Source organism: Malania oleifera, chromosome 12, assembly GCF_029873635.1.
Source record: "Malania oleifera isolate guangnan ecotype guangnan chromosome 12, ASM2987363v1, whole genome shotgun sequence".
NCBI classification, from domain to species: Eukaryota; Viridiplantae; Streptophyta; class Magnoliopsida; order Santalales; family Ximeniaceae; genus Malania; species Malania oleifera.
This window is the reverse complement of record NC_080428.1, coordinates 79781026-79849015: the sequence shown is the minus strand read 5'-3', so window position 1 is coordinate 79849015 and position 67990 is coordinate 79781026. Positions and strand designations below refer to the sequence as shown.

Below are 67990 nucleotides of genomic sequence, written 5' to 3'. Positions count from 1 at the left end.
TTTTGGGAGAATGGTTTTCCTTTGTATATGTAATCTCCCAAGACTCGGAATATAACCACGGTATTCCTCCACCATACGTGAGGGTAGGTAATAAAATTAGTAGACCCTTTTCCCTTATTAAGGGATGACGAGTTATGTCAACGACAAATTTTGAGGACGAAATTTATATAAGGAGGGGAGGATGTAACGACCCGAATTTAGAATGGTATTTAAATAATAAAGAAAGGGAAATGGAGACCGGAAACAAAAGGAGGTCGTCAACTTCGTCGACGAATGCAAAACTTTGGGAGGAAAAACGAAAAAAGGGGATTAGTAGGACTTCACCAACGAATACAGGCAATTCGTCGACAAAGGCTTAAGAGAATTCGTTGACGAACACAAGGGCTCATCGACGAGAAAATATCGAGAGGGGATTTTGAGCCGACTGAATTTCGTCGACGAAATTTGTGAAGGACTCGTCGACGAAGGACGGGCTTGTCGACGAATTTCGCTGTTCTATAAATATGGGAAAATCCGGATTTTTAAAGCTTCATTAAGAAGCTAACACACACTCTCTCTCTCCTCTTCGATTTTTTCCCTCTCTCTCTCTTTGATTTTGGGCTCGTTTCTCACCAGATCGAAGATTTGAAGCCACCACGACGCTCCTGGCAAAGTTCTCTCCAAATCTGCCGGAGCGGATCGTAGGTGGAGTCAAGTTGGAAATCATCCCAAATCCAGGGTAAGGTCTTCTACTCAATATTTGGAGTTGTGACAGTTGAGAAAAATGTTATACACGTAGAAATACTAAAGTTTATTACTGGGGGTTTTTATTTTCAGGGTGTTGAGTTAGGAACCCTGCGGGTGCGGGGAAGATTTTCTTAAGGGCTTTTCAGGAATCAGGTAAGGGGATAAACTAAGTTAGTTTTGTTTTGGAAAAATACTTGTGTGTGTGTGTGTGTATATATATATATATATATATATATGTAGCATCTGATTTATGGAAAATGTATATATATTTATATATATATGATTTATATTTGGAAAATACTGTTTAAATGATGATTATGTTGAATACGTGGAAAATATTTTCAGTGTGGTATGAGTATAAAATGTAATGAAATAATGTTTTCTAGGAATGTGAATGATATGGATTTTTATGATGGGAAAACCGGCGTACGGGCCGAGATATTTATATATATGTGTGATTTGCCAGCGTACAGGCCGTGCTATATGGATATGTTTGCCGGTGTACGGGCTGTGCTATGTGGATAAGATTTGCCAATGTACGGGCCGAGTTATGATAAAATGTGAAATACCGGCGTATGGGCCGATGATTTTCATGATATATGTATATGTGAAAAATGATATGAATGATTTGATAATTAATGATATGAGTTATCCATGTATCACGATTTTAGTATATGTATATGATATCAGAACCTGGTTGGCTTGGTCTAGGCTAGCACTTGCACGGTACCGTTGCTATGTGTCCATGGTCTTCATGATCATGATATTTGTGTTAACGCCGTTGTACGGAGTGGTGTGAGATTGGATGGTCGATGTGGTTATTTTCAAGAAGTGTGCTGTTATCGCCCCTGGTGTACGGACCAGGTCTGGCAGACCCATCGGACCTATAGACTAGACTATTGACTTGGCAGTGGTCGGCCAACCATTGTCAGGTCCCTCCTTCGGGCCACACAACCCAGTCATGTGGGGGTAATACATGACAATAGCCAACTAACCTACCAAGATTGTTTTTATGTTATTATTATTATGATATGAGATGAGATATGCTTATGAAATGCAGTATGTTCTGTCATGTTTTGATATTCATATGTTTTCCCAGATTTGATAAACAGTACCGGATATGATATGTATGGTATATGTAGAACACGGTGTACTTATGTTGCCACACACTAGTGTTAGTTTATTTCCCTTACTGAGAGGTGTCTCACTCCTAAATCTTATTAACTTTTTAAGAGCTCCGGATAGGAGAGCAGGAAAAGCCCCGCAGAATTAGTGTTGTTTATCTGCCCTCTACGAAGGGTAAGTTTTTGGTAGGGATAGTTAGGTTTTGTGAGATTTTTCCCTGGATTTCATTTTTGGGATGTATATATGGACGTACAGTGATTGTAGTAACTCTAGTACATTGTGATGTATGATATGATGGTATGTAAATGATTGTACATTTTCTGCTGCGTAGGCTTCTACTGTATGTTCTGATGTATCCCTGGTACCCACGGGTCCAGGTGGATTATGACCTGCTGAGCTGTAATGTGAGATGTGTGGTATTAATTTTATGATGATATTATTATATAAAAAAAATTTATGTGGAAAATGAGCAGGTCGTGACAAGTTTAATGAAAAATGAATTATATTATATATATATATATACGTGTATATGTTTCGGTTTGGGTTTAAAATGTTAACCCTTTAAATCATGCTTTCAGAGCCTACGATTGTTTTATTAGATACTTATATGTGAAACTGAACTGATGAAAGTGAAATATTTTTTTCAGGATAATTATGTAAGAAATTAAAGGTATTTTTCTAGTATGTGAATGTTAAATGTGGGTTAGCTTATTTTATAGGAAATATATATGAATTTTAATGCTAAATAGTGTGACATGAGTAAATAGGAATGTTGTGTGAAAATATGTTATATGTATGAGACGCAAGATATACAGGAAATGAACTAAGTATGAAAATGTTAAATGAAATATGTTACATGTGAGTGTTAATGCAACCATGTAAAACAGTTAAAAAATGTTGGGTGAAACAACTGAGAGATGATGGGTAAAACAGCTAAAAAATATTGGGTAAAACAACTGAAAGATGATGGGTAAAATAGCTTAAAGATGTTGGGTAAAACAGTTGAAAAATGTTGGGTAAAATAGCTGAAAGATGTTGGGTAAAACAGCTGAAAGATGCTGGGTATGAAATGAAATGAAATGAAAATGGAAATGAATGAGATGGATAAAATGTGAAATGTGAACAATGTAAAATGGGAAAGAGCCACGTAAAGTGAAATGAAATGAAAAGTAAAAAATGAAAACCTGAATAGTTAAGAAATACAGAATAATGGAAAACAAAATAATGTACTATGGTATTATCGGTATTTATGTTAGTAGAACATGTTATGTTTAGGCGAGGCAAACTCTTCGCCCGAGGGCTTGTTGAGAAAGGCGAGTGCCCTGGTTGTATCAGGTGTAGCAGTAGGCTGCATAACGTACAAGGGTAGAGGAAAACTATTTGTATGGGCGGGTAAATTTCCCTATTCTTGGGAGCCTTCACCGGTAAACTTTTGTATGAATTGTGTGAGTACGAGATTAATCTATCACTTGAGGACTTACTGAGTAAGGTGAGTGCCCTGATATGCTTCAATTGTGATCTTCGGGTTACCTAAAGTATCAAAGTAGAGAGGTGCTACTTGTATGAGCGGGTAATCACCCCTATCCTTAGGTAATCTCGTGGGTAAAATACCTTACATATGACGACCTGCTTAATTTCCACTTTTTTTTATTACAAAATCACAACCCTCAACTCAGCAGATTATAGTCCACCTAGACCTGTGGGTACCAGGAATACATCAGAACACATAACGAAAGCCTAAGCAGTAGGAAACATGCAATCACAATATTATAAATATGAAAACATCTATCACATTACTATAAATATCAGAGTCACTATATCCATTGTATTTCAGTATATACATCCCAAAACAAGATCTAAAGACATTTCTCACAAAATCCAACTGTCCCTACTAAAACTTACCCTTCAAAGAGGGCAGATAAATAGCACTAGATCAGCGGGGCTTTTCCTGCTCTCCTATCGGGGGCTCCTGAAAAGTTTATAAAATTTTGGGGTGAGACACCTCTCAGTAAGGGAAATAAACTAATACCAGTGTGTGGCAACATGAGTATTTTGTGTTATACATATACCATACAGAACATATTCAGTAACTATTATGTCAAATCTGGGAAAACATATATATATCATCAAAACATGGCAGAACATACTGCATTTTCATAAATATATTTCATCTCATATAATAATAATACAAAAACATTCCTGGTAGGTTAGCTGACTGTTGTCATGTATTACCCCCACATGACTGGGTTGTGTGGCCCGAAGGCGGGACCTGACAATGGTTGGTCAACCATTGCCAAGTCAAAAGTACAGTCTGTAATTCTGATGGGTCTGCCAGACCTGGTCCGTACACCTGGGGCGCTCACACACTTTTTATAAACCACATCGACCATCCAATCTCACACCACTTCATATAATGACGTTAACACAAATATCATGATCATGATGACCATGGACACATAGCAACGGTACCGTGCAAGTGGTAGCCTAAACCAAGCCAACCAGGTTCTGGTATCATATAACATATACTAAAACTGTGATACATGGATATTTCATATCATTAATTATCAAATCAATCATATCATTTTGCATATATACGTATATCATAAAAATCATCGGCCCGTACACCTGTATTACACGTTTTACCATAGCTCGGCCCGTATGTCGGCAAATCATATCATAGTACAGCCCGTACACTGGAAAATCACATCCATAGCACGACCCGTACGCTGGCAAATCATATCATAGCACAGCCCGTACACTGGCAAATCACATCCATAGCACGGCCCGTACGCCGACAAATCATATCATAGCACAGCCCGTAAGCTGGCAAATCATACACATAGCACGGCCCATACGCTGGAAAAACATATAAAAATATCAGCCCATACGCTAGTTTGCCATTATAAAAATCCGTATCATTAACACATTCCCAGAAAACAGTATTTCATAACAATTTCAACTTTTGCCACACTAACAGGTTTTTCGCATATTCAACATATCATCATTTTCAACAGTATTTTCCCAAAAATAAATCATATATAAATATATTTATTTCCTAAAATCAAATGTTATAACAATATACATATTTTCATAAAATACTAATTTAGTTTATCCCTTTACCTGATTCTTGAAAAGCCCCTAAGAAAATCTGTACTGCACCCGCAAGGTTCCCAACTCAACACCCTGGAAATAGCATTCCCCAGAACTAAAGTTCAGTATTTCTATGCGTATAACACTTTCTACAATTGCCAAATAACCAAATACTGAGTAGAAAGTTTTACCCTGAATTTGGGATGGTTTCCACCTCAGCTCCACTGACGATCCGTTCCGGCAGACTTGTAGAGAACTTTCCTAGGAACATCGTGGTGGCTTCAGATCGTTGAACCGGCGAAAATCCAGCCCAAAATCTAAGCAAGAAGGAGGAGAAACAGTATAAGGAGGGAGAGATTGAGAGAGATTCGGCGCAGGAAAATGACTGAAAATTCTCGTTTAACCCTATTTATATTGCGGGATTCGTCGACGAGCCACGTCACCTCGTCGATGAGTCTTGTAGAAAGTTCGTCAACGAACTTCAACCCTCGTCGATGAATTTCAGGCTTCCAAAAATCGTCTCTCGGTATCTTTTCGTCGATGAATCCTATCCTCGTTAACGTGCTCCTATTATACCCTTGTCGACGAGTCCCCTGTATTCATCGACGAGGAGCTGAAAATTCCTCGGGATTATCCTTTCCAAAATACAACGTCATCGACCGCCTCCTTTTGTTTTCGGTTTCCATTTATTTTTCTTTTTATTATTTAAATACCATTATTCTTCGGGTCGTTACATTACATGTGTTTGAATAGGACCAGAAAATGATTTCAGAAATTATCTTAATGATTTGCAAATGATGAATAATATGTTCTATACAAACCTCATGTTGGCCACACACTATTTTAATATATTGTTTCTTTTTTTACTAAGATGTGTCTCACCCGATTGCGAATTTATCTTTTTCAGGACCTCCACGAGATCGAGCTTAGAGAGCTTGAGTTGTGATAGCACTTTTGAGATAAAAAGTATAATTTTGATAATATTTTAGGATGTAAATATTTTATGTTTTGTGTTACCCACGGGTTCGGGTTGACGTTGTTATGTTTAAAGTCAATGATAATTAATATGGTTGATTGTGTAGTAAATTAAGCAAGTTGTTACGGAGCCTCTCCAAATCCATCTGAATCAGATGCTGAATCTCCACTGCTGACAATGCTGCTCCCACTGATTTTCGGCTCAAAGCATCAGCCACCATATTCGCTTTCTTTGAGTGGTAGTTGATAGTGCAATCATAATATTTAATGAACTCTAGCCATCTTCTTTGGCTCATATTCAGTTCTTTCTGGGTGAAGAAATACTTCAAATTTTTATGGACAGTGAAGATTTCACATCACCCACCATAAAGATAATGCCTCCAGATTTTTAGTGCATACACCACTGCAGCTAACTTTAAATCATGTACTGGGTAGTTCTTCTCATACTCTTTAAGCTGCCGAGAAGCATAAGCAATAACCCTCTCATGCTACATCAACACGCACCCGAGTCCTTTCTAAGACACGTCACTCTATATAATAAATCCATCCTCTCCCGATGGAATATATAATACCGGTGCAGTGACTAGCTGCTGCTTCAATTCCTGAAAACTCTGCTCATACTTGTCGGTCCATTCAAATCTCACATTTTTTTATCGTGAGTTGTGTCAATGGACTAGATAATCTGGAGAAGCCATCCAAAAAACGCCTGTAGTACCCTACTAGACCTAGGAAACTTCTAACCACCTGAACATTTCCCAGTCTCACCCAATGCACCACTACTTTTATTTTGCTCGGATCTACTAATATGCCCCCTCAGAGATCACATGCCCAAAGAAAATGACCTGTCTTAGTCAAAATTCACATTTCTTGAATTTAGCAAACAATTTCTTTTCCCTTAATACCTGCAATACCAACCTCAGATGATTCTCATGCTCCTCAAAACTCTTCGAGTAGACTAGTATATCATCAATAAATACCATAACAAACTGGTCTAAGTACTGATGTAACACCCGATTCATTAGGTCCATAAACGTTGTTGGTGCATTAGTCAATCCGAACAGCATTACCAAGAACTCGTAATGCCCATACCTGGTTCGGAAAGCTATCTTCGAGATGTTCTATGTTTTAACTTTCACCTGATGATATCCCAACTGAAGGTCAATCTTGGAGTAGACTTGGGTCCCCCGAAGCTGATCAAATAAATCATCAATTCTAGAAGAGGATATTTATTCTTGACTGCTATTTTATTTATCTCTCTATAATCAATACACATCCTCATAGTCTCATCTTTCTTCTTTACAAATAGGACTGGTGCTCCCCAAGGCGACACACTAGGTCTAATAAACCCTTTATCCAAAAACTCCTACAACTGATCTTTCAATTCTTTCAGTTCAACTGGAGTCATTCTGTAGGGCATTTTAGATATCGGTACTGACCCTGGTAGCAAATCTACGGCAAACTCTATCTGTCGATCTGGTGGTAACCCAGGTAATTCTTTCGGAAAAACATCTGGAAATTCTCTAACTACCGGAATATCAACTTGTTTCAATTCTTCCTTTGGCATTTCCTTTATATAGGCAACATACCCCTGGCAACCACCCTAAAGCAACCTCCTCGCCTGAATAGCTGACACCAGCTGTGGCGAGGTGCGCACACATGATCCTATGAATTTGAATTCCTGCTCGCCTGGGGATCTGAAGATCACTTCTTTTTTATGACAATCAATGTTGGCGTAATTAGCTGTCAATCAGTCCATACCCAATATCACATCAAATCTCTGCATATCTATAACCACAAGGTTGACTGGTAATACATTCTCCTAAATACCCACTAGATAGTTTTTAAGTACCCTTCTACACCTCACTATTGATCTAGTTGGCGTGGCTATTGACAACTCAACATCTAACATCTGTGTCTCAGCCCCAAATAATTTAACATATCTTGACGGCACAAAAGAATGGGTGACACCTGTGTCATATAAAACAACAACTTTATATGGTAAAGCAATAAGAATACCTGTCATGACGTCTCCGGTAGTCTCAGTGTCTCCCGGTGTCATTGCATAAACTCTCGTCGGTGTTGTATTCCTCTGCTGGCTGCCACCCCTAGGTGCCTGATTATATCTCCAGATCTGTCTAGAGGCTGGTGCACTGTTTGGTGGCCAATGACACTCCCGTGCTATGTGTCCGGGTCTACCACATCTGTAGCAAACATTGTTTCCCAACTAGCATGCTCTTATATGTCTCCTATCGCATATAGGACAAATAGGGTATGTATGCTCGCCCTAGTACCCATGATCTCTTTTCTCCTGTCTCAGAGCTCTACCATATCTATCACCCCTCCATGGGCTTTGGCTAGACCCTGCCTGGAAACCTTGAGACGTGGACCTTTTTCTCTGATTTGGGGACCCACATCCCACTAGCTACTCTCCTCTGCCACTGTGGCCCTGTCCACCAATTCAGAGAAATCCTGCACTTTTAGGACTGCCGCCTGCTTGTAGATATCTTGCCTTAAGACCCTCTCAAACATCCTTGCTTTTTTAACCTCATCTAGAATGACGTAGGGGGCAAAGTGTGACAATTCAATGAACTTTGTCGCATATTGATGAACCGTAAGATTTTCCTAAGTCAATTTTAGAAATTCTGTTACCTTAGCCTCTCTGACAGTGGCAGGAAAATAACGATCAAAGAAGATTTCTTTAAATCGGCACCAGATCATAGCCATCGATACACGTCTCTGCTCCTCCAATAATCTCGTAGTCGTACACCATCTCTCGACCTCACCTGTCGGTTTATAGGTAGCATAGAGAACCCTCTGTTCATCTATACAGTGAAGCATTGTCAGTATTTTCTCGATCTCCTACATTCAATTTTTAGCCACTGCAGGATCGACTCCTTTTGAGAATGCCAGAAGATTCATTTTGGTAAACTTCTCAATGGTACAACCCTGGTCTGTCGATAGGCCTCCCTCCTCTCTAGAGTTTCACGCGATCTCAGCCATAAACCTGCTGAGCCACACTACGCAGAACAATGTCTGAATCCCCACCACCCACACGAGAGGGGCATGCACCATCATTACCATTGGCGTGGGCACTACTACCCCTAGGGTCCATCCTGAAAAGAAGATAAACATAGTTTAAGGACCCTATTTGTATAACATAACTAACATATTTATCTAACTGAAATCTCATATCCTCAACTAACCTATTGTCCTTATTCTCAATTTAAGGTTCAGTCCAACAATTAAGAAACACAACCCTACAATAGTTTACTATGGCTTTTCAGAAATTGTCACCCTAGGAAAGACATAGAAACCACAACGAAAATCCTCCCTCCTAATCACGGAACAAAACCCTAAATACCCATCTTAATTTCTTCAATATTGACTCACCAAATTCCTGATCTATTCCTATACTCTAGTATTATTTTCCGTTGTACTCTATAGTCTACAGAACCTAGCAACCTAGGTTCTAATACCAAATTGTAACGACCCAATAATTCATGCCATTTTTTTTTTTCATTTTACTGTCAAGCTATGTATCAAAACTCTGGTACCCTGTATATAAATATCTATCATCATCACGGCCCAGAGTGGATGCTGTGGTAACCTATGCATTCCATGTATACTACCTATGTAGCAGAAGACATAAATATCCAAACCATATCCCAAAATACATAATACCAGAGTACTCCTAATTCACCTATAAATATATACACACATGTACAACATTTCCCAAAAATCCCAAAATGTAAGAACTCGAAATATGAAAAATGGGTTTAAATATTAAGAGAGGGGAAAAATTGGAAATTTCTCGGGTCAAAGGGCTATAATGGAAATTCTCATTTCTTCCAAGCTAAACAAACTTAGATTTTTATCTCTCTCTCTCTCTTTAAACCTCTCCCTACTCCTTCTCTCTAGAATTCTTCACCGATCGTTGACGGAATCAAAAAACGAAAAATACCACGAGGATCGTGGAAGGATTCTCTACGACTTCTACCGATCGGAATCTCGTTTCGAAAATTTTCAGGTTTCGGCATAAAATCGAGGTAAGGCTTGGTTTTCAATTCTGATCCAGTAGATTTGTAGGTAACTGTCTTGTGAACATATTCTGTACTATGATTTGTAGGTTTTGGAACTCGATTTGCTGTTTAGGGACCTTGGAGTTTGGGATTTGCTCATGGGGTTAAGGTAAGAGGAACTATGTTTATATTGGTTATTTTTGAAATCGGACTAGGTGGAACTGTGGTCCACGGTCTTGTGTGTGTTTTGGCTACTCATTTGGGGGGATCTAACAGGGAAAACTATGGGTTTTTCATTATTACAGTTTTAGGAAAAAGGGGGCGACGGGCTGAATCCCAGGTTTTGTTGAAAACCGAGTATATGTGTGATTTATACTGTAATATTGGGATGGTCGTGCCTTGACTTTGTTTAAACTGTATTTGTTTGGAAAACCATGATTTAGATTACCAAATGAGTATGGTTTGTTTGGTTATATAAGCATGCATGTGTGTGTGATATGTTGAAATGCTAGTAGGAACGCGGTTCCGAAATTGTCCCAGGTACTGAGAGTGTCCAACTCTATATCCGAGGGCGTGTTATCGCCTGCCATGTAGGCAAGAGTGTCCGGCTCTATATTCGAGGGTGTGAGCCTATTCTGGCAGATCGAGCCGAAGGGTGTGGATCCACCAATTTAGTGCCAGTACAATGCCATGGGAGTCGGGGACTAGCCATGTGTTAGTGGCGCCGTGTTCACGGGTTGGCTATGGGCCAACGCCGTATGTCGCAGGTCAGCTTCGGGCCGAAGAGTGTGACGACACTGAGGATTACTAATCATGTGTATGTATTGTGACGGGGTTGCATATAAATGGCCGTCGTATGTGTGCGTGTATGCAATATGTAAATTAGTATTGGAATGTATTTAACTGTGTGTATGTTGTCTCATGATAACACTCAAATGCCACACACCTATATAACCTGTGTTCTTCCTTACTGAGAGGTGTCTCACCCCTACTCTATGTACATTTTTACAGGTCCTTCGGGTAACCAGAACTAGCGTCTTGGTGTAGGGAGCATAGTGGCCGGTGTACTGCGTTAGCGCTTGGGTAAGTGCTAGGACTGTAGTTTTGTTGGGTTGCCATTTTGAGTTGTATTTGGACACCCAGTTTGTACGTTTTTTTAGAGCCATGTTCTGCTCTTGTATAGACTCTGGTATGGTACTACATATGTTAATATAGAATGACTTTTTCTCGCTGCATATATGATTATGATTGAATGTGTTTAGAGTGCTTGGGAACCCCATCGGGTCGAACTCTCATCCTTTGTACTGTATCTGTGATGATTTGTATGATACAGGGACAAGTTAAATTATATTTGCGCCCTCGGGTCCCATTTCCGGGTTCAGGGCGTGACACAAAATACCAAGGGCTCCACTACTCAGCCTGAGACTCACCCCAAAACTATGCTGACTCATCCTCCTCCTCTATCTTTGAGCTGGACCTGCACATCTTTCTGGGTTACCTGAAATGTTCATAATGCTAGGGTAAGACACCTCTCAGTAAGTAGAAACATGTTATTACCAGTGTGTGGCATATGAGTCTGTACACAAATCATAGTTTTAATTTAAACTATAAATGAGAAATCATGCAAAAGTATTTGTATAATAACTCACACCTATGTCATTTAAAATACAAAATTTCTGAGTTATCTATTCAATCATACTTGTAACTATAATAGGTAATCTCTGTTTTCTGTGTGTATATATATAATTATGAAAACTTCCCTGAATGGTTGTATGTCATGATTTAACCCCTCATGACAGGGTTGTGCGGCCCGCAGGCGGGGCTGAACACTGGTTGACCTACCAATGCTAGCCTAACTGTATTTATTTGTATCTATAGCACGAAAGGCTAGCTCCACCTGGTTCGGACGCCATAGAGCCCTCTACTCTACCTATGGCACAATCGGCAAAATCATACTCTATCTAAGACGCATGGTTGCACTGTCTAGACTGTATAGCTACAATATCGTGCTCTATATTACTCCATTCCATCAGGGTATGATACTATATAATACTATTTCTATATAATATCTATCTGTTTTACTATGATTCTGTATCAACTGTATTTACCATGATGTTGTAAATCTCTGCATTCACTATAACGCTACAATATATTTGTATATTATAGTTCTATAAAACTTTGTATAATCATGGTTCTGTAAAATACTGTATATCATAATTTTGTATAACCATATAAATTATAATTCTGTAAGACACTATAAATAAAACTGTATAAGTTATATATCATAATTCTATAAAAACTATATGATCATAGTTCTATAAATCTACATAAAATTCTATAATATTTCAGTATTTCTCATGCCACACAAATAGATAAAATTCATTAAATATAATCTATATAATTTTCCATGCTTTGAACTGTTCGAAATCATACTCTACAACTCATATTCAAATACTATGTTTTACTGATAAAATTTCTAATTTAACTAGCATAACATATTTCCCTTACCTGACCCCTATGAAGCCTGCTAAATTCTAGATCTACACTCCCGCGACTTGCGGAGTTCAAATCCCTGAAACTATATTTTTCCCCAAAACAACCAACCTCACTCAGAATGACCACTATACTCGCCTTCCCCAGTCTCACATATCTCTTTATCCATAAAATTCTAAAATACTAATTATTTATCAACATTACCCAAATTCCTGATGGAACACCCGCTGGGATCCTCAACCCATGCCTGAGGTGCTTAGAAACCCAAACCCTGAAATCATAACACCCTAGTTTCATCAACTCAAATACCAGTATATTTCCATCTTATACAAAATCTGAGTTCAGGAAAATCTGATAACTATAGAAACCCTAAAATAACCTACTTACCCTGATTTTGGGATGGTACCTAAACTTCTCCAACTAAAATTCTGCTTTGGTTAAGTTGTAGAGAATCTCCCCAAGATCATCGTGGTAGCTTCTGATCGTTGAACCGAGGAAAAACGAGGCCGAAAACTTAGAGAGAAGGTAGAGAAACCGTAGGTAGAGAGAGAAAGCAAAATAGGAAATGAAATTTCATTGAAAATCTGATTTTGCGAATATATATATATATAAACTGCTACCACGTGGCTTTGTCGACGAGACACGTAGGCTCGTCGACAAACCGAAGAAGGGAGTTCATCGACGAGGGTGAAGAGCTCGTCGACGAACCAATAGGTCTGATATATTCCCTCTCGGTATCTCTTCGTCGACAAAACACTAAAACTCGTCGACAAACACTACATGGGAGCTTGTCGACGAAACCAGGGTGTTCGTCAACGAACCTTGCTTTATCCCCCTTTTAATTTTCCTTTCTCTCTATTATTTAATTATTATAATTTTCAGGTCTCTACACCTTCCGTGAGTAATCATTAATGAAACTCACAAAATACATATGTCCACCATGTGATGCTACTATCATTGGCCCCTAAACATTCGAATGAATGTAGTCAAGAATACCTTCCGTCTTGTGAATGGTTGTTTTGAACTGCACCCTGTTCTACTTCATAAGAATACAAAACTTGCAGAAATTCAGCTTACATATATTCAAACCCTTCAATAGTTTCCTCTTATGAAGTTTTTTCATTCCATGCTCACCCACATGCCCTAACCGCATATGCTACAAAATGATGTCATCAAACTTAGAATTTACGGCTGCAGCTCCACCTACGACCGTAGTGCCCAGCAGTGTATAGATGTTTCCTGCTAACTTCTGCCCTTTCATCACCGCTAGAATGCCTTTATACCTTCATAATCCACTTTCGAACTTGTAACTAAATCCATTACAATCCAAAGTACCCAATGAAATTAAAATCTTCTATAGATCCGGTATGTGTCTTACAACACATAAAGTTCTCATAACACCATCAAACATCTTAATTCTTACGTTTCTTATTCCAATTATTTTAAATAAAACATCATTACCCACTAAAACGGAACTAGAATTAACCGACTTGTAGGTGATAAACCATTCTTTGTTTGGTTTCATGTGATAAGAACACGTTGAATCTAGGATCCAAAAGTCCGTGAGGCGATCTGACCCTAATGAAACTGAAAGCATATCACCATCACTGCTTTATGAATTTCCTTCTTCAACTACATTCACTGATTTTGAAGGGCCCTCTTTATTTTCAGCATTCCTGTTCTTCCATTCTGGACACTCCGATTTTATGTGCCCCTTTTTACCACACTTGAAACACTGGATATCCTTCTTCTTCTTGGACTGCAAATGAGACTTATTTTGAATCGATCCATTCCTGAATTTTCATCTCCCACGTTCATAGTTACTTTTCACCACAAGTCATTCACCATGTGAAATTTCATCGCTAACCTTCTTTCTTTGATGAAAGGCTAACAACGTGCTTGTTACCTCTTCCAAATTTAGGATTTTTTTTTTACCCCATGTTAGAGTCATAACCAAGTTTTCATACGCGTAAGACTCTGGTAGGAAATTCAGTAGCATTAGCGCCTTTTCATCTTCCTTGAATTTCACATCAACCCGCATTAAATTACTTATGATTTGATTGATGTGTTTAAGTGTTGGTTCAAATCTGAACCTTCCACCATCTTAAGCCAATATATCTTTTACTTAAGAAATAGTTTATTCGTAAGAGACTTAGACATATACTGACTTTCGAGTTTCTACCAAATAGCTGCAAGAGAATCTTTTTCCATGACGTGATACAGTACGTCATTGGTCAAACACTATCTGATAGTAGCCACAACCTTTGCTTCCAATTCCTTCCATTTTGCTTCATCAATGCCTTTTGGTTGAACTTTGTATAAGGTCTTCACCATACCTTACTACACTAACAAATCCTTCCCCCTTCTCTGCCATAAGTCGAAATTTTCGGTTCCATCAAACTTGACAACGTCAAATTTTGTAGATGAAGTTCCCAAAGTCATTACAACAATACTCTGATACCAATTTGTTGTATAAAATCGAATGCACAATGAAATAACACAAGCATATAACGCAACACTCAATGGTTAAAATACAAAACAAGACAATCACACAGATTATATGAAAGCAATAACAAAAGACATAAAGGATTACGTGGTTCGGCAACGCCTACATCCACAGGAGTAATCGACAGTGTTTCTTACTATCTTGTGTCAAGGACACAAACAACCATTACAAATACAACAAAAATAATGTTTATATAAAGTTCCCGAAGACTCTCCCTACAAATCCCCAACTAACTTAATGTCCCTATTCAAAATTTGAAATCTGCGTTGGGTTCTCGAGCCATACCATTGACGGTTTCAGACAGAGAGCAAAAGCTTTCTAAAACTGGGCCAAATCGTTGACGGTTACGGGCTACCGTCGACGGTTTCCCCTTAATGACACCAACATCTTCATTTCCATTATGTTTTCTTTCTGTGCATGTCTTTCACTCAGTATGTGAGCTACATATTACAACAATAAGGGTAAAATCTAGCAATACTCGTGAGTTTTTTAAAATTGACACTCCACCTTCTATGCTTTGAAAAACTACCAAAAAATTCTCTAAGACTTAATTTTATTGACAAAATGAATTTTCTATTAGTTTACCGTTAGTCAACCATTATTTATATGCAAAAAAATTTATTTTAATCAAAATAAAATGATATTTTTAAAATGACAAATTGAAAAAATTGTCAACATAACGTCTTGAATAGACCATAGGCGTACAAGAGTTGGAAATGTGGAACTAGACCTTGGTGAATAGAGTTTATACTAATTGAATTGATGTCTAATAAGCAATGACATTTGAGATTATCAATGAATTTTAACCTTAGTTATTAGTGGATAGACAAATATCCTTCAAAATCCTAAATCCGTCAACAGACTCATTTAGAGACGAATAAAAAATATTTAAACCATATTTGACTCATTTAATGTGTGGATCAGTTATGAGTTGATTTAAGCGGATCGTATTTGATTCAAATTATCATATTTTTATCCATTTTACCAACTCTAGTTACAAGCATTAAACTGTTGGGGACTACTATCACAATTTACTCAAGCTCGCAATACCAACAATCAACAATCGTTTCAAGCTCACCTAGTGACATTACAACTTATATAGAAAGACAATGTTTTAAAAATTGGATCAAACCAATTGATTCATCCCGATTCGATCGGAACCAGCCACATGTCCAACCCATGTGCTAGTTGAAAATAAAAAATGATGTGAACCAGTCAGAACTGGTGTGACCAGGGGTTCGTTGCCAGGTCAACTCAATTTATTATTTTAATTTTTAAAACTATTTAAAAAAAGTACTTTTATGCTAAAATGGTAAAACTCATATAACTGAAGGATAATTTTGTAAATCAAAATTCTAAAATTTAAAAATATAAAAAATGAAACAAAATAATACAAACTTTTAAGCTAAATATATTATGAATTTATATAACAAAATTCTTAGATATCTTCTATTTTTTATTACTTATATTTATGAATTTATATGTATATTTATTTTAATTTTAAAAACTATTTAAAAAAACTCTTATGTTAAAATGGTAAAACTCATTTAACTGAAGGGTATTTTTGTAAATCAAAATTCTAAAATTAAAAAAATTAAAAATAATACAAATTTTTAGGTTAAATATATTATGAATTTATATGACATAATTCTTAGATACCTTCTATTTATTATTACTTATAATTATGAATTTATATGTATATTTATTTTAATTTTAAAAACTATTTTGAAAAGAAATACTCTTATGTTAAAATGGTAAAACTCATTTAACTGAAGGATGCTTTTATAAATCAAAATTAAAAATTTAAAAATGTTAAAATGGTAAAACTCATTTAAGATGCTTTTATAAATCAAAATTTAAAAATTTTAAAAATAAAATAATAATTTACAAACGTTAAAAGTTAAATATATTATGAATTTATATGACATAATTTTTAGATATCATCTATTTTTTATTATTTATAATGATAAATTTATATATAAATATATTATGACATTATGCTGACGTCACTGGTTCGACCACCGGTCCGACCGGTCCGACCGACTCAGTGGCCTTTCCGGGTAGGGCACCGTCCGGTTTTCAAAACATTGTTGAAAAGGCTAGGGTGAGGGTTTGCAGGCAGAGAAAATCCTTCTCCTTCGGACCATGGAGATGGACTGCCTAATGGAGTTTCCGCATATGCATATGGATCGGCGACCAAGGAAGAAACCCAGGTTAGCATGGGATGTTCATCTGGCCTCCAAGGTAAATTGCTCGTGTATTTTTATCGATTTCTTCGTTTCTTTGTTCTTTGATTTGTATGTTAAGGTTTGTTTGGATCTTACTTTCTTGAGAAATTATGTTTCTTTTTTGTGTTTCTTGTTGTTTTATTTTGATTTGGGGAATTGTCTCCGTGATTATCCATACACTGATCTATTTGGTAGCTGGGAAAACGATGTAAAGAAATGAAATTGAACTTTTAAGCGTAAGAGATTTCAACGATCTGGACATGGAAATACAGGAAATTTTGCTCAAATAACTTAGAACAACTATTTGCCTTATTGGGTTCAGTGTTTCTAAGATGAATAATGAACCTCACGCGCTTTCTTTCCATCGTTTTCTCAGCGACCAAACATAGGGTCAAAAAATCTTACTACGATTGTTTGCTGTTTTTTTTTTTTCGTAATTTGGATAATTACTGGGGTATGATATCTTGAAAGGTGTGGGGGAAACTTGTATAACTATTTAGCGGAGTATGAATGGATGGCTGTGTGTAGGCTCAGTCAGGAATATTTTGTGGGCAAGAGGTTGGAAATATGACGAGCGATGGACCATCGAGGATATTCTCAGACCATGCTAGTTTGTATATAAAGGGATTGGCTCAAAATGGCTCACCCCCATGGCGCAATGATGACAAAGATGGACATTACATATTTGCACTGGGAGAAAATTTAACTTCTCGCTGTAATTACACTTCATCACCAGTGAAGATATTTTCATATTTATTATATGCCTTACTGGTTCTGCATGTTTAACTCTCGAGGCCCATTAAGTCAAAATAACAATGCTGTAATCAGCTTATATCCCAAGATTGTATTGGTTTTCGTTCTTATTGTAGAGTTTTAAAATTTGATATTGGTTTGTTCTTCAACAATTGGTGATGATTATAAATTTTAAGGGTTTATTTTGGTCAACCTTTTCCTTTGTTTTCCAAAATTTTGATGCCCTGAAATCAAACCATTACAACAAAAAAAATCCCATCTCATTTGAGCCACTGAATTTCACAATAGGAAACAAACTTATTTTTCGACTTGGACTGAAGTATTGTTTTCATCCTCCTCTTTTTATTAATCCATGCAACATGCATGTAATGTGCTACTCAATATGCTCAATCCTAAGTCAATCCCCAGTCCCCCATCCCCCAAAACAAAAGAAAAAAAAAACAAAATTCCATTTGTATGTTTTTCCTACTCCCATTTCTCATGTATATCTCTATTTCTTAAAACCCTTTGAGTTCTTGGGGTTTAAAATCCATGTTCAGTTTTAACTCAATAACTATTTGAATATTCCTTTTTCTTTTTCAGACTGATTCTTACCCTTTTTTTGTTTTGGTTTTTTGTTTCTGTATTTGCAGATAAGATCCTTAGAAAAATTGGTGAAGGTTAGTTTCTTTTTTAATTACTTATTATGTTTTCTTCTTTTTGTAGATTTATGATATGGTTTGAAAAGGCAATTCCTTCATATATTTGTATCATTATTATTCTGCAGGTACCTTTGGCCAGGTTGTGGAATGCTGGGATAGGGAGACAAAAGAGTTGGTTGCCATAAAAATTGTACGAGGCATTAAGAAGTACCGTGAAGCAGCAATGGTAGAAATTGATGTGCTCCAACTTCTTGGAAAATATGATAAAAGTAGAAGTCGGTGAGTGTAATGTCTTGCTCAATAATTTATTTCATTTTGGTGTTTTATGTTATTAAGCTGCTTTCTGGATTTTTAGTTCTTGCAAGTGAACTTTGTGTCAGCATTTTAGTGGGTTACTTTGCAGTTGTGTTCAAATACGGAACTGGTTTGACTATCGTAACCATATTTGTATTGTAAGTATAATATTTATTTATAATAACATGATTTCCCCAATTTCATGTATATTTTGGGGACTAGGATTTATCAGTGAATTTAAATGATTTTAACAGGTATTTGAGATGCTTGGACCGAGCCTTTTCGATTTTCTTCGGAAAAACAATTATCGCTCATTTCCAGTTGATCTCGTCCGTGAGATTGGCAGACAATTGCTGGAATGTGTGACATGTGTGTGGTTATAACTTCCACTGCTTATTTCTGTATATATTTATTTTATTTTTCGAACTCATTTCCTACAATAATAGTAGCAGCAGACTTGCAAATCTTTTCACTGCTCTCAGAAATTCTTGATCATCTCCATGTAGTATAAAAAAATGTTTCTTTTAAATTTTTCCCCTGAGGCATTCAGCTATCTAACTTTTTATTTAATGATATATATATATACACATGTATGTAATGAATGCTTTTTTCACATTGTGCAGTCATGCATGATCTACATCTCATCCATACCGACTTGAAGCCGGAGAACATACTTTTTGTTTCCCCAGAGTATGTAAAAATCCCAGACTACAAGGTACACCTTTGGACCTTTCTAGTTCTAGAGGGAAAGGATCGAATGCGTTTGTTTTAATTTTTCAGTAAAATTTATTTCTGTATTTCCTGTCCCATTCAAATAGAAAACCCAACCCCCATTCAAACAAAACAAAACAAAAGGCTGCTTTTGAGTTTGTTAATTGCTTTGTGTACCTAATGTTTATTGCAGGTTGCCTCTCGGTCTGATGGATCCTTCTATAAGAGGTTGCCAAAGTCAAGTGCTGTTAAGGTTATCGATTTTGGTAGCATAGCATATGAGCATCAAGATCATAACTATATTGTCTCTACTAGGCATTACCGTGCACCTGAGGTTATTCTTGGTGGGTGGCCATCTCCTTCACTCTCTGATTTTGATGTATTGCCTTTTCATGTTTGTTTTTTTGGTTATGTTTCCGGGATCACATGTTCTAATCTCTCTATCTTTAGGACTTGGATGGAGTTATCCATGTGATATTTGGAGTGTTGGTTGCATCTTGGTGGAACTCTGCTCGGTATGTTCCACAATAGAGTATTTTCCCATCAGCCAGATGGATGAACGGGGACATGTTAATTCTAACTCTAATGGTGGGATTTCTGCTTGCAGGGAGAAGCTTTATTTCAGACGCATGAAAACTTGGAGCACCTGGCCATGATGGAAAGGGTTTTAGGCCCCTTACCTCAGCACATGCTGAAAAGAGCAGTGTGTGTGCTCTTCTGGAAACTCCTTTTTATTGTTTTTGTTTTGATAATTAAAAGAAACATTTTTTCATAAATATCTAAAGTTTGTTATTGTTGGTTGTCACCTCAGCCGTCGTGCTGAGAAGTATGTCAGAAGGGGTAGATTGGATTGGCCAGAAGGTGCTGCTTCACGGGAAAGCATCAGGGCTGTTTTGAAGCTACCTCGCCTTCAGGTGTTTACAATGCTATTTTTGCTTGCATATTTTGATTCCTTGGATTCAATGAACATGGTTGAAATCTGAAGTTCATGTTTCGATAAACATTTAATTTTTAAGTTGTTCTATTTTCTATTTTTGTATGGGCAGAATCTTGTTATGCAGCATGTAGATCATTCAGCAGGGGATCTCATAGACCTCCTGCAAGGTCTTCTCACATATGATCCTTCAAACAGATTGACAGCTCACCAAGCGCTCAAGCACCCATTCTTTACCCGGGACCATTACAGGAGGCTTTGAAGTGAGAGATAGTTTCATAAATTGGGATCCTTCTTGGTGGCCGAAGGGACACGCACAATTCTTAATGGGAGGATGGTTTAATACATCTATTGCAGGTGCTGTTTATTGGGGGGGTGGCTTATTTGGTCATGGATTTGAAGTGAGGGATAATTTCATAAAATGAGGTTATTTTTGGTATCAAAGGGTGGCATAAGTCTTAGTGAGAGGATGGCTTTTTGCTGCAATTACAGGTGCTGTTATTTGGAGTGTTTAATTGGTCCATGGCTTTGAAATGAGGGATGGTTTCATGAAATGAGGTTGGTTTTTGGGTCCTGGGTATCAGGACTAGCACAGGTCTTGATGAGAGGATGGTTTTATACTTCAATCACAGACGCTATTGTTTGGAGTGGTTTATTTGGTCATAGCTTTGAAGGAAGAATAACAGTATCTCTGTTAAGTCGTGTGCTGACCTTAGTCAGAAGCTTTTGCTCGTCCATTTTTGTGCTATAAATATATGGTTGTGTATAGTTGTTTTTCCTTCATTATATTTAATTTTGGGTAGGAAACAAAGGTGTGGTGGTTCTAATCCTTGGAAAGGCCCTCCCATGTTGATGGGTTTTTGCTTCTGCTGGTTTGTCATTTGGTGTTGGTTTGCTGTAGGATTGATGTCATTCATCCATAGCTGCCCACGGTGGGCAGCTTCTGGTAATGCCGTCTCTGTTCTGTGGCTTCTTCCACAGCTGTGTTCACATTTAAATTGAGTTGTTTTGCGTTCTGCACTGTGATTTCTCATATTTTTGTTTAATTCGAGTTGGCTGCTTGATAAGTGAATTGTCTCTTCAAATCTATGTGGTTGGGTCCCCAAATGAAAGTTTTTGCTTGGAATTTAATTTTCTTTGCCCCCTTTTCCTATGTGTAAAAGGAAGGGGGGGGGGGGGGGGGGGTTGGATGCGTGAAGAAGACAAGACTTGGTCGCTTTAATATGATAGATTAGACCAACTGGGGTAAAGATGGCATTGAAATATATATTTATTGCTTTTCAAACAAAAAAGCTACTTAAATTTCTTTTTTAGCTGCGTGTTCCAGTTGCACTCCAACGCCATCAGTGGATTTGACATTGTGTCAATTCTAGAGGATTGTTATTATAAAATATGTGCACGTAGATTTGGATTTACCAAATGGTTTGTATTTTTATGATATTAAAGTGACATTATCATGCATGTTATGTAAATTATTGCTGCATGGTAATCATATTATTCTTATCATGTCTTACCTTACCAGCCAAATGTAAACTTGAGAATGGTACTGTTTGGTAAACAGTTAACAGGAAGTGGATAATATTTTTTTATTGGTTTGGACTAAGAGTGGTTATAAAAGTGGAATTACAATTGAAAAATGAAAAATAAAATCATTTTGGTTACCACTGTTTACCAAACAGCCAGGAATCGTGAATTGTATTTGTAGGAGAAAATACCCAAACCGATTCATGGAGGTTGGTAAAGCATTCGCCGAATGTGCCATGAAGTTTCTTCTGTATCGACTCAAAATAAAAATAAAAATAAAATATTTGTTGCTGACACTTAGCCCTTTGCCGGCTCTTTAGCTAATATGGCAGCAGGGCATTAAAACGAAGATGAGTTTGTGACGAGGTACTTTCTCTGAAAAAACATTGTAAAGGTCATAAATCAACCAATATAATGCCAAATCCTGAGGTTCTTTATAAAAGATAGTATTAAAATAGCTCGTTTAAAAAAAGATCCAGCGTCCAAAATTATTGAGCAGCAAATGTGCATGGGTCAATGTAAAGATTAACATGTATAAACATAAATTGAGCAGTGATGATTTCCATAGTGAAAGTAGATCAATCTCAATTAAAAAAAAAATAATTAAAAAATTAAATTTAAAAGAAAAACAAGAAAATAAGCCAAATGCAGAGCAAGTCCATTTGCCATCCAAATTGTCTCTCAACGTTTCGTCTTGCATTTGCTGGATACCAGCACCCCAGTGGGAGGGCGAGTCAACACAAGACGGCATCTGCCATAGAGCCAGTAAGAGTACCGAAGGAAACTCCCCAAATTAGATCTCGTCCGAAACAACCCCTTTACTTCAAAAACAATTCTGTCCCTCTCCATCTGCCTCGCCAGCCTCAGGCTTTCTTCCATTGGCAGTGCAACCTGACTGGCGATCATTTCAACATTTGCGAACATGGTCTGTGTCCTTGCTGCAGTGAACGGATAAATGGACCGAGTGGCAAGCAGGGTTTTCCCGTAGTAGAGATTAATGACCATATAACTGAAGTCCACACTCACCTTCTTGTTCGGGTTTGTGAAGTTTGCGAGTAAAGTGAGGTCAGCATTGAGGAGGTAGCCCATGTCGAGATACGCTGCATTTAGGGTCACGCTTGACACATCAAATCTAGGGCTTCTTGGCCGGAAAACAAGGTAGACAATGAGAACAATGAGGCCTCCCAGAATCACTACCACCCAGAAAACTGCACAGAAGACTGCGACAAACCAAGTTATGGGTTTAGTATAGCGGGGCGGCGGCACAAGGCTGCCTTGTTGGTTGAAAGGTTGACCTTGGTACCGTGGCCGCTGTGCGGGCTGATCTTGTGGCTGGGAAGGTCGGCCTCTACTTGACCTGTCTAGGGGAGGTTCCATGCGCATACCAAGTGGCTTCTGGGATTGATGTGCTGCGGGAGATGAAGGCTGCTCAGGACGACCACGTGTTGGGGAATCTTGGCCTCCATATTGCTGTTCTGTGGGAGATGGAGGCTGCATAAGATGACCATATGGTGTGGAAGGCTGGCCTCGATGTGGCCATTCTGGGGGAGGCTGTATGTCCAGACCATGTGGACGGGAAGGTTGGCCTCTATGCGGCCGTTCTGTGGGAGGTGCCTGGCGGGGAACATATGGCTGAGATGATCGACCTTGACGCTGCACCTGCTCTTCAGGGAGAAAATGAGGGTTAGTTTCATGGTGGTGAGACATGGAGCCCATAGAGATGAATCTGTGATAGAGAAGACGAAGAGCTGAAGTGAAGCCAAAAGAATGGTCGTTTATCCAGATGCAAAAGAATGACTTCATGAGAACTTCAAGAAGGATTCATGTAAAGGCAAGGAATCATTCATTAACCAAGTCTGGAAGGTAAGTAATCTTTGTGATACCTTTTGAGTACTATACCAAGTGGAATTAACTGTTAACATTTTTTTTTTATTTTAATAAAAAGAGGACAGCATCTCCTATCTTTATTAGAAAATCTCTCACTTATGGCGGAGAATACCGTGGTTCCAACCTTGAGATTTGGGGAAACAAAATCAAATCCCAAAAATCTAAAAGTGACTTAACCAACTTATTCAAAACCAATAAACCAATGAAAAACAACCAAACAAATAGGAACTAAACAACTATGAGTGGAAAACAAACAAAACTTCGGAAGATCTCGAGGAATAAACCAACCACTCCAACCTTCACAAACACCAGCACAAAGCATCACGAGCACAAGGAAGGAAATCCCAACAAATTCAATTGAATCATTCCCTTGACTTGCTGTGGAAGCTCATCCTGGTGTCACGAGCTAAGCTTGTTCAGACATTATGCTTGCTTGTAACCGCTTATCGCGTGTGCTTGGAATGAGTTTCCATCATGTGAATACTAGTGCAGGATTATTTTTTATTAGTAATTTATTTGTATGTCAGATAAAGCAGTATAACTTCTTGGTCACTTTAATGTTTCCTAGTATTAGGATGATAATTACATAAAAACCTCTTTAGAAGAGGATGAGTGTTCATCATTTATTATAAAACTCACTAACTTTTGTCAACGTGTTTACCCTACTTGTCTCCTTCGCTAAACACATTGTAAACAGAGGTGTTGTTAATAAATTGCGTAAATTCAATGTTTACTGCTTGCTTGCCACCGTTTTCATGATTGCTGACTGTTTCCGCTGCCATTTGCTTGAATGCTAATGAAAATATTTCGTAAATGAATGTTGGTAAACAATAGGCTGACTAGTTAAGCAAAGGTATCTTAACTAGCACCGCACGGCCCTTTCACAAAGGTATGAAAACAGTTGGCCCGTGACACATGGGTATGGAGTAGGCCAGGAGTTATACCCCAAAAAAGGTTTAATTCATGTTCCCCTTAATTTTATTATACTAATAATCCTAAAGCAGTAGTATTGAAACCAGCTTACCCTTACGGCCAATTTTGTCCAAAGGAATGGACTTGCGAAGAGGATATCCCTCTTGTGGGGTAGTAGTTGGCATAAAGGGCAACCATGATCAAAATGCAAGAGAATAACAGTGTGCTTGACATCTTCATTCTGCAGCATTGCAGTTCAGATTTGACAAGTTCACAATGGTGAAAAACATCTAAATGGCCGCTCTTACATGAAGAATTTACTATGAAAATAGCATAGCCAAATGATTTGACCAAATGATTTATAAATTCTCAATCATCATAGTGGGTTCAAAACATGAAAATCACCTCATTGTGTTCTGATGAGGTGACGATGTACCAAATGATTACAAGCATCAAACTATTCTCTGAAAAAGCTGAATGAGTGCAATCCTTCACATAGTTTTGCCTCCAACGAAATACCTGCCCAACTAAAAGGTGAATCTTTCGCAAGGCTGAGAAATCACATTCTTTCACATATTTTTGCCTCCACCAAAGAAAGGCCTGCCTGACAAAAAAAGGCAGTAGCACAGCACCGAATTACTACCTGCTTTGAACATTACTAAGCACCTTCAATCACTCATGCAAGAGCTCTCCAATTGGATAGAAACATGAAACTTCCATTTCAGTTAAAAGAAACCAAGTGGTCCTCATGTCATCTTTGTTGAATCAGTGCAACTTGTTTCGTTCAACAGAAGTCTTTGGTCTTGACCCTTGGGAACTAAATGGACGGCACTATGGCAGTCAATATTAAGAGGCCTGTGCTAGCCTTTGGTCACTTTTCAACAAGCTCAGCTCAAATTGTAATAATGATCTTGTATCAGTTCCCCTTTGCTTCTTAGTTCCATATAACCCACCCCCCAAAAAAATTATAAAAAGTAATTAAAATAATTTTATATAAAAAAATAATAAAGATGACAATATAGACACCCATCTCAGTATCAAATTGCATGCATTAGGATTGGAAAGTAGCATAACCTGTCTTTGCATTCGATGAGTGCATTTGTCCTCTGATTCTTTCCCACTACCGAATTACCAATCTCAAAAAAGAGTAGTCCTGATCAATACACTAACTGAGGCCTTAATGCATACCTAAAAATGTCATTAATAACATAGAAGCATGAATAAGATGAATTAGCTCCTTATGACTAGAAAGAAAAGGAAAGAAGTACCAAAAGGGAAAACCTTTCAGAATTTAGCACAATTTTTTTATGAAGATACACGTCCCCAGCAGAAACGTGAGGATGCAGGTAGACAGCAAAATAGGTACAGAAGCTTCTAATATCAAAACAGCATATTTCATCTTAACCACGATAAAAAGAACATGCTAGCAGAATTGCAGCTAGACTAGCTATTGATAAATTATATAATAAATATGCAATGCTCCCAAATCAAGGAAAATAGAAGAAAACAATAACTGAAGCATCACAAGAAATGATCAAAAATAGTTTTGCAAGAAAACTCCCCCAGCCCATCCAAAACCCAAACTCTATAATCAGCACAAGAAGATGGAATAATATTATAATACAATAATAGAACAATATAATATTATAATAAACAACTTTATTTATTACGAAAATTTAACTATTCTTCATATATAATACATACATAGGTAGAGGGTATTTCGGTAATCTTATGAAATGCTTAACAGGATTCTCATGTTGAACCAAACACAGACATGGATATCCTGTGGACACTGTATATTCCCAAGAATCCTACAAACAAAAACATTCCATCAGATGAGCATTCCAGAATAGAATTCTGAGAGGCATCTAGATCCCACAAAGTAAACAACACATCAAACGAGTGCTTTTGAGCTAGACAAGACATGCAGCATGATAACAGTAAGGATTATTTTGCAAGTCTTTGGAAGCAACGAAGCGCAAAGCTCGGGAAATTTCTCTTATTTTTGTGTGTGGGTGGGTGGGTGGTGTGGGGAGTTAGAAATAAACATCATTCACATCTAACAGGGCAGGGCAGGGCACAAACCTTGTCGTCCTGCACAAATCCAGTGCACCTCAAAGTAATCCACTATGTTGTATAAATCATAAAAGGAGAAAGCTGCAAACCCCTACTCAAAAATTAAAACTGATGAAACAAACCAACCCAAAAGAAAGGAATATACCCCTCTGTTTTCTGCCATATGGATAGGGAGGTAGCAGCCGCAGCACGCCGCCAAGTGCTAAATAGCACTAGACAGTAAGCTACACGGCAGTTGACCATGGGCCAACCATGCCTTGCTCTCATTCTGGCCTGCCAAAAAACCAAAAAACCAAAAAAAAACAAAAACAAAAACAAAAATTAAAAAATTAAAAAATAAAAAAAACAACTCCAAATTTCCCTCTTCATCTCATCATTCAGCCTTGTTGGATCTTTCATTGGGCACTGAAGAAAATCCAAAGCCTCGGCCCATCCCTTGGCCAACAAGGATTGATGATTGATCAAAATCCTTGAATCATTCCACTAACATCAAAAGGCTAACATGGATCCTTAGTTTAAAGCTCATTACATAACACAACAAAGGGACCTAGGCCATCTCTTCAAGATACTGAAAAAAAATCCTAGACCCAAACTCAGCCTCAACTCCCAACAGACACTCCATACAAGGAATCACCGAGTGTACTTGCCACAATTATCAAGGATTATAGTGGCATCTTCATTAGAAGGTCTCAACTTCTCATTTGTTATGGATTTGACACATGATTACTTGCTCTGCTTGATATAATGATGTGATGTATATGCAAGCATGATTGGTGCATGAGTCCATGCTTAATCCAACTAAAGGACAACAAGATTTATGTAAGGTGAGAATTTACCAGGATAAAACAAGAGACTGATTCCACCTGCCCCCACTGCCGTTCTCTATTTGTCCCAAATTACTGCATAAAGGATAGAAGTAGTTATCTACATAAAACAAATTAAGGAGGCATTGTCAAGCTACTCTCTGCATTATAAAGAAAAAGATTGAAAATTGACTAGAAGAAAGAAAATTTATAACAGTGATTAGACATGAGATATTAAGGAATATAGTTTTACTCTTCATGTCAATTTTATTACACCGGTCTACATCCAGTAAAATTATTATTAAAAAAAAATGAAAAGCTTGCATTACATGTGAAATTTTAATATCTGAGTAACAGGGTAGAGCTCAAACCTTTGTCCTTTTTCACTTTAATTTGGCAAGCAGGTTGATGAAATTGGCTTGAAAACTTTTTGGCTTGGGCTTCTCAACAGCATTTATAGAAAATATTACCACTGATGGCATAGACTTTAACCTGAAATTTTTTTTAGTCCAGCAATTCAACAATTAATAAAATTATAAAAAATCCTTAGTTATAACCTGCACAAATTAGTTATTCTAAACATTCTTAGCATATAAACAAGAAAAATATAAAATTAAAAAAATAAAATAAAATAAAAAGAGGCTTATTTCTTAATGCAACTGATGCATGTGCTCATAAATCTCAAACACCAAACGACCTTTGGTTCCATTCAGCCCTATGCCAAGGCAACATCTAACGGTCGGTCACCTGTCATGAGCTATCTTGTGGGATTCGAATGATTGACAGACTATGTTGCTAAGGAGGGTGCGCATAGTAGTTGAGATGTTTGCATACATGCTTGACATAGTTAGAGATGGACATGGCTAGGGGCCTTGGGGCCATGACCTTTGGCAGCATTACTACAATGGCTGCAATGATGGTCAACTCAGGTGTATGTCTGCAATGTCATGCGGTGCATGCTCATGTGTGCCAGCCCGTGTGGGATGTGCATGATTAATGGGAAATCATGCACAACATGACATGTTAAATGCATGGAACACTAGAGAACCCGTGTGTGGTTTTCCTGCATGTTCGAGTGTATTTCCTTGTCTTGAATAAAAGATCAAGGTTGGGAAGTGTTGCTCTTGTAAACAGTTGGCTGGCTTATCTGAATGCTATACTGTTGCTATCCTTGCAGGATAATATACAAACGAATTTATTGCAAGGATATTGGCTGAACTAAGTGGGACTTCGGTGCCATCATAGTCAGTAAAAATTTGTGCGAAATTTGTTCCTCATGACATTGGTATCAAAGCCTAGTTCGTCAATGGAAAATTTGATTGGCGGGATAGAGTTGATATATAAGAAAACTTACTTGGTTTTCCACAAACTGATGGTGCAGTTCCATTGGCAGTGCAATGCAAGCAATTGGCGAAGAAATTGGTTGAGTTGCAGCAAAGGCAAGTTGATTTCATGGTTACCACAAAAACAAGGATATCTTTCTGAGTGATATGACTACCCTCATAGAAACCATGTATGGCAGGCTTGATTCTATGGATGGCGAGATCACACTTATGAAGTCAGCCATCTCTTCAACCTCCGGTGGGGTGAAGCCTCCTATAAGATTTGATTTCTGAACCGAAGTCCTTTGTAGGGAGTCGAAGTGCAAAGAATTTGGAAAACTTCTTGTGGAAATATGGAGCAGTACTTCAACATATTCCAAAGAATGAAAGGGTTACCATCACTTCAATGTACATCTTTGGTCATGTTAAATTGTAATGGTGCAATTCATTAGAGGAAGATGCGAATGCGGGAAGGCTTCAAATTGAGGCATAGGAGACACTAAATCCTTCTGTGCAACACTGCATGGGTTGTAAGGGATGCCATGAAATGATTGAAGCAAACTTCAAGTCTACGTCAAGGAGTTTAGTTCCTTGATGTTGGACATCAAAATATGTCAGAAGATTTATTGAACTTGGTATCCGCTTTACAACTGTGGGCACAAATTGACTTGCAAAGACAAGGTGTGAAAGACCCCCCTACAGCTATAGCAGCAGCAAATAGCTTAATTGATTTCAGAGTCGATGCAAAGACCAAGGATTCCAAAGCCAACAAAGAAAGATAAAGACAGAGATAAAGACAAAGACAAAGGAAAGGCTAAGAAAGAGAAAGGGAAGAAAAAGGAAAAGGAGGATAAATATAAGGCAGAGAAGGGTAATCAGAACATGGGAAAGCAAACTTCCCAAAATTCTCAAAACTCTGGTTGCTTCGTCTTGCAATGGTCCCCATCAAGCCAACAACTGTCCCAAACAGGAGAAATTAAATGCTTTGGTAGCCTGACTCAGATACTAAAGGATCATCACATGTTAGCCCGTTGCAATTGCTAAATGCAATTACTGCCGCGAAGCCCCTATCTCATAAAGGTCTTATGCATGTATGTGCAAGTGAGGGTCAACGACATTGAGATTGATGCGATGATGGATTCAGGTATCACTCATAATTTCATTGTAGAGAAGGAGGTGGCGAAGTTTGGGATCAAACTCACTCAAAGTTCAAGTTGAATCAAAGCTGTGAATTCTGAACTAAGACCATTTAGGAAATGATCACTACTGTCCTCACTGTGGGACAATAAAGCCTGCTGACAATACCCTTGGATGACTTTGATTTCATTCTAGGCATGTAATCCTTTGTGAAGGCAAAAGCGATGTTGATACCCCACGTCGTTGGAATATTAATCTATGATGAACAAGCTTCTTGTCTTGTTCTTGCGGTGTACAAGTATCCAAGCAAGAAAGGGCAAATGTGGCATTATATCGGCCACACAAGTGAACACTGGATTGAGGAAAGGAGACTCCACACTCTTGGCTGCTTTTGTGGACATTAAACCAAACCAAGTGGTGGAAGTTTCTAATGTGGTTGAGACTTATTGGGAGAGTTTTATGGCATGCAGAACTCCCTAAGTCTCTCCCACCCTAGCAAGCAACTGATCACCGAATTGAATTGATGCCAGGTGCTAGAGCTAGACCCCTGACAAAATGGGACCCGTGGAGTTGGTTAAATTAAAGAAACAATTGGATGAACTGTTGAGTGCTAGACTCATCCAACCCTCCAAGGCCCCTTATGGTGCTTCAGTGGTGTTTCAGTTCCTTGCAAATGCATGTGGGCCATAGGGCATTGAACAAGGTCACCATCAAGAAACAAGTATCCTGTTCCTAATGTGGAGGAGTTGTTTGATCGATTGTCCAAAGCATCCTACTTCACAAAACTGGACTTGCAGTTAGGGTATTGGCAAGGGGAATGAGTCAAAGATAGCATGTCTCAATAGATATCTGGTTCTACAAATTCTCAATGATTCCGTTCAGTTTGAGTAATGCCCCTGCTACTCTTTGTAATTTGATGAATGATGCATTTTATGAATATATTGATCATTGTGTGGTTATATATCTAGATGACATTGTCATTTACAGTGATTCCTTGGAGGGTCATTCGCAGCACTTGAGAAATGTGTTCACCATATTGCAAGAGAATCAATTTTATGTTAAGAAAGATAAGTGTGAATTCTATCACCAGGAGGTAGTGTTCTTCATTGGGTAAGCAAAGGACGCATCAAAATGGATGAAAGAAAGGTAAAGACAATTCTTGATTGGCCTGCATCCTCAAAGGTCACTGAACTACAATCATTCCTTTGGCTGGCCAACTTTTATTAGAATTTGGGGATATTCAAAGAGAGCTGCCTTATTGACTGATTCGCAGAAGGATAAGAAATGGGCATGGACATATGATGGTCAAAGTGATTTCAATGAATTGAAGATGGTTGTATCTTCAAATCCAATATTATGGTTACAAGTATTTGATATGCCTTTTGAAGTGCTTATTGATGCTTCTAATAGGACTATTGATGGAGTCCTTGCACAAGAAGGGCATCCTATGGCCTTTGAAAGCAGAAAATTAAAGGATGCTAAGGTTCATTATTATACTCATAAAAAGGAAACGTCTGTTTGACTTTGAATGGATTAACAAACCAGGAAGGTAGAGTCAAGTGGCTAATGAACTCAGTCAAAAAGAAGTGGAGGACTATGTTGCAACCCTTAATCAATTGGAATGCAAATTCATTGATCGGATTCGGGGTGCTGCACAAACTGATGCTAAATTCATTAGACTCCAATAAATGGTACAAAAGGGGATTGTGTGCTGATACTGGTAGCAGGATGAATTATTGTACACACCAAGGGAAGCAGGGTTTATGTTCCTCACATTGTAGGACTTCAAAATGAATTGTTGAGGGAAGTGCATGATGCACAATGGGCTAGACATTTAGAAAGGAACAGTAGCAATGTAAGCACGGTCCTTTTTCTGGCCCAAGATGGAAGAGGATGTCAAGGCCTATGTTAATACTTGTCTTGTATGCCAACAGGATAAGTTAGAAAGGCAAAAGGAAAGCAAGGTTACTGCTACTTCTACCTATTCCAGAGATGCCTTAGAGGAACTTGTCCATGAATTTCATAGTTGGGTTACCAAAGGTGAAGGATTTGTGGTCAATCGCTATGGTAGTTGACCGTTTCTCTAAGTATGTAGTCTTCATTGTAGCCCCATATGCTTGTCCTACAGAGATGGCTGCAAAATAATTCTTCAAAAATGTGGCGAAATATTTTGGGATGCTTGAAGACAATGTAAGTGATAGAGACACATGGTTCACTAGTAGGTTTTGAAGCCGCTTGCTCAATAAGCTGGGATCAAACTGAAATTCTCTACAAGTAAATCACCCTCAGATCAATGGCCAGACTGAGAGAGTGAATGCTCTACTTGAGGAATATCTTCCACATTATGTGTCAGTCAGAAAATCTGGGTTGATTTACTAGATGCAACCAATTTTGTAGCAACTTTCACAGATCATCTTCCACAGGGATGAACATAATTGTATTGGCCTTGGGTTTCAACCTCTAATCCCACATGAGGTGCCTGTACAACATACTAGTGGGAAATGTCTTGCTGTATATCGTTTAACCCGTGGTAAGCAAAAGATGCCTGAAGAAACCAGAAACAGCTTGTCTAAGGCGCCCAACAAATGAAAAAGCATACAGAGAGGAAAGGGTATATATATGGTGCTAACACCCAAGATATAGAAATAAGATTAGCAATAAAACAGTTCATAGAGGACTCATTGCCAAATATGATGGGCCATTTGAAATTCATAAAAGAGAGGATCATGTCACTAACAGGTTGAAATAACAGGTAAAAGTTCACCCAACTTTTCATGTGAATCTCTTGAAGCCTTTTCAGGCAAATCTGCTGAATGGAAGCAGGAGACAAGCAAAGAAAACCCCACCAGTTATTAGAAAACAGTTGAAAAGGATGTAAATAAAACTGTGGATCGCAAAAATGAAGGTCAAAGTACGAAAAACCAAGGAACCTACTATTTAGTGAAATGCAAGGGTTTGTCAGATGCAGAAACAACTTGGGAAAGGGATGTGACTTTGTGGCAGTTCGAAAACAAATAAAGGATTACATTAACAGTCTTCCTACGAGGATGTTAGTGTCCTCCAGAGGGGATAGTTTGTCAACCCATTGATCACTTGACAATGCCAAGGCATGTGGTTCCATTAAGCCATATGCTAAGGCAACATCTAAGGACGGCCTGTCAAGGGCTGTCTTGTGGGATTCGGATGATTGACGTATTATGTTGCAAAGGAGGGAGCATATAGTAGTTAAGATGTTTGAGAACATGCTCAACATAGTCTAGATATGGTTGGGGCCATGGTCTTTGATAGCATTGCTGTTGGTTCGGATTATACTGTCAGATGACTAACTCAGGTGTATGTCAAGTGCTCCAACCTCATGTGGTGCGAGCTCATACGTGAGATGTGTCATGACGGGAATTTGGTGCACAACATGAAGGTTTGAGCCATAAGCAATACCACTTGTTAGTGATATAGGCAGATTGACATGTTTGTCTTATAAATGGCTGACTTGCATGCCTTTGTCTAAAAGCAATTTCATGGGTTTAACATGTCCCACTTTCTGGACATGTAATGTGCACACAATCGGTTACGCCTTGTTGGCAATTGCTGGTTGCATCATACACAGCCTATGCAGTTGGAGTTGTCAAGACTCTTGACCCAACTATATAATAAATTGACATGTTATATACATGGAACACTAGAGAATTTGTGTGTAGTGTTCCTACATAATTTTGAGTGTATTTCCTTGTCTTGAATAAAAGATTACTGTAAAATGTTTGGCTCATGTGCTTGTTATATTGCTCCCACACTTGGAGGATAATATACCAACGAATTTAATTGTGAGATATTAGCTGAACAAAGTGAGACTTGGTGCCATCACAATGGATAAAAAATTGTGTAAAATTTATACCTTGTGACAACTGCTCTGATAGACACAAAGAGCAGTTATACTATTGTACAATTGGCCAACTTATTTAGGTCTTTCCTTGGGAGAATCCAAACATTACTTCTCAAAGTGAGACTTGGTGCCATCACAATGGATAAAAAATTGTGTAAAATTTATACCTCATGACAACTGCTCTGATAGGCACAAAGAGCAGTTATACTATTGTACAATTGGCCAACTTATTTAGGTCTTTCCTTGGGAGAATCCAAACATTACTTCTCCTCCGGTTCCTATGGTAGAGCAAGTTGCTAAGAAGTTGGACGGGAGGAAGCAGTCATTTTTCATTTTAGTAGTCGTATGACTTTAATTTCTGCTCATCTTTCTAGTATTCCCAAATTTTATCTTTTCAAGATTCCTTCAAAGTGACTAAGGGCCTGTTTCAAACTTGGAAAATATAAGGGAAAGGAAAGGAAAAGACAAAGGAATCAATAAAGTTTGGTTACTGAGGAAATTAAGAAGGAAAGTAAAATATATAACAAATCAATGAATAAATTTTTGATTTTACACATTAATAACATTTGATTTTTCTTAATTTTCAATCATATTAGAACAATTTTTCTTTCTTAATACTATTTGATGTAGAGAAAATACAATGGAAAATGAATTTCCTTCTTATTTTCCTTTCCTTTTCTTTTCCCCAACAAAACCCTTCATCCAAATGGGGCCTTAGAGTATAGAGAAATTGATGAGAGATTTTTCTTTGGAAAGGGGTGGGAGAGGGAAGAAAGAATTATTTAGTGACTTGGGGCACTATGAGGTGATAGCGTTTTCCCTTTAGATGTTGAACTTCTTTTGCATAAGGTAACTAAGAAAGTATGAATGGTTGGGATGTTTTGATTCTTTCTTTCCTTTTCTTTTCTTTTCTTTTTTGGGTGGGTCGAATATTTCACATCCTAATCCTTCAAATTTAACCTACTTTCCTTTCTTCATCTCAACATAGATGAAGGGGTATAGGCTAATTTGCCATTTATACAAGATTTCCAACATTCACAATGCTTCTATTCCACATTCCTATAGTCTAGATGACACAAACTTTCTTGGAATATTTGCTTTTTTTCGTAATCTTAGGTTACGTTTGGTTTGCGGAATGTCTATTATTACAAATAGATTAGTTTTAAGGAGCAAGGTTGCGTTAGGTAGCTGACAGCCAACGTAAAATTTGTCAGATCACTATGATATGAATCCTTACCGAATATTTGCTAGGGCGTCCCCTACGAGCGACGCGTTGCATTTGAACCACCCGGGTGCAGCGAAAAGTGGGCGAGGGTAGGCTAGGTCGTCGCCCCGAAGAGACGCGCCGTGTCGGCGCCCAAGTACGGTGTCAAATATGCGAGGGTTCTTGCATCATTCTGGACGTGGGCAGGTAAAGATTTTGGTTCAAGAAACTAGGATTAGATTAGCAACTTGGAATATAGAGACACTTACGGGTAAAAGCATGGAAATTGTGGATACAATGATTAGAAGAAGAATTAATACAATTTGTCTTCAAGAAACTAAGTGGGTGGGGGAGAAAGCTAAAGAAATCGATAAATCAAGATTTAAACTTTGGTACACTGGAAAAGAAAAACATAAGAATGGAGTAGGCATTATTATCGACAAAAACTTACAAGATAGCGTTGTAGATGTAACTAGAGTAAGGAATAGAATTATAAAAATCAAGATAGTATTAGGACGAGATAATAAATATCATTAGTGCTTATGCTCCTCAAGTTGACTTAGTAGAAAATCTTAAGAGACAATTTTGGAAAGATATGGATAGTATTATAGAAGGCATACTAGGGACTGAGAAAATATTTATAGGAAGAGATGTGAATGGACACGTTGGAAGAGATAAATAAAAATTATGGGAGGATACATAGAGGATATGGATATAGAGACAAAAATGAGTCTGGCGAGACGATCTTAGACTTTACTATGTCATATGATTTTAGTATAATGAATACTTGCTTTAAGAAAAGAGAAGAAAACTTAATAACCTTTAAAAGTGGACAAAATAGAAGTCAAATAGATTTTTTTTAAACTAGGAGGGTAGATCGTTTATCATGCAAGGATTGTAAAGTTATTCCAGGTGAAAGCCCAACCACACAACATAGAGTCTTAGTGTTAGATATATGTATTAAAAAAAGGAAGAAAAATGATAAAATAAACCAGTGTAGGAGAACTAGATGGTGGAACCTAAAAGGAGAAAATATAATAAAATTTATAGATAAAATGATCAAAGATGGGGATTGGACCTTAGAGGATGGGATAGATACAAATACTCTTTGGAATAGATTAGCTAACTCCATTAAAAAGATAGCAAAAGAGATTTTAGGTGAATCAAGGGGAAGATTCTCGAATAGTAAAGAGAGTTGGTGGCGGGGTAAAGATGTACAAAAAATCATAAAGACAAAAAGAATTTGGTATAAAACGTGGCAAAAATGTAGAAACAGAGGTAACTTTGAAAAATATAAGGAGGCAAGAAAAGATGCAAAAAGGACCGTTAGTGAAGCTAAATATAGATCATTTAATAGTTTGTATGATAGATTAGGTACAAAAGAAGGGGAAAGAAATATATTTAAACTTGCTAAAGCTAGAGAAAGGAAGAGCAAGTACTTAGGAAATGTAAAATGTATAAAAAATGAGAATGATATTGTCTTGGTTAAGGACGAAGATATTAAAGAAAGATGGCGAAGTTATTTTAGTAAGTTGTTTAACGAAAATCAAATAGAAGGCTTAAACTTAGAATTATCAAATGAGGAAAAGATTAAACATATAATATTTATTCGCAAAATTAGAATTAACGAAGTTAAGTTTGCACTAAAAAAGATGAAAAATGGGAAAGCTATGGGACCAGATAACATCCCAATTGAAGTTTGGAAATGTTTGGGTGATAACGGAATTATATGGTTAACTAATTTATTTAACACAATTGTAAAAATTAAGAAAATGCCAGATAAATGGAGGACAAGTACTTTAATACTTATATACAAAAATAAAAGAGATATTCAAAATTGTAATAACTATCGTGGAATTAAACTTATAAGTCATACGATGAAACTATGGGAAAGGGTAGTTAAACAAAGATTAAGGTTAGAAACGAAGATCTCAAAAAATCAATTTGGTTTTATGTCTGGGAGATCTACCACAGAAGCTATTTATCTTTTAAGAAGATTAATGGAAAAGTTTAGGGAAAAGAAGAGGGACTTGCATATGATATTTATTGACCTTGAGAAAGCATATGATAGGATACCTAGGGAAGTTCTATGGTGGGTTTTAGAAAAAAAGGGTGTATGTTGTAGGTATACCGATGTCATTAAAGATATGTACGATGGAGTAATGACTAGTTTAAGGACTATAGAAGGAGAAACTAGAGAATTTTCAATTGCCATAGGTGTACATCAAGGATCTGCTTTGAATCCTTATCTTTTTACTTTAGTGATGGACCAATTGACTAAGAGTATTCAAAAGGAGGTTTCATGGTGTATGTTGTTTGCAAATGATATTGTATTAATTGACGAAACTAGGGACGGAGTAGAGGCTGAGTTAGAATTATGGAAAGAAGCTTTGGAATCTAGAGGCTTTAGGATAAGTAGAAATAAAACAGAATATATGAAATGTAATTTTAGTAATGATAGGAGGAATATTGGAGACAAAGTTAAACTTGATGATGAAGAAATAAATAGTACTTGTAGATTTCGATACCTTGGATCTATTATGCAAACTGAAGGAGAAATTGAAGATGATGTAATGCATAGAGTTAAAGCAGGTTGGTTAAAATGGAGAAGTGCTTCGAGTATGCTATGTGATCGTAGAATACCCTTAAAATTGAAAGGGAAGTTTTATAGGACAGCTATAAGACCAGCTATGCTATATGGATCGGAATGGTGGGCGATGAAGAAACATAATATCCAAAAAGTAAAAGTTGCCGAGATGAGAATGCTTAGATGGATGAGTGGTATAACATTAAAAGATATATTAAGGAATGAACATATTCGTGGTAAGTTAGGTGTAGCTCCTATAGAAGATAAGATAAGGGAGGAACGACTCAGATGGTATGGATACTTGCAACGTAGGCCTTACAGTGCACCTGTGAGGAAGAGTGACTTAGTTACTATGGGGGGTAGTAAAAGGGGTAAGGGTAGACCTAAAATAACTTGAGAGGAGATAGTGAGTAAGGATTTAATATCCTTGAATCTATCAAAAGAAATGGTCCATGATCGCATAAATTGGCAAAAAAGGATTCACATAGTCTACCCCACTTAGTGAGACTACGGCTTGGTTTTGTTGTTGTTTTTATAAAACAAATAATAAATGGTAGCCCAGTGCACAAAACTCATGCATATGCGGGGTTCAGGGATGGGGCAGACCACAATGGGCCTATAGTACACATCCTTACATTACTTTTTTGCAAGAGACTGTTTATGAGTCCATAATAAGAAATAGACAAGAAAAAACTATTCCCAAATTTTATCACGGCAATGCCTATTCATTTCTTATTACATGTTGAATAAAATAATTAGTAAAATATAAAAGGAATAAATATTCCCTTAATTCCTACAATTTAAACTATATTCCATCTTATTCCAACGAATAGTTATTTCGCTGAACCAAACGAGTCGTTAGTGATAGAGAGGGGGATGAGTTTAACTCCTTGAGTTCAATTATTGTTTCTTGCTCATTTCATTTTTCTTGGGATAAAGGGAATTTGGTGTCTTGATAGTTTTTCTACTTTCTCTCATAAGTTTAACTCATGGGGACACTTGTTTCTTGCTCGTTTCATTCCTATAGTCCCAATATCGTCTTTCCCTCTTGAATAAATTTGTTGGAAGGCCAAGATTCCTTTTAAGGAGGCGTTTGGTTCACTACATCAAAAAAATTCCCATGGAATGACATTCTTGAGAATCTCATTCCTAAGAATAGAATATTTTTGTTTGGTTCACACTGTAAAGGAATGAACACAAAATGTCCATGTCAATGGTTCAATATGAAAATCATGGCAGGCATTTCAAGAAGATGATCATTATATTCTTGAGATATGTATAAACAATGTATGAAGAATAATTGTATTTTCAACACAAAACCTACTAAGGTTCCATTTTCATAGGAGCCATGTTGTCCAACCAACCAAATTAGTGAGGGCAATTTGGTCCTCAAAGTAAGATCCCTACGAAACTTACCCATAGAAGAAGGTGCAAAATGCTCATGTTCTATGAAAATGCTTAGCTCCTGAGAATGTTAAGATTTCCACCATATCAACTTACGATGCCCAATGTGGAAATAAGATGCCATAGGCATCACATTCCAAGGAATGTTAAAAGATGTTGCAAACCAAACACTCCCAAAGGTTAAGGATTTTGTCTAGCGCGTAGTCTTGAATAAGATAATGATTGTTTGCGAAGCAGGTGGCTAGTAAGGCTCTATCCCCCAACATCCGCATGTTGAGCAAGCAGAGTATTAAGATTATTGCCCACTTTTTCTGCACTGCTCTTTTACTTATGGATTATGGAGTTTTCTTTTTAAATTTTTAACACTACTGAGGAAAAGGATTTGGTTCGAGATTTTGATAAAAGAAAGATGCTAGAATTTATGGAATTGAGCGTTAATGGCCATAATGCAGTCTGTTTGGTTATAGATTTGAGAATATTTTGGGATATAACAGTTAGCCCCAAAGTTTCATGACCCAATTTTAATGTTAACAAATTGTTATTGAACTAGTTATTTTGAGTTTGCGCTGTGCTAAACAAGGCTTTAAAAGAACGCAAGTTGGAGATATGGACAAAACTTGAAGGCAGTGTCAAGAGTTTTTGTTAATTGTGTTGCCTATATTTTTAGTATTCTCTGAGTTTCATTTTGTGTAAATCTCTTAGAATATCTTGACAATGGCACAAAAGTAACTTAAAACATGAAAAAGAACACAAAATGGAGATTGTTTCGGGCACTCAGCTTGGGGTTGTCAACCAGGCCTCATAGGTCAGTCAAGCGGCCTTGGCAGAAGGCATAGCGATTAACCAGTCCAAGGGATAGGTCGATGGACCCTGCTTTTCAAAGACTCCTACAGTCTATTCAAAACTCTAACTGCTAGTGTCAAGTTGATGGTTTGACTAGAAGACATCTCCAACGGGCAACAATGCCGTTTAACCAAGAAATATATATATATATATATATATATATATATATGTCTCCTAAAGCCCAATGAACACAAATGAAGCTATTTATATTAAATTACCAAAAGCTCAAACACTATTTTCTCTCATTTAATCTCTTCGTAATTGGACTTGGTCATCTCAAGAGATTTCATCAAACACTTGTGCCATATTCTTGAATATTTCATTGAGAGGTATAGCAGTGAATGCATTTGTATACACACCTTGTGAGGTTCATCTTTGTATTCAAAAACTTGTATTTGGCAACCTTGCTTCCATCAAAGCAATGAGTATAAGTTGGTGACCTTGCCTCTGTTGTAGCAAGGTGATTAGTGTAACCTCAAGGTGGTTTGTCCTTACAGGGCATGAATATAGGCTTGGGATAGTTGAACCACTTTAAAAGGAGTTTGCATTTCTCTTCCATTGCTCTCTTTACTTTAATTGCTTTAATATTTGTGTGATCCGCTTGCATTGTTTGACTTAATTTTTAAACTTGGTAATCAATCAATTAGTTTTAATTAAACCCAATTCACCTCCGACCCCCCCCACCCCCAAAAAAAAAAAAAACCAGAGAAATATGCAATTGGTCGATTCAAGAGTAAAAAACACAACACCAAAATTTTTTCAATTTTGAGGAAGGACAAACCCAACTGAATTGACCGACTGTTTCAGTTCAGTTTGACAGTTCTAAGAACTAAACCGAACCAAAACTCCTTGAAATTTTTTCTAGGCAGTCACCAAACCGACCAAATCTCAATATGCAAGCCATGCCATGATGCCAAGCCTGCTGAAAATTTATTTGCTTTTCCCCAACTTAAAGATACACTTATGCATAGAGATAATCATCCATGTGGGTATGCAAGTGATATCTGTCTATTATGCATAATTAATTAATAATCATGGAGTTGTCTCTGTCAGTCCCAATCAGAATCATGGGCTGAGGAAGAAGAGTTGGTCCTGTGAATCTTTAATTGGGAAGGGAGGTGCAGGCACTCTTAAGGAAGAGGAGCAGTGCAATGTCATCATCACTCAGCAGAGACGGTGGAGGCCGGAGGGATGGGAATTGCAGCAGGAGCCATTGAGGCAGATAACTAAAGACTGAAGATCAACTCTGAAGATTAACCCCATCTCCCAACTCCTAAGGGCTTCGACTGAAGGCTGAGGCTGGGTTGGGCGCCAGGGCTGGGACTGGGCAGGGGGCTGGTCTTGGGTCAGGAAATAGTTCAGTTTTTGGCATCAACCGAAATTTTCTTTGCATAATCAAAAACCGAAAACCAAATGAAATATTTTCGGTGGTCACATTTTGAACCGAACCGAATTAATTTCATAACCAAACCGTTTGGGTCAAATTAATTTGGTTCAGTCGAGTATTTCGATTTGGACCAAATTTGGCACAGCCCTACTTCCCCCCCCCCCCCCCCCGGGTTCTCTCGGATTGCCACTTGGCCATACAATAACCCTCCTAGGATGTTTGTTTGGGAAAATGGTAGCCTTTTTTTTGCCACTCTATGGGCGCAAGTGGCTGGTGCTTTTCCAGGAGTTCCACTGTCTCATATTCAAAGTGGCTGCAACTATATCTGTGCTCTTTTATGTTCTTGTATTTTATTCTCTGTATGGAAACTTGATCATCATTGCCTCAAATGGTTGACTAACAATTTAATGGCAAGCCTAATAAATTAGTGCATCATGGAGATGAAATTCTCCTGCTACCAATGACTGAGGTTCCAATGAAAAGCAAATCACTCAAGTAAACTTTCTAGAGAGAGAGAGAGAGAGTATATGATACACACCATTTTAACGTTCATGAAGACGCATCTTTAGAATGGATGGCACTGATTAGTATCTCAGAAACAGCTCTGTCAAGAGTGAAACCCTTTTCCATCATCTCATCCCACACCTTGCAAGCCACTGCAAGATTATTTTCCTGTATGAGCCCTCCAATTATCAACTTGTAGGTCACGTCATCAGGATAGGAGCCTCTAGCATGCATATCTTTGTAGAGATGCATGGCCTCACGGACTCTCAATGTTCTGAAAAGCCCATTGATGAGGGCATTGTAGGAAATTACATCAGGGACAATTCCCTCTTCTAACATATTGCAGAAAACATCATGAGCCATCTCAGTTCTGCCGGTCTTGCACAGATGATCAATAATTGTAGTATACAGCACACGATCTGGTGAGAGACCCATACCTGTCATTTGATCAAGAAGCTTCTTGGCCATATTGGAATTGCCTTCTCTAAGAAAAGCTTTTATGAGAATTGTGAAGGTTACCAGATCTGGAACAATCCCCCTTCTACCCATCTCCTCCAATAGCTTAAAAGACCTTCTAGTGTGGTAGGCCTTGCACAGCGCTTTAATCATGGTATTGTAGGATACAACATCACATAAGCCCCTGGGTTCCATCTCTTTCATCATCAACTGGTATGCCTTGTCAAGACGGTTTGCTTTGCAAAGGCCCTTAAGAAGTTGGTTGTAGCTATACGCATCAGGTTTCATCCCACTAGACTCCATCTTCTTCAACAGCTTCTCTGCCTCTTCCAGCATAAGCTTATCACAGCAATAATTCAACATCACATTGTAAGTGATCAAATCAGGTTCACACCCATTCCTCCTCATGAATGACTTGATAGCTTGTGCTTTGCTAATTTGTCCCGCTCGACAAAACCCAAAAATAAGAGCATTATAAATCGACTTACTTAATTCAACTTGACCCTTCACTACACCCACCGTAAGCTCATATGCCAAATCAACCTTACCACCTTTACACAAACCCAGTACTAATGCCCTGCAAGCCTTAACATCTGGACTAAACCCCTTCTTCATCATTTCACGCCAAATTTCAACTGCAAAGTGAAATTGCCGCGCCCTGCACAACCCACTGATAACTGTAGTATATGTGACAACATCAGGCTCTCTCCCTTTCTCGACCATGGTTCCTACTATCTTTAGAGCCATGTCTAACCGATTCTCTCGGCACAAAAGATTCAAATAGATATTATAAGCCCAAATGTCCGGCACCGACCCAATCCTGTCCATGTCTTCTAGAAGTTTCTCAATAAGACTAAAGTTCTTGACTTTGCACAAACCAGAAATGAACCTTGAATATGTGAATGGACTCAAAGAAAATCCTTGTGGTATCATTCTGCAGTAATATTGCTCGGCCAGATCGAAGCGCAATTGACGAATCAATACGCCCATATATCTATTGTAATCTATGCCAAATACACGACAGTTCGATTCAGTCATCTCGTCAAATGTTGAGATTGCATGGTCTATCAAACCAGCTTTAACGTAGCTAGAGATTCGAGATCGGTACACAAGTCGTTGCCTGCCAATACTTTGATACATATCAAGCTGAAGCTCTCGAGGCAGAACGAATGCATGTCATCGAATACATATCTAACCTCCTGTGAATTCCAAATACAGAAAACAGTAAACGAAAATTAATTTGGAGCATGACCAATCCGTTAAATCATTGATTCTCCAAAATGTGAACGGCAAAAGGAACGTAGACAGAACCAGAGAAGCTTCAGTGAAGTCGACGGAGAAACCCTAAAACGGCGAGAGAGAGGGAGAGGGAGAGTGAGAGAGAGAGGGAGAGAGAAGCGCACCACTTTCGGCTACGGAGAAGGGAGAAGGGTCGCGACTCGCGACAGCGTACGTGTCGCGGCGAGAAAATTTAGGGGCCAAATCTAAAATGGCAACCTGGGGGTAATGGGCTTTCAAGCTGGACTAATGGGCCCAAATCTAATTCAACGCTTGGCCCGCAAACTCGTTCGGGCTTGGATGACGGCCGAAGTGAAGTTGTTGGGTTAGCCTGGTTCAGTTTCACAAGGGGCGACGATTTTACACACTTGACCGCAATTTGGAGTATGAACTTTATTGAGAAACCAAAATTCTCAATTTTCAAATCATATCATTTTTTAATTTGCACCTAAAACTAAGGCATTGAGAATAATTTGACAGCTTACCTTATAAAAAGTCTAAATTCAACTCTCGTTAAAATATCTAACTAAAATACCTAACTATCGATATTAGATCCATCTCTTATTCGCTCCAAAACATTGTCATATCATTCTCCAAAAGTCTAACTCATCAATTAAACGACATAGGATTCAAAAATTATAATTAGACGCATCTTAAAGCTTAATTATGCGTATAATTCTGAAACTCACGTCGCCTGAAAATAATATTTCTATTTGAAGCATTTTCTAACTTTTATATGAATTTAGAAATAAAAAATAATTGAAAGTTTTTATAATAATTTAAATATTAAGAATAAAATTTAAATTTATTTTCACAAGGAAATAGTGTCACAATTCTTTATTCTTTATTGCTGTCCACTTACTTTATATAAAATTAAAAAAGAATTAATTTTTTAATAATTTAAAAAAATAAAAATAAAAAATTATTTTATACAACTAAACTGTTCCTACAAATTTTATAAAACAAAAATACAAAATTTCCGCTTACCTAAATTCATTGGACTATCATTTGAAAAGTGCAAACCCGCTTTTGTTTTGATGTGAAGGTCATAAAATAGCGACGCAACGCAACGCAATTTGGACGCCCACCATCCCAGGTTAGGACAAGAGGGGCATGCTTGACCGGGTCAAGAGTAATGATAGAACTGTGGATCTTAGCTGTTTGGGTCAAATTTGGACAACACTCCAAGCCCAATTGGGTCGGAACCTGGACCCGGAAACCCGGGCCCACGCCATTGTCTGACGTGCACGCTTTGGTGGTTTTGCTTTAATTTTGTCCATTCAATTTCAGCCTACCTATTTTTTAAATTATTTATTTATTTATTTATTTATTAAATATTTAATAGTATTGCATGCGTGCACATTTTTTTTTTTTTTTAAGTGAGGCTAATTAAGCTTTAAGTAGTGCATAGAATGATTTAATAAATGCCTTAAAAACACTTTGTATTCAGAGTCTTTATGGACAGATTGCGGCTGCCGCTGTTGCTTTTTAATTTTTCTTTTTCTTTTCTTTTTATTATTGTAAAGAATTGAAATTTCAAAGCTTTAAATCGGTACATCTATATTTATAAATATACTTATTGAGGCAGATAGCTGTAAGATGCTTTAGATAATGTGGGCGTCTCACGTAATTCTCACTAAATTATTAATAATCCCGAGCACGGTTACAAAAACAACAACCGATGGCTTACATATGTAACGACCTGCTATTTAACTGGATTTTTTTTTTTATATACTATAACATTCAAAATGCTCTGATATCATACTAGAATAAACTCAATCATCAACCTAAATAGTAAAAAGTAGAAATCAAATAAATATGTCCATATATAATTATATACAATATCAGAGTGCTAAATTGTTTCCCAAAACATACATATATAACTGTTCCCCAGAAAAATCCTTAACTGGCTGGGGCTATACAAAAATACTCTCAAACAAATACTCACTCTCTACTAATAGGGCAGTATTGAAGCCCCTCTAACCACGAGTTTGATCTGCTCACCTACCTAGATCACCTGAAAAATGTTAAAGTAATTGGAATGAGCCAACGCTCAGTATGACAAAATATGTTATTACTAGTGTGTGGCAGATGAGTTATAATATTATGAAAATCCGTTTCAATAAAATCATGTATAACTGGATCTGTAAATACAGTACAAGTAATAGAAACCACCACAATTCCCAAGTAACTTAACATATCAGTATTTTAGGTTACTATTTAAAATACTTCTATTGTACATAAGTATATTCTCTGTCTCTGGAAATCTGTATATACATAATAATAACTGAAATCTTCCCTGTGGATAATTGTGTGTCATGATTTAACCCCTCATGACAGGGTTGTGCGGCCCATAGGTGGGATCTACCCTGGCTGGCCGACCAGGGTAAACCACTATACTTCCTCGATCTGATCTGTCCTCCTCCACCCATATCTGATGGGGAGCCTGTCCACGTCTAGGGCATTATACGATCAACCTACTACCACGTATTATCTGAATAGGTGGTTGCACTCTGTAAAATGTATGTAGCTACGGTACCGTGCTTCGTAACTGTATGGTCCAACAGGGTCTGATACTATATAATACATCTTTATATATACAACTATCTATTTTACCATGATTCTGTAATAACTATATAAACCATGACGTTGTAGAAACTGTATCTACATCAACTGTGTTTCTATAATTAACTATAAATCTGTATGTCATGGTACTGTAAAACTGTATAATCATGGTATTTCTATAATTGTTGTAAAATATATATACTGTCTGTATATTCTGTAAAACACATCTCTAAAAAATACTGTAAATCATGTTTCTGTAATATATCTATATTCTCAAGTCACACAGTAATTTTGAAACATATTAATCATATTTGATAAACTGTATAACTCTATGCTGTAAACAATACTCTGTTAGAACATTTATAATTTTATACTAAAAACATATTCAAACAACCTAGCATAGCATATTTCCCTTACCTGTTTCCTGCTAAAAATTCCCTATTATAACGGGTCCAACACCCACAGGGTTCCCCACTCAACACCCTGAAAATCATAAATATCATAACGAAATATCAATATTTCTTTATCTGCATCATTTCCTACAACTACCAGAAGGCCAAAAACTGAATAAAAGACCTTACCCTGGATTTGGGATGAATTCCAACTTCGTTTCACCAACGATCCGTTCCAGCAGACTTGAAGAGAACTCCGTCAGGAGCGTCGTAGTGGCCTCAGATCGTCAATCCGGCGACTAACGGGGCCGAAATCGAAGAGAGATGGAGGGGGAGCCGTAGAGGAGAGAGAGAGGGAGGATTTGGGGTGAAATTTCTACTGAAATCTAAGTTAAACACTATTTATATTATAGAATTCGTCGACGAGCCACATCATCTCGTCAACGAGTCCTTCAGAAATTTCGTCAACGAACCTTACTTCCTCGTTGATGAATTTCTGATGTAGGACGGGAAAGGTCGACCTATGTCCTACGATTCAACCCTCACACAAGCACATACACTTAAACACTTTAATTTAAGAATTTAATTATCCAAACATAAACACAATAAATCGTATTTTATTTCACATGTTCAAGGATTTTGAAAAGGTGTATGACTTGTCCAGCAATTAAGTCCCGATTGGTTCTTTCACAACGGTATCAAGTTATATACTGAAAAGTTGTTATTTCAAAGATTCAAGAATAAAAGTTCTATGTTAGCAAACTAATATTCATACAATTGATTTTAACTAGCAAGTACCAATATAGCAATTTATGGATCAAATGGGCTATTCAAAGATGTGATTTTAATCTACTAGCAAGGGTTCACAAAATATAAAAAAATTCAAACACAAGTATTGAAGTTACCAAGATATTGGTTTGGATGACTTGACATTGTTCCACACGTAGTTAGGTCATACCGGTCCTTTGTACAAGCTTTGAATCACAAGATGAACACAGCAATGAAGTGTAGATGATGATCGTCGTGTGCGTGTATGAAGACGCTGGCCGTGTGGTGTTGATGGGGGCCGTGAGAATATTAGATGGAGGAGGGGTTGATGGAGTTGTTGGATAGTTTAGTAGTCTCTCACCACTTGATCTCCGGAGAGAACGCCGTAGCCTCACACTACTCACTCACAAGGAGAGGAACAAGCTTTATAAGTTCAAGCAAAGAGATGCTTATTCAATATTCAACTTCAACTTCATTACATCTCAATAGGTACCTAAGGGTCCTATTTATTAGTTCAACTTGACAATTAGTTTGGGGATAGTAAGCACTAGAACATTTAAGTTTGGTGCCTAACATGGTCCTTAAGGCTTTCAAGAAGTAACCTATGAGTTGTACATCTTTATTTGAAACAATGGTTTTGAGAAACCTATGCTCGATGAGAATCTTGTTGGTTGCTCTATCATTGATGCATGTGCTCAAAGTGTTATCTTCCTTAGGATTAGGGAAAGTAGGGCAGGCAAGTGGACCTAAACTCTTATGAACAAAGTCATGTTCATTCAATTTATTCACTTGTTTCAGCTCCTCATGTTTTATCGGGTTCACTCTATGATGTGGTAAATGAGGCAGAGATGAATAAGGAACAAGGTCAGTGATATGTTGATTGTCTCTCGTGGGAGATGACTCACTAGGTGACTCAAAGATGACATCCTTAAATTCAGAAGGTAGGGATGATCTTCTACGAGTGTTTCTTTCTAAAAAAGGGCCATTTCAGTCTCCTTAGTAACAACCACCAACACTTGTTGTGTATCTTGACTTTCCTGCTCAAACGACTCTTCACTTATGATATTCAAGGTTTCTCCACTAGTTTCTTGCTTTTCTTTCTTCTTTTTCTCACCATCTTCCTTATCAAGTGCCAAGTTCCTAGTGGGACATTGTTTGGGAAAGTGTCCTTGTTTATGGCACCTAAAGCACACTGCACTGCCAGAACTCTGGTGAGAGGATCCAGTCATAGGTGCTTTCCCTTTGTCCATAGGTTTTTGGTCCGTGGGATTGCTCCCTCGGGAAGCAACTTGACCTGATTGCGCTGGTTGAGACTTTTCATAACTCTGAATCTGGCGAGAGTATGATTCATTGGAAGAGGTATCAAACCGTTTTCCCATGTGCCCTTTAGTTATTTGCTTAAATTCATAAGCTAAACTATAGGCATGTTCAAGGGACTCAATGTGATATGGGAACAGTTTTCTCCTCAGTTCAAGCTTTAATCCTAGGCAAAATCTGGAGGTCTGTTGACTATCAGTCTCATAGACACCACATCTTACAGTCAGCTTATCGAATTGATTCATATATTCTAGAAAAGTCATGCTACCTTGACGCAAGTCGTAAAACTGATCTATAAGGTGCTCTCTATAACTAAGGGGTGCATACTTCTCCCTTAATCTGTCCTTCATTAGATCCCAATGCTCAATGGGTCTATGGTTTAACCTCGCTTCTTGTCTCTCAACGTTTATCCAATGGAGTTTGGCTTGCTCGATTAGTCTCATTTTTGCAAACCTCACTCGGTGTGAGTCATGCATCTTACACCACTCAAAATAGGCATCCATTCTAGTCAACCAATCTTGGAAGACTTTAGGATCCTTTTGTCCATCAAAGGTGGGGGCTTCTATCCTCATTTCATCATTGTAAGGATCACAATGGTCCCTATGGCAAGGTCTCCTAATATGAAGGTCATCAACGTCATAGTCCTCATCATCCCAATGTTGGGCATAGGGCTCATGACGTGGGGGTATCCTAGCAATGTCATCTTGGCGACTCACTCACCTTTGTGGAGGGAGGGAAGGTCTTTCTCTAGGAGTCATAAGTGGCTCTCTCTCAACATGAATCCTACGACCTCGGTGAGGATTCCCGACTTGAGTAGACATCCTAGGGGTTGGGAAAGGATTCGGAGAGCACTAGGGCAACCCTTTGGAATGGCGTTTTTGTTACACAAGGTAAGGTCAAGTGTAAACGTAACATAATTGAGGTCCAAATACCCAAAATTCAGAGTATAGATGGGCTATTCTTGGCAAAATCGTCACCCATTTTTCTGGAAACCCAAGAGCTGCTAAAGGATTTTCAACTGCAAACACCTTTTGGTATTTGGGGCATAACTTTTGCTACAGAACTTCAAATAAGGCGATCTTAGTGTCAAAAGAAAACTAAGAAAATTTTCCACAACTCTTGTGTTTAAGGTTTTTGAAGATGGTAAGGTCTTGATAGTGAAAATCGCACATCAATATGGCAGACGGAAAATGAAGATGTTGGGACTTAGAGGGTTCGCCTAATTCGAACTAGGCTCTGATACCAAGATGATGTAGGACGGGAAAGGTCGACCTATGTCCTAAGATTCAACCCTCACACAAGCACATACACTTAAACACTTTAATTTAAGAATTTAATTATCCGAACATAAACACAATAAATCATGTTTTATTTCACACATCAAGTATTTTGAATTGAATTAAGATTTATTGCCTTGTGCTTAAGCTTTAAGCTTGTTCCCTCTTTGTGAGTGAGTGGTGAGAGACCACATCCCTTCTCCTTTGGAGATTGAGTGGTGAGAGGCCACGAGATTATCATTATCCATTTTCCATATTACCATTCCAGTAGCTATTTTGTGAGATTAGTACTTCAACAGTCAAGCAGATCAATCACAACCCCAAGAAAAGCTGAGAATCACCATTCGAGATATCGAGCAAGGTTCGAGTGTGTTGTGTTCATCATTCCGAATAATTTCAGTAAGCTCATTTCAATTACTTCCAAAATAACTCCTAGATAGCCAATATGATATTTACCCTCCATTAGCCTTTTCAAAATATCCATTGCATGTCTTTGAATAATATCTGCAGACAAACTCTTCAAAGTCCAAAAGATTTTCATACTTGAGTGCTTGATTGTGTCTCATTCTAAGGATATATAATTTGCATGTTTATGGCTTAATTCTAAGGCTTGAATTTACCATCTTTCAAGTAATTATCTTATCCTACTTGATTAGGTCCTTAAGGACAAGTCTACATGAATCCTATAACTTTTTGAATTTTCCACAAACTATAGTTCTCACATATAATTTATATTGGTCATTGCGGTTAATTAAATTCCCATCTTAAAGTGTATTTGGTGTGTGCATTTGTGAGAGGGTCTTTGGTAGGACTAGGGTTCCTAGGATTGTCCTACATCAATTTCAGACAGCCTAAAACCCCTCTTGATATTTTCTCGTCGACGAAGCTCACCCTCGTCGACGAGGTCCTATTGTACCCTCGTCGATGAATCCCTTGTATTCGTCGACGAGGTCCTGATAAATTTATTGGGTATTTTCCCAAATTACGATTTCGTCGACGAAGTCAACTGCCTCCTTCTGTTGTTGTTTCCATTTTTCTCCCTTTTTATTATTTAAATACCATTATTATTTGGGTCATTACAACATAACCGCCCACAAGTTACTTGCATTAATTACTTGCAACCCATAAGTTACTCGTAACCCCCTAAACTTGATAGTACGGTTACAAGAAAGCCAATATTGATGTCTTACGTAACCGTTCTTAAGTTACCTATAACCCCCCTAAGCTTAATGGTACGATAACAAGAAAGTTACTATTGATGTCTTGCATAACCTTCCTTAAGTTACCTATAAACCCCTAAGCATAATAGTACACTTATAAACGTCAAGTTGAATGAGGGTTTGCCTCCACCACTATAAAAAGGGATCCTAGGATAAGGTAAGCATCTCATTCTAACTCATTTACATTTACTGTTACAATCTAAGCCTCTATTTCTCTGACTTATACACTCCACGTCCTCCAAGCCATTTTATTTGTTTCTTCTCATGTGGACATAGTCAAAGGAGGAAGGAGTTAACATACTACGATTCTTGGCAGCAACAGTTAGCGTCATCTGTGGGAACTTCTTGGGAGGTTTTCCGTCCTCAACCATGACCACATCACATAATTCCATATCATAACCAAGCCCCTGGTCATTATGGGAGAACTGATGACATGCACCTAGAAATACATCAACCTAAAAGTGGTAATAACCACAAGAAGGAGCCAAACCGATTTGAAAAGGAAGGGTCCAACAGATGAGCACCACTCATGAGGCCCAAAGAATAACCCACTTGATAAACATAGCTCATAAGGCAAACAAGTGAGCACTGCTCACCAAATTAGCCCAACTGATGAGCACGGCTTATGAGGCAAACAAGTGAGCACTATTCACTGAATTTGCCTAATTGATGAGCACAATTCATGAAGCCTGAAGACCAGCCCGAAGACTAGCCAGATAAAGTTCAATCTAAGAAATCGCAAAGCATCCTACAAATCGAGTAAAGGTATAAAACAGATCAGATAAAAACACTGATCAACTCAAACTGAGCCAATTTAGGGAGAAACTGGTTTGGATTGAGCCAGTGATCATGCTAAACTCGGCTCAGATGGAGCTAGTCTTTAAGATATCGGCTTGGACAGAGCCAGTTGATGTTAGAACCGGCTCAGATTGAATTCAGAGAGAAACTGGCTCTTATTGAGCCAATTGTAAGTGAAACCAACTCGAATTGAGTCGGTTATTGTGGTAGCCTCAACTAAGATAAAGCTGGGGGCTAGAATCGTTGGTTTGGATTGGGTTGATTAAAAATTGAAACTGGCTCAGATTGAGCTAGTTATCAAATAAACCTCGACTGAATGTCCACCTGTCCGGATGGGGATGGAATTAATTGGAATTAGATTTTATTTGTTATTGAACTAGTTCGAATTATTACTCTCGAAAACTTGTTTTGAATATTCGAGAGTATTTGGGGGGCAACAGATATAGTTAAAATCAGTACGCCCATATTTACAAATATGCCCATGGAGGCAGGTAGCCGTAAGGTCGGCTTTGGGCAACGTTAGGTGTCTTGCATAACTCCCACTAAATTATTAATAATCCCCAACGTGGTTACGAAAGAAGCAATTTATGGCCTACATAACCACTCGCAAGTAATTCGCACTAGTTATTTGCAACACATAAGTTGCTCGTAACCCCCTGAGCTTAATGGTACGGTTACAAGAGAGCTACTATTGATGTCTTGCGTAACCACCCTTAAGTTACCTATAACCCCCCTAAGTTTAATGGTACGGTTATAAGAGAACTACTATTGATGTCTTGCATAACCTCCCTTAAGTTACCTATAACCTCCTAAGCATAATGACACACTCATAAATGTCAAGCTGAAGGAGGGTTGCCTCCACCACTATAAAAAGGGGTCTTAAGAGGAGGTAAGCACCTCATTCTCACTCATTCACATTTACTTTTTCAATCTAAGCCTCCCTTTCTCTAACTTAGACATCCAAGTGATCCCTCGGAGTACACGTCAGGTTCTCAAAAGCATTTTATTTGTTTCTTCTAAGGTGGCCACAGTCAAAGAACTAAGCAGTTGGGATGGTGTAATTCTTGACAGCAACAAACCCTATTTTATATATAAAAACTACATATGTATGCAAACTTTTAATGGCTTTAAAATTTTATTTAATATTTATAGTGTTGACAATTAGGATGACTTTTTTCTTTTCGTTCTAAAATGTAAAATTCAAAGATTTATCACAAATAATATACTTAATACAATTGATATATAGTACTAATTTGTACATGTATATTAGACTATCATCAATAATTTTATAAAACAAACTTAATTCACGCGTAGTTATGCATATATTTTTTGCTATATAAACATTAGTCATTTATTATAAGTCATACTCTTGACGCACCTAATAGTGTTTATATGTATAAGTGTGTATGTGTTTCATAAATAATATTATAAGATAGTTATGGTTAATACGAAATTATTTATATATTATTCGCATATCCTTCTTCAAAGTCATCAAATGACTTTTGGGGCATGAAAAAGTTTTGTAAGAAGAGATTATTAATTATTTTGCAAAAGGTAACATGGAGTATAATTAGCTTTTAAGTGTAGGCTCGGACCTAGAATATTTGACCTATTAAAGAGACGCGACTTGGTACAATTTGCTTTTATGAATCCAAAAAAAAAAAACCTCTAGCTTGTATTGTGCTATTTTTGTGTTAATTTGTCTTGCCACTATTACAAGAAATGACTGGTTTTATACTGTGAAGAACCCCTAGTACAAATTTTTATGATGTTTTAAAAAACAAACAACTTAAAGTGAAAGAAGAAAAATTATAAGTGATCATTAAATAAGTTTGTTAAACCACAATGTTGCGGCCAAAGATGTATCTAAGAGTGGCTCGAGGGGTAGCCCCCCCTCCCCCCTAAGCTTCCCCGCAATTTTTTATTATTTTTTCAATTAAGCCAATAGAATTCCATAGGCTCCCCCCCCCCCCCCCTCTTTTCAATTGTTTGCCCCTTGGCCCCCCTTGGCTCACCAATTTTTTGCTTAACTTAGAGCCCTCCCATTTCTTTCTCCTTTAATTTTGAAATTTAAAATCCAAATATCTAAATTTCAATTTTGAACAGTAAACAAGATTAAAACTTTAACAATTAATTAAAATATAGAGAGACCAATTAAAAATATAGAAGATTACAATAAAAGATGTTTGTGATGCAAATATTATAGTTCTAAAATGATAAATATTCTCTTGTGAGATTGTAAAAGATTTACTTGTTCGGTACCTACAATCTAACATTTTACACATGTTGTGCAACATTTTTGTGAAGGAATAATTTCATTCTTACGCTTGGGTTGGATTTTACTACAACCATACTTTTATTTTAAATAAAAAGTTTGGGCATTCCATTATTTATTTTTCTATTATTCTTTTTTTTTTATTGAGGAACTGTAGATTGTCTTGTTTATAAAATTATTTATGAAAGTTTTAAAGTAATTCCACATAATGTTTTAAGTTATGGGTATGTTAGAAGGCTCTTGATAGTAGGAGACTCCTTAATTTATTAGGAGGTAATCGTGGGGTTGGTCACATTTTCACTTGGTTTCGTTTCACTTTAGAGGAGTAGAAGGATTCATCCAAGTTGGAGTTCCAAGTTGGAAAAAGAAAATTGTTCCAAGTTAGGATTCAACTAAAAATTCTCTTCATATGTTTTTAAATAGCTGATCATATTATTTTTCAACTCTTTTCACCTTTATTGGAATGTTTTTATCCATAGTTATAATTTAAAAAAAAAATTCTAATTCTTTTTAACGTTAATAGAGTAGATAATTTAGTTAAAATTCAATGAAATCTATAATAAAGTCTAAATAAACGAAGAGTATGTTTGAGTAAAGAATTTTTTTTGGGAAAAAAATAAAGAAAAATAAGAAGGAAATTGACTTTTCATTGTATTTTCTCTTTATATTAAATCATTCTAAAAACATAAAGTTGTTTTAAAATGATAGTGTAAGGAAAAATTAAATGTTAATGATGTGTACAATTAAAATTTTATTTTGAGTCACCGCCCTCCCTCTCGGTTGTCTCCACTCTCAGCCTCCTCTACGAATTGCAGAAAGAGAGGAAGGAGGAAGAAATGACATAACAAAGCAAAAAAATGTTACTTGAGATAGCGTTTTTTAGCTGCCACGCGTTAGCGGGTGGTGATCTCTCCTAGAACAAAAAACGTTCGACCATGCAACGTCTTTTATTAAAAAACACTGGACCATTCAACGTCTTTTATTAAAAAATGTTCGACCATCCAGCATCTTTTTTTGGACGCGTCAAGTTTGGAAATAAAGTTCCACTCGAACTTTTCTCAAATTATTTTTTAATTAAAACAAATTTAAATTCAAAAAAAAAATCAATGAGACCCTATTTAATATATAAAAGCTACATATGTATGCATATTTTTTATGGCTTTAAAATTTTATTTAATATTTATAGTCTTTGACAATTAGGATAACTTTTTTCTTTCCATTCTAAAATGTAAAATTAAATGATTTATCACAAATAATATACTTAATACAATTAATATATAGTACTAACTTTTACATATGTATATTTGACTATCATCAATAATTTTACAAAACAAACTTAATTCACACGTAGTTATGCATATATTTTTTGCTATATAAACATCCGTCATTTATTATAAGTCATATTCTTGACGCACCTAATAGCGTTTATATGTATAGATGTGTATGTGTTTTCTACTTTATCATAAATAATATTATCAGATAGTAATGGTTAATACAAAATTACTTATATATTATTAGCATATTCTTCTTCAAAGTCATCAAATGACTTTTGGGGCATGAAAAAGTTTTGTAAGACGAGATTATTAATTATTTTGTAAAAGGTAACATGAAGGAGTATATTTACCTTTTAAGTGTAGGCTTGGGCCTAGAAGATTTGACCTATTAAAGAGACCCGACTAGGTACCATTTGCTTTTATGAATCGGAAAAAAAAAAAAAAATATAACCACTCGCTCTCTTTAATGCAAAATTTTCAAACATTTATATCCCTTTCATTCAATATAAGATTTTAGGACTATTAGGTAATGTTGTGAGATTGTATTGGGTATTTTCATGTTTGTTGTGTTTGTCTTGCCACTATTATAAGACATGACTGGTTTTATAATGTGAAGAACACCCAGTACAAATCTTAGATTCACCTTGTGGGCAAAGGTGAATCTCAGGGACGACTCGAGGGGCTAGCCCCCCCTCCCCCCTAAGCTTCCCCACAATTTTTTGTTCTTTTTTCAATTAAGCCAATAAAATTCCATAGGCCTCCCCTCCTCTTTTCAATTGCTTGCCCCTTGGCCTCCCTTGACTCCCCAATTTTGCTTAACTTAGAGGCCTCCCAATTCTTTCTTCTTTAAATTTCAAATTTCAAATCCAAATATATAAATTTCAAATTTGAAATGTAAAAAAGGTTAAAACTTGAACAATTAATTAAAATATGACTAGACCAATTAAAAATATAGAAGAGCACAATTAAAGTTTGTTGTTTATAGTATGACTCTTATACTTGGGGTTTATAAACAAAAGGAAGGAAAAACATATGGATGCTTCTTGATGTGGTGTAGCAGTAGGGACTCGTCGACAAGTGCCCTGTACTTGTCGATGAGTAGATACCGAAAGCCAAAAATTCTCAGAGTTGAAGACTCGTCGATGAGAGGATAGACTAGTTAACGAGTGGGCTTCTTTGGATCGTCGACAAATCCCTTATACTCGTCGATGAGTGCGCCTGAGCTGTGAGTAGTGTTTTTGAATTTTGAATATGAACGTTGGGGTGGTTAAGTAATCGGAGGGAAACCTCCGAAGGACTGTTATATATGTCATTCTGAGCATGTATTGATAAAGAGAGAGAGATCATTGTGAAGTGTATTGTGTACTTTGACATTTCCTTAGTGAAATTGTTTGTGTCATTGCTTCCATGGATGTAGGCTTTGCCGAACCAAGTAAATCTTGTTGTTGTTGTTGTTGTTCTCGTTGTTTATCATTCTCTGGTTGTGTTTCATTTACTTGTTGTGTTTATTCCATTGTGCATCCTATTTATCCGATCCATATTACAACAAATTGGTATCAGACCGATTGTTATTGTCATGGCATCGGGATCGTCTTCTGCAATATTTGGCATTGTCAAATTCGATGGAACCGAAAATTTTGGTTTATGGCATAGGAGAGTCAAGGATATTCTTGTGCAATAAGGAATGACAAAGGCTCTATTTGATGTTCAATCGGAAGGAATGGATGAGACAACATGGGGAGATTTGAAAGCAAAGGCCGCTTCTACAATACGCTTGTGTTTGGTCGACGAAGTGTTCTATCGTGTGGTAGAGGAGGATTCTCCAACAGCTATATAACGAAAGTTAGAAAGCCAGTACATGTCCAAATCACTCAATAATAAACTTTTTCTTAAGCAACATTTGTATTAGCTTAAGATGGTCGAAGGATCAAACTTAGATCAACATATTAATGTGTTCAATCAAATCATTAGTGATTTGATGAGAGTTGATGTTAAGTTTGATGAAGATGATAAGGCTTTGATGTTGTTAAACTCTTTGCCCTTGACTCATACTTATGAAAATTTGGTGACCACTCTTACATAGGGAAAAGAAACTCTTGATCTTGAAGAGGTAACAAGTGCTTTGCTAAATTTTCATCAAAGATTGAAAATATGTGATGAAGGAGAAGGACTTGTGGTAAAGGGTAATAATGAGCGAGGCAAAGGAAAATTCAAACATGGATCAAGTCAGAAATCCTGAAATCAATCCAATAAGAAGAAAGAAATCAGATGTTATAAATGTAGTAAAAATGGGCATATGAAACCGGAGTGTCCGGATTGGAAGAAGGGAAATTCTGAAAAACATGAGGGTACTTCAAAATCTGCGAATGTTGTTCAAGAAGGAGGGTCAGCATGTAGTGATGGTGATGTTCTATCAGTTTTAGTGGGGTCAAATAATCTAACGAACTCTTGGATACTTAACTCGGCATATTCTTATCACATGACTCCGAACAAGGAGTGGTTCAGCACTTACAGGTTAGTGAATTCTAGATCAGTTCTTATGGGTAATGATGCTTCTTGCAAGATCATTGACATAGGAAATGTAAATATAAAAATATTTGATAGTGTTGTGAGAACATTGTGTAATGTAAGACATATACCGGACTTGAGGAAGAGTTTGATATCACTTGGAACTTGGCATTGTAATGGTTTCGATTACAAGTCTGAAGCTAGAGTTATTAAAGTATGGAAAGGAAATATGACTGCAATGAAAGGGCAGAAATTGGATGGGAATATTTACACATTGCAGGGAACTACCATTATAGGTGGAGCTGTAGCCATAGATGTTGAATCAGATGAGACCGTCTTGTGGCATATGCGCCTTGGGCAAATAAACTAAAGCAGTTATTTTCCATGCAAATTATTATTAATTATGAGTAAATCTATTTTCAGAAAAGCATATGTTATATTTGTTTATTACGAATGAAATGTACGATTGGGAAAATACTGCTATGATGATTAGAATGTATATGTATGTATGAGATGCCAGAAAATCACGATTTTAGAATATGAAGTATGACTCTTAAGAGCACATGTGTGGCATGCATATTATTTTATGTGAATGTATTATGATATGAAGGATTTTACGAGCAAAGCATGTTTTTTAGGTATTATGAAAAATGAGTGATGTTGTGATGATTTTGATGAATATATGATAATTGATTTATTTTCAGAATATATATACCTGAAACTGAAACTCCCCAGTATTAAACCTCAGTATTTTCATACATACATCATTTCCTATAACTATCACAGGACCAAATTTGGCTTAAAAAGCGTTACCTCAACTCAGGGATGATTTCCAACTTCGTTTCCCCAACGATCCGCTCCGGCAAACTCGTAGAGAACTTCGCCAGGAGTGTCGTGGTAGCCTCAAATCTTCAATCCGGCGACTGGTGGGGCCAAAATTGAAGAGAGAGAGAGAGATAGAGAGCCTAAGAGGAAAGAGAGGGAGAAGAGTTGGCTTCTTTTGTAAGTTAAAAATCAAAATTTTCATATTTATAGAGCAGAGGATTCGTTGAAGAGCCACGTCATTCGTCGACAAGTCCTTCATAAATTTTGTCGACGAAATTCAGTCTTCGTAGACGAAATTCAATCGGCTCAAAACCCCCCCTCTCGATATTTTCTCTTCGACGAATCCCTGTATTCATCGACGAAGTCTACGGCTTCCTTCTGTTTCTGTTTCTATTTCTCTCCCTCTTAATTATTCAAATTCCATTTTTATTCGGGTTGTCACAAAGCATCATTTGAGGTATTTATTTTATACAGAGTATGGTTTGAGATATTTGTTTTATACAGAGAATGATTTGAGATACTAATTTATACAGAGTATGGTTTGAGATACTTATTTTACTTATGGCATGATTTGATAGAAAGATATGTAAACTGAAAAGTATTTTTATAGGTATGCATATATATGAGTTCGCAGAGTAAGAAAAAGATAGACTATGAAAGCGTATTTGAAACATTAAAACTCATGTTGTCACACACTAATAATAATTTGTTCTGTCTTACTAAGAGGTGTCTCATCATTTCAGGAAACCCAGATAGATAGTCTTAGAGTTCTACTGAGCAAAGATTAAAAGTATTGTTTAGGGTAAGTAATAGTGAGACACTGTATTGTATAGGAAAGTATGTGTATGATTTTGGGATGTATATGGATGAATAGTTCGTGGGGATTTATGTATAAATAGGATGATGGTCGGAACTCTGGTATTGCTATTAGATGTGTATGTATATTGATGCTTCCGCTGAGTTATAAGACTGTTTGAGGATTGTTGTACCTAATGCCACTTTAGGTAACATAGGTTACTATAGTGCATTTGCTATAGGAATTATGTATAGAATTTTACACAGGTTATTACAGTTTGGTATTAGAGTTATCATGATGACAATATTATTCATGTATTAGAGCAGGTTTATTTTATAGATATACATAGAGATGAAAAAAATGGTAGAAAAATCAGGGCGTTACAGTTTGATATCATAACCTAAGTTGCTAGGTTCTGTAGACTTTAGCAAACAATGGATAACAATACCAGAGTATAGGAATGAATTTTGATAAGGATAAGAGATGGGTAGACTATGAGTATAGTAAGTCATTGTTGGAGGTTAAGATTAGTATTTAGGATTCTATCTCGCAGCCTATAGGTAGGAAATTCCGTGGTGGTTTCTGTGATTTTCCTAGGGTGACGATTTCAGAAAAGTCGTAGTAAACTATCGTCGGTTCTTGTTTCTGAGTGGTAAGACTGAATCTTAAATTGAGAATAAGGAAGTTAAGTGGATTGATTGTAGGAGGATATCTCATGGTTCTTAGTTGGATAAATGTATTAGTCGTGTTATAATGTTAGGATGCTAAGACTATTTTCGTTCTATCTTCAGGATGAACCCTGGAAGTAGCAATGCACATGCTGGAGGTGATGATGCAGGGCCTTCTAATTTAGGTGGTGGAGATTCAGATGCGGTGCTATGTAGTGTCACCCAACAAGTGATGGTATCACCTTGCTACCACGAAAAATGTTAAAGCGGGGGAATTTTTGAATTTGACTTAGGGGCACCTAATGGTCCAACAATATGCAACTAAGTTTATAGATTTGTCTTGGTTTGCCCCATATATGGTGCTAGATAAGGAGAAGTAGACGAGGAAATTTGAGGGAGGCCTGAGACAAATTATCTATAAGCAGGTAGTGGCATTCCAGGACGAGACCTTCTTGGAAATAGTAGATAAAACCACAGTGATAGAAACTAGCCTACAGAGAGGTGCTGGAGTGCGGAATCAGAGGAAGAGGTCTGCGCCTTCTAACTTTTGAGTAGGTACCAACTGAGGTCCATGGAGGAGAGATAGAAACAGCGGGGCTCAGAGACAGTAGATGGGAAGCCGAGGGTATCAGGGTGATCAGTCCTACCCTATTTGCCCTAGATGTAATAGGAGGCATGAGGGGGAATGTTGAGTTAATCAAATGTTTGTTACCGGTGCGGTAGATCCAGCCACATCGCACGAGTCTGTCGAGCGTCGCTCAGTAATACGCCTGCCCATAGACCATTCCGAGGGAATAACCAAGCACCCTGAGGAGGCCAGCAGAGGAATACCATGCAAACACAGGTTTATGCACTGACACAAGGAGACACAGAGGCGGTTGGCGATATGGTGATTGGTACTATTAGTATGTCTTCAGTTAAAGCTATTATTTTGTTTGATTCGAAGGCAACACACTCGTTTATTTCTTGGGAGTATATTAGACTATGTGGGATAGAACCTCAGTTATTGGATGTCAAATTATCTGTGCCCACAACCATAGGAGCAGTAGTAGTTTGTAGAAAAGTGTTTAAAGGCTATCCAGTGAGTATTTAAGGGAGAGTGTTACCAGCCAATCTCGTAGTGTCGGATATGCATGGGTTTGACGTAATCTTGGGAATGGACTGGCTAGCAACCAACTATGCCAATATCAATTATCATCGGAAAGAGGTAATATTCATACCTCCAAGAAAACAGGAATACGGATTTTTGGGGTCATCTGTGCACACCCCACCACAGGTATTATTAGTCATTCAAGCGAGCAGGTTGCTTATGGAGGGATGTCAGGGGTACCTGACCTGTGTAAAGGAAGCACCGAAAGGGGAATTAAAGTTGGAGGTTGTCAGGACTGCCTCCTGATCGTGAGATAGAGTCTGCCTCCTGATGGTGAAATAGAGTTGACTATCAACCTATCACCGAGAGGGGTTTATCAGGCCCAACGTGCCACCCTGGGGAGCACCGGTATTTTTTGTGAAAAATAAAGTTGGGTCGATGAGAATGTGTATCAACTACAGAGAGATAAATATAGTGACAATTAAGAATAAATACCTGCTTCCCCGTATTAATGATTTGTTTGACCAGCTATAGAGGACACAAACTTTTTCTAAAATTGATCTACGATCTGGGTACCATCAGGTAAAGGTCAGGGCAGAGGATATTCCAAAAACAGTATTCCAAACTTGGTATGGTCATTATAAGTTCCTGGTTATGTCGTTCGGACTGACAAATGCTCCTGCTATATTCATGGACTTGATGAATAGAGTTTTTCATCAGCACCTGGATCAATTTGTTGTATTTTTTATTGATGACATTTTGGTATATTCAAAGGGCCCATAGGAACACGAGGAACATTGGAGAATAGTTATTTAAGTGCTGAGAGAAAGAAGGTTGTATGCAAAATTAAAGAAGTGTAAATTCTTATTGAAACAAGTCACCTTCCTTGGACACGTGATATCCAGGGGTGGCATTTATTTGGATCTGAGCAAGATTGCGGCAGTAGTGGACTAGGATTGGCAGGAGTTTCTTAGGATTGGCTAGATACTATCGTCGATTTGTAGAGAAATTCTCTAAATTGTCAGACCCATTGACAAAACTGACCAGGAAGAGTGTGAAGTTTGAATGGATAGATGAGTGTGAACAGAGCTTCTAGGAATTAAATCAGAGGCTCATCACTGCATCGGTTCTGAAGATTCCTTCGAGAGGAGAGGGTTTTGTAATTTACAATGATGTGTCATACAAAGGGATCAAGTGTGTTCTGATGCAGCGGGGGAGAGTTGTAGCTTATGCTTCATAACAACTCAAAGAATATGAAAAGAATTATCCTACCCATGATCTGGAGTTAGCAGCGGTGGTTTATGCTTTGAAAATTTGGAGACATTATTTGTGTGACGACCTTCCCAATTTTCACACATTTTTTTATATATAAAATCAATATCATAATTCCCAGCTCAGCAAGTCATCATACACCTGGACCCGTGGGTACTAGGGATAAATCAGAGCACAACACGGAAACCTAAACAGTAGGAAACATATATTCACAATGTTGTAAATACAAACATCCATCATATTATTACAAATACCAGAGTCACTATACCACTGTATTTTAGTATATACATCTCAAAAGAACAAAATCTGGGCACACTTCCCACAAAAATCTAACTGACCCTACAAAACTTACCCTCCAAAAAGGGCAGGTAGACAGCACTAGATCAGTGGGGCTTTTCCCGCTCTCCTATCTGGGCTCCTGAAAAGTTTATAGAATTTAGGGGTGAGAAACCTCTCAGTAAGGGAAATAAATTAATACTAGTGTGTGGCAACATAAGTAAAATGTGTTATACATATCCCATACGGAACATATCCAGTAACTATTTTGTCAAATCTAAGAAAACATATACATATCCAATCATGGCAGAACATATAGCATTTTCATAAGCATATTTCATCTCATATAATAATAATAACATAAAAACATTCTTGATAGGTTAGCTGGCTGTTGTCATGTATTACCCTCACATGATTGGGTTGTGTGGCCCGAAGGCGGGACCTGACAATGGTTGGCCGACCACTACCAAGTCAAACATACAGTCTGTAAGTCCGATGGGCCTGCCCGACTTGGTCCGTACACCAGGGGCGATCACACACTCTTCTTAAAAGCCACATCGACCATCTAATCTCACACCACTCCATACAGCGGCGTTAACACAAATATCACGATCACGAAGACCATGGACACATAGCAACGGTACCATGCAAGTGCTAGCTTAGACCAAACCAACCAGGTTCTGATATCATATAACATATACTAAAACTGTGATACATAGATATCTCATATCATTTATTTTCACATCAATCATATCATTTTCCATATATACGTGTATCATGAAAATCATCGGCCCGTACGCCGGTATTACACATTTTATCATAGCTCGACCCGCATACCGGCAAATCATAGCACAGCTCGTACGCTGGCAAATCACATCATAGCACGGCCCGTACGTCGGCAAACATAGCACAGCCCGTACATTGGCAAATCACATCATAGCACGACCCATACGTCGGCAAATCACATCATAAAAATCTCGACTCGTACGCCAGTTTTCCCAATATAAAAATTTGTATCATAATCACAATTCCAGAAAACAGTATCTCATAACATTTTATACTCATGCCACACTAAATAGATTTTCCAAAAATTTAACATACCATCATTTTAATCGTATTTCCAAAATATAAATCATATATATATATATATATATATATATAAACATACTTTCTTTCCAGAAATCAAGTGCTATAAATATACATGCATTTTTCATAAGATACTAGCTTAATTTATCCCCTTACCTGGCTACCGAGAAAGCCCACAAAATAATCTAGTCTAACTCCCGTAGGATTTCCTGACCAATACCCTGAAAGTAAAAATTCTCAATATTAAACTTCAGTAATTTCATGTGCACAACATTTCTTATAACTACCCTGAGACCAAATTTGGCTTAAAAAGCCTTACCTCAACTCTGGGATGATTCCTAACTTGCTTTCTCCCCTGATCCGCTCCGGTAGATATGGAGAGAACTTCCCCAGGAGCATCGTGGTGGCTTCAAACCTTCAATTAGGCGCAAAATCTGGCCCAAAATTGAAGAGAGAGAGAGAGAGAGAAAATCAAAGAGGAGAGAGAGAGAGAGAGGGAAAACTTAGCTTCTTTAGGAAGTCAAAATCCGGATTTTCATATTTATAGAAAATGGGAATTCGTTGATGAGCCACGTCATTCGTTGACGAATTCTTCAATAATCTCATCGACGAAATTCAGTCTTCATTGATGAAATTTAGTCAACTCAAATCCCCTCTCGGTATTTCTTCGTCGACGAGTCCCCTGTATTCGTCGATGAGGAGCTAAGAATTCCTCGAGATTTTCCCTTTCCAAAATGCAATGTCGTCGACTTCTTCCTTCTGTTTCCAGTTTCCATTCCCTTTTCTTTTATTATTTAAATACCGTTACTCTTCGGGTCGTTACAATTTGTATGGAGGTAGGTGCGAGATCTTCATGGACCACAATAATTTGAAGTACTTTTTCACATAAAAGGAATTAAATATGAGGCAGAGGAGGTGGCTAGAGCTGATTAAAGATTATGACTGCGCCATCAATTACCACCCAGGAAAAGCTAATGTGGTTGCTGATTCTTTGAGCCAGAAATCAGTGAGATCAACAATATCAACAGTGGTGACTCAGCATCCAATCCAGATGGATTTATAAAGGCTTAGTGTGGAATTGATAAAGGGAAATCACCAGGCACTCATTATTAATTTGGTACTTCAGCCCACCTTACAGGAAATAATTAAAGCTGCTTAGATAAAAATGTGGAATTAATGAAAATTATGGATAAAGTGCAGAATGGTCAGGGAGCATAGTTTAATATCTCAGATAATGGCTTTTTGAGGTTTCGTACCAGACTTTGTGTGGCTTCTAATGCTGAAATTAAAAGAATTATCATGGAGAAAGCATCGATCCCTTTATACAGTGTACCATGGAAGCACTAAAATGTACAGGGATCTACGAGAATCTTTTTGGTGGGGTAATATGAAGAAAGAAATCGCTGAATATATAGAGCAGTATTTGACATGCCAGCAGGTGAAAGCTGAGCATCAAAGACCGACGTGATCATTGCAACCACTTCACATCCTCGAATGGAAGTGGAAGCATATTTCAAAGGATTTTGTTACGAATTACCGCCGGCATTGCATGGACAGGACGCCATCTGGGTGGTCGTTGACTGATTAATGAAGATTGCTCATTTTCTTCCCATAACTACTCCATGAGTAGACTGGTAGAATTGTACATACAGGAGATAGTTAGACTGCATGTCGTGCTAATGTCCATAGTTTCGGACTGAGACCCATGGTTTACATCTCAGTTTTGGAACAGTTTGCAAAGAGTCATGAGTTTTCAACTGACGTTCAGCACAACATTTCATTCTCAGACTGATGGACAGACAGAGAGGACCATACAGACACTAGAGGATATGTTACGAGTTTGTGTGTTGGACTTTGGAGGTAGTTAGATTTATGTCATTGGTTGAATTTATTTATAATAATAGCAACTAGGCCAGTATTGGGATGGCACCATATGAAGCGTTGTATGGTCGGAGGTGCCGATCTCCGTTATATTGGAATGAAATTGGTGAAAGCAGATTTTGGGAACTAGAGCGAGTTGTAATAAATGATGATTATCAAATTTTGAGGATGAAATTTCGATAAGGAGGGGAGAATGTAATAACCAGAAAAAAAAAATATTAATTATTAATTATTAATTAATTAATTAAATATTATTAAACTAAATTAATTAAATAAATAATATAATAAGATATATATATATATATATATATATATAAGGATAAAGTATATGTACATATATATAAAGGATAAAAGTATATGTATATGTGTGTGCGCGTGTGTGTATATATATATATATAATATTAATATAATATGATAAAGTAAAAATATAAAAGTATTATATATATATATATATATATATATATATATATATTTGAAGCTTAACATTTAAGCTTCCCTAGGGATTGAATTGAAATTCAATCCAGAACAGAGAACGCCCCTCCCCTCATTTCACTCTCTCTCTCTCCTCACCATCTCTCTCTCTCTAGATTTCTCCCTCATTTCTCAGCAAAATAAAAAAAAACAAACACCACCACGAGGTCCTATCTTTGACCCTCGTCATTTTAATCGGAATAGATTTTTGATTTGGGGATCCTAAGCACCACTCCAAGGCTAAAGTAAGGGGGATAAATTATGTTAGGAATTTTTATAAATTAACCGATTAAATTATAGTATTTGATTATAGAAATGATATTCCAGAATATACAGGCATTTGGGAATTATGATTATGAATTATTATATTTTTGGGAACCGGGTATTTTGAGTTGAGTAAACCCTAGGAAGTGATTAAATTAGGATTTATGAATACAGGGTTTTGTGCGAATGCTGCAGGCACTGTTTTAATTAAGATCCCTGCAAACATTTCTCCAGGAATCAGGTAAGGAGAATAGATTATGTCAGACGTTTTTACAAAGTTAGCTGCTAAAATTATAGTATGTGATTTCAGAAATCATATCCGAGTTTTCCTTGGTACACAAACATATGAGATGAGAGTTTTGAAATGATATACACTTTGTGTAAGTTGGGTTGGGTTGAGTAAAACCCTAGAGATATTTATATCTATATTTTTAGCAGTATATTAAAGTGTATATTATCAGAGAAAATGTGTGGCTTGAGATGAATATATATTATGCATAAATAACTTTATTAGTTTATGGAAATATATAGATAGAAATATGATTTTTATACAATTCCATAGTATGATAGTGTTTTTTATAAAGTTACAGTGTAACCGAGTTTATATAGAGTTTTATACAGATTTTGTACAAAGATATAGTCTTCTATATAGAACTATAGCATCCCTTAAGGAACTATAGTACATATATTTATACAGAGATACAGTGTTCCTTAAGTGGAACTATAGCGTTCTCGAAGTGGAACTACAACACAGATATTTTATATAGAATTATAGCGTTCCTTATGGGACTACAGTATTGTATTTTTATATAGAGGTACAGTTACATAGATATATAGTATGACAGTTTTAATAGAAATGGGCTTATGATATCATGATATATATATATTGTCTTGAAATCACATTATATGGTTTAAGAACCCTAATGGACCATAGTTAGTGTAATGACCTGAAATTTCCATCCATTTTTTTCCTTTTTCTATATTAATAAATGAGTTCTGAAACCTTGCATGAGCATAACTATCATCATCATAGCCCGAAGTGGGACCGTGGTAATCCTGTGCATTTCATATAACACCTAAGCAGCAGAAGTACATACATATCCAACAAATACCAAAATACGATACCAAAGCACCATATACCTAGTTGTACACATACACCCACATAACATTTCCAAAAAAGTCTAAAAACATTGTGGGCTCCACAAATCAGTCCAAAACTCACCCCAAGGACTACGCCAACTCTACATCAACTCTACCTCTGAGCCGACCCT

At 37.2% G+C, this 67990-nt stretch overlaps 3 protein-coding genes across 10 annotated transcripts; 1 reads left to right on the top strand and 2 right to left on the bottom strand.

Annotated features, from left to right (window-relative positions):
• Positions 1-17020: 17020 nt before the first annotated feature.
• LOC131144282 (serine/threonine-protein kinase AFC2-like) lies at positions 17021-21562 on the top strand. Of its 3 annotated transcripts, XM_058092830.1 has the most exons (12): positions 17021-17178; positions 17691-17877; positions 18548-18574; positions 18682-18835; positions 18960-19008; positions 19105-19219; positions 19474-19565; positions 19755-19905; positions 20012-20076; positions 20169-20266; positions 20373-20475; positions 20608-21562. In XM_058092830.1, exons 1-12 carry the CDS (start codon positions 17080-17082, stop codon positions 20755-20757), a joined length of 1290 nt encoding a protein of 429 aa, XP_057948813.1. In that variant the 5' UTR covers positions 17021-17079; the 3' UTR covers positions 20758-21562. The 3 variants fall into 3 exon arrangements, with proteins under 3 accessions (XP_057948813.1, XP_057948814.1, XP_057948815.1); XM_058092831.1 differs by lacking the exon at positions 17691-17877 and having other exon boundaries at positions 17043-17178; XM_058092832.1 differs by lacking the exons at positions 17021-17178; positions 17691-17877; positions 18548-18574; positions 18960-19008; positions 19105-19219 and having other exon boundaries at positions 18680-18835.
• Positions 21563-22532: 970 nt separating this feature from the next.
• Positions 22533-27775, bottom strand: LOC131144281 (NDR1/HIN1-like protein 6). 3 transcript variants are annotated; one of them, XM_058092826.1, is made up of 4 exons: positions 27731-27755; positions 25893-26006; positions 25224-25418; positions 22533-23678 (listed from the first exon to the last, which is right to left on the bottom strand). In XM_058092826.1, exons 2-4 carry the CDS (start codon positions 25902-25904, stop codon positions 22701-22703), a joined length of 1185 nt encoding a protein of 394 aa, XP_057948809.1. In that variant the 5' UTR covers positions 25905-26006; positions 27731-27755; the 3' UTR covers positions 22533-22700. The 3 variants fall into 3 exon arrangements, with proteins under 3 accessions (XP_057948809.1, XP_057948812.1, XP_057948810.1); XM_058092829.1 differs by lacking the exons at positions 25224-25418; positions 25893-26006 and having other exon boundaries at positions 27731-27775; XM_058092827.1 differs by lacking the exons at positions 25224-25418; positions 27731-27755 and having other exon boundaries at positions 25893-25995.
• Positions 25135-43878, bottom strand: LOC131144279 (pentatricopeptide repeat-containing protein At1g13040, mitochondrial). 4 transcript variants are annotated; one of them, XR_009133770.1, is made up of 5 exons: positions 41997-43878; positions 28069-28189; positions 27731-27793; positions 26523-26629; positions 25135-26006 (listed from the first exon to the last, which is right to left on the bottom strand). XR_009133770.1 is itself a non-coding variant. In XM_058092825.1 (2 exons), exon 1 carries the CDS (start codon positions 43556-43558, stop codon positions 42008-42010), a length of 1551 nt encoding a protein of 516 aa, XP_057948808.1. In that variant the 3' UTR covers positions 25135-28189; positions 41997-42007. The 4 variants fall into 4 exon arrangements, 1 of the variants encoding a protein (XP_057948808.1); XR_009133771.1 differs by lacking the exon at positions 26523-26629 and having other exon boundaries at positions 25135-25461; positions 25893-26006; XR_009133769.1 differs by lacking the exon at positions 26523-26629.
• Between the last annotated feature and the right edge of the window lie 24112 nt (positions 43879-67990).

Coding starts and splice junctions, on each gene's coding strand:
- LOC131144279 (XM_058092825.1), bottom strand. CDS start 43,558: ATGTATCAAAGTATTGGCAGGCAACGACTTGTGTACCGATCTCGAATC.
- LOC131144281 (XM_058092826.1), bottom strand. Junction 23,679..25,223: donor CCTCATCAGAACACAATGAG/GTGATTTTCATG, acceptor CCTGAAGAGCAG/GTGCAGCGTCAAGGTCGATC.
- LOC131144282 (XM_058092830.1), top strand. CDS start 17,080: ATGGAGATGGACTGCCTAATGGAGTTTCCGCATATGCATATGGATCGG. Junction 18,836..18,959: donor TATGATAAAAGTAGAAGTCG/GTGAGTGTAATG, acceptor GTTACTTTGCAG/TTGTGTTCAAATACGGAACT. Junction 19,906..20,011: donor TGCACCTGAGGTTATTCTTG/GTGGGTGGCCAT, acceptor CTCTATCTTTAG/GACTTGGATGGAGTTATCCA.